Source organism: Trichosurus vulpecula, chromosome 4, assembly GCF_011100635.1.
Source record: "Trichosurus vulpecula isolate mTriVul1 chromosome 4, mTriVul1.pri, whole genome shotgun sequence".
Classification (NCBI taxonomy): domain Eukaryota; kingdom Metazoa; phylum Chordata; class Mammalia; order Diprotodontia; family Phalangeridae; genus Trichosurus; species Trichosurus vulpecula.
In genome coordinates, this window is record NC_050576.1 from 251,598,468 (window position 1) to 251,670,556 (window position 72,089).

The following is a 72,089-nucleotide window of genomic DNA, read 5'->3' on the forward strand; positions in this document are numbered from 1 at the left end:
AGGTTTAAGTGTAGGAAGTGGTACTAAGAATTGACCCTTGTTGAAGGAAACTAGGATTTCAAGAGTTGGAAAGCCAAGAATACTGAGCAATAGTACAAGAACAGCTAGGTAGAACAGTGGGTAGAGTACCAGGCCTGGAGTCCTGAGTTCAAATCTGGCCTCAGACACTTACTAGCTGTGTGACCCTGGGTAAGTAACTTAAACTCAGTTTTCTCATTATATCAGTAAGGCAAGATTCATGACCTCAAGGATGACCATGAACATTCCAGGATGATTTGGAATTGTGAAGTATAAGAAATTCTCTAGGTAGAAGGCAGAAGAAGTATAACATTTATTTAGACACGAGAGAATCCAGTCCCAGAACCAGTAATTCCAATTCTATATAGTAGCGATAATAATATTCCAAAACCAGTAAGCCTACCTCAATGTAGCAACAAGGAAATTGTAACACAATATTATAGCAAGGAGCCAAGTCATCCTGTAACCTTTCCCCCTGCTAGGGCCTTCCTGTAAACAAACACCCACAAATCCTAATTCTCTTTCCAGCATTCTCTTCTGCAGCTCTGTAGACTCCAAGTTCCTGCTCCTTCTCCTTGGGTTGAATTCTGATTCCTGTAGCTCTCCCTGCCTCAGTGTCCTCTTGATGTCTGTTTCTGAATCCTGCTGCTCTCAATTCTGGGATCTTTTTTTTTTTATAAAGTCCTAGCAGGCATCTGATTGACTAGAACTCAGTGCATGTACTATTGGCTCTGGTCTTAGCAACTCCCCTTAGGGCCCTGAGGGCTTCATGCCCACACTGGCTTACCTAACAAAAGGGTGTGGGCCTGGGACCTCATACCTAGTTAGTGAAAGGGTGTGGGCCTGCCTGTAATCAGGCCTCCCTTTATTGGCCTCACCTGAGGGCTATTCAATGGGCAGGAAAGATCTTTCACCCACTGATTGGCCTTATACTCATCTATAAAATGACGTAGAGAAGAAGACAAACCACTCTAGCATCTTTGCCAAGAAAACCCAAATGGGGTCACAAAGGGTAGGACATGACTGAAAACAACTGAACAATAACAAAAAAATGGGCAAAACCCACCATTGATGCAAGCAAACACTAAAGATCCAGGATTAGAAGATAGTAATGGCCCATCAGACTTTCCTAACTTTTCTCCCCAAGCCCTCCAAAGCTTCAACCAAATTGACATTCAGCCTTTAAGATGTGAATGGAATGGGATCATAGTTTGATTAGGCTCTCAATCAATACCCTTGTCCATGATGACCTTGTCCACTGTGGAAGTGCTCTTTACGTAGCCTACAAAACTGAAGGGGGAAGGTGGGAAAAGGCAGATCGAAGGCAGCTTTGTTTACATAGCAGATGAGTTCTAGAAGAAGGAAATGCTTTTATTTCCCTGGTGTACCAGCAGTTCATTTTTCTGTAGCCAGCTCTAATGGAAAATAATAAAACCCATTTTCGTCAAGCAATATCTGGAACACTTACAGGTCAATCCAATACTCAAAACAGACTATTGTAGATCCCATTAGTTTGTCACCAGCATCTTCTAACTTGGTTGGGGGATTTTTACCATTGGAAATTGAATTTTCCAGGTCATGGCCTGTTATGATTTATGAAAAACAGCAAATCTTTGGGAAGTTGGTGTGAGCATGTAGTCAATTATTACAGACTGAACACATAATCTTTTCATTTGTTAAAATCACAAAGGTAGCAAATTAAGCTGTGAAAGAACTGAGAATTGTAACAGCTGTAAAAATATTTTCAGCTCATAGTTATAAACCTCTGTTATACTGATTATGGCAGACTGGATGATTTTGTTCCCAGGCCGGTCCAGCTACCACAGAGTCAAAAGATTATGTTGTTGCTCTTTGGGCACAGGGCTTATAAAATGAGTTCATGGGAGTCCTTATGTGTGTAACTGCTTCTATGTAGAAATGTACTAACCTCTGGATAGAGCCTGCTTAAGTGCAGAGTAAAATACCACATCCTTAAACATAGTGGAGGAAGTCTGATATAACTGAAGAAGTAACAGACATGTGAGACATGGGTTTGAATCCAGTGAAGCTCTGCCATGAAGTATCTGTGGGAACTCTGAGGGCAAGAAAATTCATTCTCCAGGTCTCAGTTTTCTCCACTATAAATGAGACAATTATTTGCAAAGAGCTGAGTACATAGTAGGCACTTAATAAATGCTTATTTCCATCTCCCTTTTCCTACAGGAAAGATCCTGTGCTTGGTGCTATGTAGGCCACTCTATAATTTCAAGACATGGTCTTTGCATTCAAGATGTTGAAAAACTTGGGGAGGTGAGGTTCACACCCAAGAAACAACTAAAGAACATGAAAAGGCTTAAATAGGTAAATGTTAAATTATGTAGGCCCAGCAATAAATGCAAGATGGGGTCAGATGAGAGAGAGCTCCAAATGGACTACAGAAACAGAGGACGGCTTTATAGAACAAGAATAGATTGAGATAGATCTTGGAGAAGAGAGAGGAGTTTCCCAGATGCAAAGGGGTGGAGACAATTGCATCTCTGGTGAGAGTAAGGAATAAAAAAACAGTGAAGAGGATGGAAATCTTATTGCCTTCCTGCTATAGCCTATAACACCAGAACACATCTTCATAGTAACTGAAATCTTAGAAACCTTACTTAGTCCTGACTTGGAGGCTCAGATACTTGTGGGAAATGTAGTCACTTCAACAGGCCATACCTCTATTACATAAGCATCCTATTTCCTCCATGATGCTTTCCCTAGGCATCCTAGTTCTCACCAATTGCTCTTTCTTCCGAAAATTTTCTATTGTGCTACATATGGACAAAAATTTATATTTGCTCCAGAAGCCAAACTATGGAACACAGGATCACAGACAATAGCAGCTCAGGGCTGGAACTGAACTCAGAGGTTTTCTACTCCAACTGTACTTGACTGAGAATCCCTTTTACAACATGTCTTACAAATAGTAAGCCCAGTCCAGTGGAAAGAGGAACTACGTACAGATTTGGAGTCGGGGCATCTAGATTAAAATAGTGGCTCTACCAATTACTATTGTGTAACCTTGGGCACCTCTCTAGTCCTTAGCTTCCTTATTTGTGAAAAAGAGGGAGCTGGATCCAATGATTTCTAAGGTTGCTTCCAGCTCTAAATCTATATTCCATGGTCATAGTCAACCAGTCTTTGCCTAAAGCCCTTCAGTGAATGAGAAAGAACCCAGCACTTCCTGAAGGAGCTAATTCTATTTCTGGACAAGTATAATTGTTAAGAAAGACTGCCTGACACACAGTGTTTCATAAATGCTTGTTGAGTTGTTGAAGATATCAAAGCTAAATTTGACTGTTTACAATAACTACGTGTTGCTCCTGGTTCTTCCCTCCAGGGTCAAACAAATATCTTCTATCTCTCTTTCACATGACAGCCCTTCAAATACTAGAAAACTGTTGTCAAACCCAGCCTAGTTGTTTTTCTGCTCCAGTTTGAATATTCTTGGTTCTTTTAATGAATTCTCATATACCATGGTCTTCAGGAAGCCTTTGACAAGCTTAGTCGGGGACCATGTCCAGTCATCCTGATCTATATCTTGCCCCTGGACCCAGATGACTCCGGAGGAGAGAGTGAGACTGGCTACTTTGTACAGCCCCTCCCTCACTTAAATCCAACTCACTTGCAAGTCATGGCATCACCTCCCTGATGTCATGGTCCTCTTTGAGAAAGAAAGACAGACAGCAAGGACAAGTTTAGTCACCCTTTCCTGGGCAGATTCGAGTTTGTCTATGTCATTTCTAAAGTATGGCCCTGAAGAGTGAACCCAGTACTCCATATGTGTTCTGATAAGGAGAGAGTCCAGTGGAATTCAGTTCTATTATTCTGAATATACTCTCTTAGGCAGCCTATGTAAGCATGAGTTTTTTGCAGCCCAGGTCACACGGTTGATTTAGATTTAGACTGCAGTGCACTAAAATCATCAGATCTTTCTCACCCAGGAACCAGTGTCCAGCCATGTGTAGATCTGCATACAAATCCTGACTTCCCAGAACTGAAAAGCCTTTGATAGTCTAAAGTCCCAGGTCTTTATTTTTAAAAAGTAGAGAACCCAGGGAGGTAAGGCACTTCCAGAAATTCACAGAGATTTAGGGAAGGCCCCTAGGCCTTAAATAATTCCTAAATAGTAAGGTTTGAGGAGGAAACATCTGGATTAAGACAAAGTAGTCAAAAAGTGACTCAATAATCTAGGCCAAGCTTTTTAGGGCCATTGAAAACCACAAAGTGTCAGCACACTTTGATTGAGGGCTAATAGCAACATCACTCTTCCATCAAGGCTAATGTCAGTTATCTCTGATGAAGGAAAAAGAGAACACAGAAAACAACAAAACCACTTAGAACAGCTTTTCCCAGATTAACTAATTCAGCCACTTTGGGGGTTTGAATTACATTGATGGAATGCATACTCAGATTCTCAAATGGATCTATGATCTCATTGATTAGGAAGTCTCCAAAGGGAATTCATAAACTCATGAAAGCTGGGCTGGCAGATCTGGAGCCATAGCACAGCTTTAGAACAAAGGAGGTGGAAGTTAGAGAAATGGAGAGAAAGCAAATAAATCCAGCCTATTCTTGTATTCAAATGTTGCTACAAATATGAGATGTTTTTGCTACTTGCACACTTTTATATTGGATGTTTTAGAAGGAAAATATAGTAAGCCTCAAAGTTTTCTAATGAAACTACTCCTCATATTGCATATGACACTTGGGATCCATGGGGCAAAGTTTGACAGGGTGGAATAGGGGTGGGAGTTAGAAGACTTGGACGCTTTCTAGCTGTGTGGTCTTGGGGAAGTCCCTTATTAATCTCTTAAGGCCATAGTTTCCTTATCTGTAAAACTGGCACCATAGATCTAGAGCTGGAAGGGACCCCAGAGATCACCTCATTCAATACCTTCATTTTCCAGCTAAGGAAACTGAGGCCCAGAGAAATTAAGAGTTAGGGTCCTTTGATCCTAAGGTTGAATCTAATCTTGTACAGCTTAAGTGATTCACCCAAGGTCACACAGATAGTTGGTGGTGATGATCCTTTCACTATTTGGATCACAAGCATGGTGTGAGTAAGAAGCTTTGGATGCCTTAAGAGAGCATTGCAGAAATGAGGACATTATTATCATTTAGGAATGGCTGCACTAGGTCCAGTGCTTTGGATCTGGGACCTTCGCCGTGATGACTGTGAGAGACCAGAAAGACAGCACAACTCATTCCTACTTGGGCAGGGGTTTGTTTAGTCTACTGCAAATTTCTGCAGAGGATGTCTGGCCTGAGTGGATAGGCACTCTTAGCTACAAGGTGTTAGGGGGGAAATTTCTGCCCTTAGGGTGTATTCCATTCCACATGGTCTGCCATTTCTTTGTCTCTGTTGCCCATGCTTCTAACTCGTTGGAAGGAATAATTTCTACGTGAAGCGGCTAATGTCTCATGAACTCCAAGAGAGATTTTTGCCGACCACTAATGTTGTAACCTTTCTTTGTAATGAAGCTGTGGTTCTTTCCAAATCTAGACTTCAGATGTTTGTAGTTTCTGCAGACTGCTTCCTGGGTCTCAGCAGATGTCATCCTCCTTCTCTTGGCTTCCATTGGGTTTTCTCTGATATCTTTTCTAACTGCCAAATACCTAGATTCACATTATGTCTCTCCTATCTGTGTGATGTTGGACAAGTTCCTCTCACCTCTCTAGGTCTGTTTCCTTGTATATAATGTGAGAGGGGTTGGTCTAGATGACCTCTGAGGTCTCTTGTAGCTCTGATCAGCCTATGATCTGTCTAGATCAATAGCATGGGTAGAGAAGGAGAAAAAAAATCAGGAAGTGATAAATTTAAATTTTTTTCTTGAGAAATAGCTCCAAAGAGGAAGTGTGACCCACAGGGACATTTATAAACATCCACACCCTTCCCATTTCATAATCTGGATTTGTGTCTCTGGAAAATCTTAATCTGTGAAAACGACTAATGTAGAAAATGATATGAGAAAAAATTTACTTCAGCTTCTTTTAAGAAAAATTCCTTTACGAATGCCTTCTGTTATTACCTGATCTATACCACCATCATTGCACTCTTATTTGTTACAAAGAAAACAACAAAGTAAAACTGATTCATCAAAGTATGTATATCTGACAAGGTACGCAATATTTTGTACCCATAGTCCCCCATCTCTACCAAGTGGAGGGAAGTATGTCCCATTATCTGTTCTCTGGAACCCGGACAGGTCATTGCAATCAATCTAAGCTCAGCTGCCTTTAAATGCGTTAATTCACATCTTTGTCATCATGGTGTAAGCTGTTTTCTGGGTTCTGCTCATTTTATTCCACACAGGTTCATTTGTCTCATGTTTTCCTGACTCCTTCATTATTAATATTTCTTCTTCTTCTTCTTCTTCTTCTTCTTCTTCTTCTTCTTCTACTTCTTCTTCTTCTTCATTATTAATATTTCTTCTTCTTCTTCTTCTTCTTCTTCTTCTTCTTCTTCTTCTTCTTCTTCTTCTTCTTCTTCTTCTTCTTTCCTTCTTCCTCCTTCCTCCTTCTTCTTCCTTCTTCCTTCCTCTTTCCTTCTTAAGTGACTTGCCCAGAGTCACACAGCTAGTAAGTGTCTGAGGCCAGATTTGAACTCAGGTCCCCCTGACTCCAAGGCTGGTGCTCTATCCACTGCATCACCTAGGTGTTACACTCTTCTCCTATTGATGGCACCCATTTTGTTTCCAATTTTGGGGCTATCATATTGGATTTTCGTTTTCTTTTTCCAACGAAGCCAAAAATAATGATAGCTCTCTGACTACAGACAACTATGTCTCCAACAGCTGTATTCCACCTCTCAACACTCAAGGAGCATCTTATGGGTTGGCACAAAGCTTATTCAAAGCAAGGCCCACATTTTTATTTTACTTTTTCATTTTACTTAGCTCTAGGGGTAAGACACTGGCAAATAATTAGTATTGGGAGTCTGAATTGAATTGAGACTAGTCCCAGCTAAACAGACCTTAACAAAGGCAAACTACTTTCAAGGTGAAGGTTCCATGGGAGGTTGTCCATGTTTGCCTGGCCTATTTCCAGGGCATATGGTGTGGGGATAGCCATGAAGTGGTGTGGAGAGTTGGTTCTGAATAAGATAAAGTGTAATCCCAGAATCCCATTGGTTGCATTTAGGGTAAGGATATGGGGATGATGGCTTTAGTGGAAATAGCACGGTATGGAGACTTCTGAAAAGTAGATATTATTCCCATTTCAGAGATGAGGTAAGTGGCTCAATGAGGCTGCACACAGCCAATAACAGTGAGAACACTGAGCTTTTTTTTTTAATCATGAAGAAAATACTCTGTGGAATTGAAGAAAAGCAGAGTTTTCATTGTAAGGAATGAGAGACAAGCAGTTTGATTGGTCTCCAGGTATTTGGAGCACTGAATTATTGACCATAATCACTCACAAGTCACTTCTCTCTGGGCACCTTCTTTTCTCATCTGCACAATCTGGAGGTTTGGCCACTGCTTGAGTGACCTTGGGCAAGGTTTCTCATACATCAAATGAGGAGGTTGAACTAAATGACTGCTGAGGTCACTGGCTGAGCCACCACAAACAAGCGGTTGCTCTCTCAGCCTCGGTTTGCTCATCTGTAAGGTGGGGATAGAGAGTGTAGGAAGAGAGACTGATGACTTTGCATAACCCTGCCTCACTTAAATACGATCCGTGCAGAAGTCAAGACATCACCTGAGTTGAGTTGTCATTGGTCTACTTCAAAAATGAGCTACTAAACAACTAAAAAGGGACAACAGAATTTAATTCATAGGGTTGTTGTGAGGAGCAAATGAGGGTTTTTCAGACTTCCAGAATTATATCAGTGGTAGTTACTATTATTAATCTGATGAAGAAGAAGATGATACCAACATTTGGCTAATGAGAATTAATGGCAGCCACCTGGTCACAGATCCTCGTTGTCCTAACAATCCATTTTTGTAAGCATTGCCTTAGTTGAAAGGAAGCCTCATGTTGTCCTGTGAGGATTATTTGAAGGACTAGAGATGTTTTGCCTGGAGAAAAGAAGACCAAAGGGCTACCTCTGAAGGGCTGCCAGTGAAAGAGGGGTCAGTCTCGGTCTGCTTTGTCCCAGAAGACCCAGCTTCTAGTTGTAGCAAGAGGTGGATGTTGCAAAGATGAAAACAGACTTTACATAAGGAAGACATGTCTTAACCATTGGAGCTACACTGATGTGAAATGGGGTGCCTGGAGTGGCAGAAGGAAGGCTTTAAGAGAAGGCTGGATGATTGCTTGGGCATGATGTAGAGGGCATTGCCTTTCACGCATGGATCGGACTAGATGTCCTCTAAATTTTCTTCCAAATTGTAGATTCTGAACTAACTGATTTCTTAAGGGGGTTGGGTCATGATTCTCCCATAGAAAGTTGCCCGATAAAAGAGAAATGTTCTTTGTTAAGTCACCAGAAGCCTGGAGAAAGTTTGAGTGGCCATTTATCTGTCAGATGTCTTGAAGAGTGGATTTTTATTCAAGTGTGGCTTGGACTAGATGGCTCCTTAGGCCCCTTCCAGCTCTGGGCTTCTATGATTGCTGTGACGCTAATGGACAAAAATGCATTTCTTGTTCCGCCCTCCCTACTCCCTCCCATTTGCTTGTCAAACAGATGTGACCATGCTTGGCTGCCCCATCTGGGCTCTCATCTTCCTGATGTGGTCACTGCATTGACTGATTCTTTTCCCATGACCCTCCATACTGTCCTCATACTCTGGACTACTTTACACCCAATTCCTCCCCTGAAATGGCTGTTATGACATGTGAATGTCTACTAGAGATATTCTACTATGGAAAGAGACAGATTTAGGCAGCTGGTGGTGGTTCAGTGGTTAGAACACTGGGTCTGGAGTGAGGAAGAACTGAGCTCAAATCTGGTCTCAAACTGGCTGGGGCAAGTCACTTAACCTGCCCACCTCAGTTTCCTTATCAGTGAAATAAAGATCAGAATAGCACCTATCACCCTGGCTTGTTGTGAGGGTTGAATGAGATGATATTGGTAAAGCCCTTTGTAAGCCTCAAGGTCCTATATAAATCCTATTATCACAGAGGATCTGGGTTTGAATCCCAGTTTAGACACATATTACCTGTGTGAGGCCCTCTCTGGCCCTCAGTTTCTTCATCTACAGAATACGGATATGGGATTCAATTTCTTGTAAGCTCACTTCCTATTCTCCATCCCATGATTTTAAAGGTTTATGAGTCCTGAGATTCACAGATTCAGATTAGATGTTATCTGGTTCAACTCCCTCATTTTGCAAGTGAGGAAGCTGAGTCTGGGAAGTTGTGACTTGGCCAAGGTCACACAGGTGATAATATGATAATAATGATAATGATTTTAGCTAACATTCATAGGGGGCTTTAAGGTTTGCAAAGCTCTCTCTGTATATCTATATATATATATATGTGTGTGTGTACATAAACATATACACATGTATGCACACACCTGTGTGAATATAAAGATACACATATGTGTATATATGTCAATACACACATACACGCATCTGTATACGCACATATACATCTACATATGTATACATGCAGATCTTATTTGATTATTACCTTATCTGATCTTCACAACACCCCCAATCTCTGGAACTCTTCCAGGCTTAATGGCTCAGGCCAAAGGAAGGACATGTTTGAGGGCTGACACACATCCATTTGGTCCATCTGGCTGATTCTATTAGGAATCTGGTTCTGTTGAACTTCCTTGGATCTATTCATTCCCCTATTAAAAGAACAGGCCATAAAGACATGTTTGGGGACAGAGTAAGACCATAATTGCATTACTTCATTTGACTCCATCGTCTTTAGATGGTAGAGATATTTCTCTGACTTTTTACTGAGCTTAACCTGGCTCTCTGACTTATTTAAATAAATATATACCCACTTGGGTCTTATTTGTTGCTTGCCAGAAATGGGATTCAAACCCAGGTCTTCTGATCCCACAGTCAGTGTTCTTTCCAAACTAACTTCTTCCAGTTTATTCTGTTTTTGGCTTGTTTCTATATAGTTGTATACATATTGTCTCCCTCATTAGGCTGTGATCTCTTTCAGAGCAGAGACCGTCTTTACATTTCTTTGTATCTCCACAGCTTAGTACAGTATCTGGCATTTAACTGCTTAACAAATGTTTGTTGACTGACTGATTATATCCTACCATTTTCTAAGGTTACATAAGTGGCTCTCTTTCTTCTTTCTCCCTTCATGTGATCTCTTCATAAAAACTCCCAATCTTGTATTTTTAAAATTTTTATTCTTGTTGTTTGATTAAAAAACCCTAAAATCCTTTTGCTAAAATTCCAGAAAATTTGGAGACAATTTCAAATAAGACCTAAGTAGGTAAAGCCAAAGAGCCAGGTTATGCTCAGTAAAAAGTCAGAGAAATGTCTCTACCATCTAAAGATGGTGGAGTCAAATGAAGTAATCGAAATTATGGTCTTACTCTGACCTCAAACATGTTTTATGGCCTATTCTTTTTAATAGGAGAACGAATAGTTCCAATGAAGTTCAGCAGAACCAAAAAGAGTGTGCCTTTCCTAGTAGAATCAGATGGGCCTAGATAGATGTGTGTCAGTAGTCAAAGATGTCCCTCCCTTGGCCTGAGCCATTAAGCCTGGAAAAGCTCCAGAGTTTGAGGGTGTGCTCACAGAGAGTTTCACTCAAGGAAGGAAAAGGCAGTTCTGACATCCATATTCACTCCTTGTCAATGCACAGAGTACTTAAAAAATCCTCTTCTTGTTGCTAGAAATGAACGGGCAAGAAAGCCAATGCAGCAAAGAATCATAGACTATGGAGGGGAAAATTATTTATTCTAACACCTATCATTGTACATGCTGTGTCTATGCAGGGCAGGGATGCTTAACCTGGGGAACATGGATCCCCAAGAAATCTGTGAGTAGATTCAACAAGGTCCTTGAACCCACACTGGATGGGGGAAAAAGAACAATCTTTGTTTCAATATAACCAGTTTCCTTTTAATCCAAGGTATTTTAATTTTTGCACTTAAAAATCGTATTCTGAGAAGTGATCCTCGGCTTCAATAGACTGCCAAGGAGGTTTTGGTGTGATACAGATGAGGTAGAGATATCAGTAAGAAAGGAAGTAAATCAGAGAACGAAAGGACAGCATGGATCACATAGACATTTCTCATCCAAAAGGTTAGTAATTCTATTAGTTATATCAACAAGAAAAACAGCATAACAGCAATAGTCATGTGCAAAGTTCTTTACATATGTAACCCCATTCAGCCCATTCGTGTAATTTAAAAGTGATGAGTGTAACAGGATTATGAGCATATCACCAGTGACAAAAGCCCAATTACTCAGGGAACTTTTTTGAAAGAAAAGTCCTGGGGAGGTGAATGTGCCGACAGAAAATAATTGAGGTCCAGTTCTCAGCAGAGAGGGCAAGACATGCGTCATTTAAAAATTGAGAAAAATTCTGTTTAAACAAGAAAAACTTTCTAACAATGGAAAAATTTCGTGGGAGACTCAAAGAAATCTTTGTAGCTGGAATTATTTAAAGTGGAAAGGGAGTGATTTCATGAGGAACCAGTTTTGGGAGTTATGTAGGAGGGAGGAGGGAGGGGAGGGTCTGGGGGCAGGAGGGTTAGCTGACCAAATTACTCTGTTATTACAGGTTGGTTGCCTACAATTTCTTCCCTTCACTCATGAGAATAAAAAGTATTGTGGGTATTTTTAGCTGAAGTTGTACAACATGTAACTGCCCTATTAAATGACACTGAAATCTTGAAAAAAAATGGCAGCCACTTCATCACGTGACAGTCATGCAGGTACACAATACTGAGCAATTCATAGGACTGATCTGAGAACAGAAAAGGCTCCAAGGAGGGGAAATAAATTCCTAGAGTGGCCAGGACCTTGTCTGTTTACTGGAGTAAAATTGGGAGGGTCTTTAGGCCTTTGGTTCCAACTCTTTCATTACACATTGTGGGGAATGGGAGGTCCAGATAGGGGGACTTACCCAAGGTCACACAGTGATCTAGAACCATGGTATCTTAGAGCTGAAAGCACCCTTAGAGAACATCAAGTCAAACCTCCTTGTTTTAGAAAGCAGGGATGGCTGGAGTCCTGGAGGAGAGGCCATGCAGTGAGTCTATCGGTAGCTGAGCTGGGAATACCATAGCCTCATGGAATGCCACTTGCCATCTCTGGGCCCTCCAGTGATCCCTCATTGCTGGAGTGCCTTCTCTTCTTGCCCTCCCTTCTCAGAATCTTTATTTGAGGCTCGGCTCAACAGTAAGCTAATGTTTTCCCTTGGCCTTTAGTACAAGTACTTGTACATTAGATGTAGTGGGGCATAGTGGATAAAGAGCCTAAACTTGACTTTAGGAAGATCTGGGTTCAAGTCCTGCCACTGACATACAACCAATCAACAAGCATTAATTAGGCACCTACTGTGTTCTGGATGCTTTACTAAATTCTGGGCATTCAAAGACAAAAACAAAATAGCGTGTTAGCTCAAGGAAGTGAAGAGAATAAGCATTTATATAGCTCCAGGCACTGTGTTAAGCACTTTATAATATAATCTCATTTGACCTTCATAACATCCATGTGAGGTAGTCCATTTTACAGAAGAGGAGACTGAGGCAGGCATAAGCAAAGTGACTTGTTCAGGGTCACACAGCCAGCGTGTTGGAGGCTACATTTGATTTCCTGCTTCCTGACTCCAAGCCCAGTCCTCTATCCACTGAGCCTCCTAGCTGGCCCTGCTTATATTTTATTAGGTGAGGCAATATGTAGTGTAAATGGATATAAAATGTGAAGTAATTTATATTGGACTGGACTGCTAGCAGCTGGAAGCATCAGAAAGGGACTTATTTATGTAGGTGCTAATGTTCGAGCTGAGCTTTGAAGAAGATGAAGGCTTTTAAGAGGCAGGTTTGAGGATGGAGTGCGCTCCAGGCCCAGAGGACAGAGATGGGAGATAGAAGGTGGTGGATGAAGGTCAGCAAAGACCCCACCAGGTAGACAACAAGCATTTATTAAACAATTACCAAGTGATTATCACTGAAGAAAGGCCAAGACTGGGCCCCTGCCTAAAGGAGAAGCTAACATACAAACAGTCATATACATACGAGGTCACACAGATGACTGTGGCAGATCTGGGACTTGAATGGGGCGGGGTTCTAGGCCTCCCAATCTAGAGTTTTTCCCCTTCTGGGACACTGCCTCACTATCCTCACAAGGAGGAAGAAATTTTCCCATGATTCAGAGGTTTTAAAATGAAATGTAATGGGTGCATTCCAAAGCCACTGAGGCATCATCTTTTCCATGCAGCATGAGCATCTCTCTGGGAGCTGCCATCTGAGGCAGTGGCTGCTCCTGACGTCTGGCTGGGGCACAGGGCTGGTGCTTGATTCCTGACCCTGCTGATAATCACTGGGGTTCTTGGCAGCAAAGCTGAGAGGCCTTATTTCATAGGCCTGCTCTGCCTGGGGGATGGGTGTAACTGCACACCCGGCCAAGGTTCCTGTGGCTTGAGCCGACACTGAGGAATGCTCAGGCCTCAGCAGAATCTCAATCAGCCTGCATTCGCTTAGCTGCTTGGCTTGCCCCAAAGGAGCACTGCCTTCCAAGTCAGAGGGCCTACGTTCAAATCACATTTCTGTGGCTTACTGCGGTGGGACATTGAGGAAGTCTTAGCTTCTCTGGGCCTCAGTCTCCACATCTGAAAAGTGAGAAGGGTTGAATGAGAGACTCAAAGGGACATAAAGGGATTCACAGACCTTAAAAGGGTAATATAAATAAACACTATTTTAGAAAGGCAATGTGGTGGTATGCACAATGGTGTCCATCTCAAACAGAAACCAATCCTGCTGTTGCATATTGACTTAGAAAACCACAAATGAACATTATTTATTGAACATTGTATTTTTATTTGTTTTGTTAAACTTTCCTGATTACATTTTAATCTGGTTGGGGAGACACTAGGGAGTTTTGTGGGTGCTTTGGTCGGTGGGTTTTGTGCTTGACATCTCTGTATAGTGGACAGAGAGATAGACTTGGAATCAGGGGAACCTAGGGTCAAATCATGCCTCTGAACATCTATCAGTTGTTGGATCTTAGGCAAATCATTCAACCTCTATGGCTCTCAGTATCCTCATTTGTAAAAGAAGACGATGACACCTGACGTAAGACAATGACACCTCATAGGGCTATTTGGAGATTCAAATAAGTTAACGTTTGGAAGGTACTTTGCAAAGTTTAAAACTCTCTGTCTCTTCTTCTCCTCCTTCTCCTCCTCCTCCTTCTCCTTCTTCTTCTCTCTCCCTCTCCACACACATGTGCACAGTTTATTTCTATTAATAAAGGTCGCCTAGTGGAGACAGATAGGTAGGTAGAACGTTCATTAAGTGCTTACTGTGTGCCAGTCACTGTCCTGTGCTGGTGACACAAATACAAGTGGACAAGACTGTCCCTGCCCTCAGGGAGCTTCCTGTCTCCTGGGGGAGTACAATGCATAAAGGGGAGCGAGAAGGTCAGATTGGGGTGGAGAGAGGGTGCAGTTGCAGGGCCAAGGCTGCTGGTGGGAAGGTGAAGTCCCAGAGGAAGCTGAGCATGGTTGAGGCCTCTCATGAGATGGTGGACAAACCTATCACTGATCTTGTCATCACTAGCCCTGAGTTCAAAGTCTGCCTCTGCCCTTCAGTCACTACCTGTGTGACCTCTCAGTGAATTTTTCTGGGCTTCAGTTTCCCACCCTGTAAAATAAGAGGGGCAGAGAAACTAGGTGGCCTCTAAGGTCCTTCCAACTCTAGAGCTATGACTCTCTCATCCTGTTAATGGAAGTGACTCTTCTTTCTCATAGGGGACAGAGCATGGATCCTATATCCAGAAGATCTGGGTTTGAAGCCACCTTCCACCTCCTCCTAGCTCTCTGAGTCTCAGTTTCCTTAGCTGCAAAATGGGGGAAAAAATCCTTGCCACTGATCTCATAAACAAATCAATCAACAAGCATTTGTCATATACCTCCTATGTGCCAGTCAGTGTGCTAAGTACTGGGAGTATACAGTCAAAGTCAAACAGTTATTACCCTCAAGGAGCTTACATTCTATCAGGAAGACACTGCTTACATTTATGAGTATATGCAGAATACACACAAAGTCCATAAAAAGTAACTTTGGAAAGGAGAAGGGAGGAAAAGCTTCCTGTTTTCAAGAATTCAGTGATTCTAAGAGGTGGACAAGCCAAGGAACAAACCAGCAAATAGAACTTCAGAAGAACAGATTTAAATGGCTTTGCCTTTGGGACTTGAATGGTTTCACTTTTACCACAAAATTGTGAAACAGACAACCCAGGGACTTGGAAAGATGGGTGTTTCTTTCTCCCACATCTCTTCCCACAAGGGAACCAACTGGAGTAGAGATGTCTATCTTGCTAAGAGGTAAACTAAGACGTCTAATTCCTTCCATAACCTATCGAACAGCTGTCAGCTCCTAACCCTTTCTCATCATTGGACAATAGGTTGGCTCTGGCCCAGTGATCTGGAGGATCCCTGTATTTATCATTCCTCTTCTGAGCAAAGACACAGTCATTATAAAAAATCACAGTGCCTGCTTTGACGTGAGATAATTCTAGATCTGTACAGAAGGCATTAATTTCTGCATGCTGGTGACTTCTTCCAGTGATGGCCAAGTACTGATCTCTCTGAAGGATTCCTTGGACAGCCTGTTAGATGGGGAGACTTAGTTACTAGCATGAACCTTTGGTCATTTCCAGTGGGCATTCTAGTGACATGGCAATGAGGTGAAAATGTCCATTGGTTTGTGAGTGGAGAGCCAGAACTAGGACAGGGCCACTAAGGCTCTTCCTCAGGGTAGAAATTTTAAAGGGTAATGACAGTCCTGGTGTTGTTCCCAAAGGTGCCTGTCCCAGAGGCGCTTTCTTACTTTTTCCACAGAGCCCCCACTGATGCCATCCTTGTGCTGGACTCCAATTACTCTCCTGTGTATCCCCTTCTCTGATGGCCTCATCTCAGGAGCTTAGAAACATCTCCTTGTCATAGTATAACCTTTCTTCCTCCTCACCTGTGAGCTGCTCGATTCCCATCCATCCTTTCCCCACCAACTTCCAGTTTTTCAGCATTGCAGAAACTTTCTGGAGCCTTAGGGCCTATTCCTACCAGTCTTCCTCCTCCCCCACCCCAATCCAAACTGTACCCTAGGCAGCCTTCTTCTTCTTTCCCATTGCTCCCAGTATTTGCCTCGGGTGAGAGTCACAAGTCTGAGTCAGAGGCAAGGGTTCTGGTTACCCATGAATGAAACTAAGACCCGGATGATTAAGTTCACGAGTAGAGAATTATTTCCCAAGAGTCCCCATCTGAACGAGGCTCTCTAGTCACACACTCAAAGCCCATTTCTGCCTCCAGGCTTGGCCTTGTTGCGAAGAACACTTCACTTCTCCCTTATCCATCCCATCTCCCTCTCTATCGAAATCCTAGCCCATCCTTCAAGGCCCCGCTGTAGTTGTACCTTCTGCAGAAAGCCATCCTGAATTCTCTCCTGGATTTCATATGCCTCCTTTGAACTCTCCCTCCCTAAGAGTCCTTCCACTTCATGGAGACCTCAGTTCTATAGGGCTTTGTTCCGTTTCCTATTGATTCATGGGCATTGGTTTTGTCTCTGGAACAAGACTGGCAGCTCCTTGAGGACAGGGGCTGAGTCTTACCAGGAGAAGAATAGGAAAAAATATCCCTCTGAATGCTCTAGTACTAACTTTAGGCTGAAATGGATGTATTTTCCCACATGAATAGTGGACAGGAGGGACCCATGAGATCAGGTCCTGCTCTTTAGGGCTACAGGACAAGAGAAGAAGTAGAGCGAAGAGCCCTGGCTTTGAAGTCAGAGGGTGTGGATTTGAATCTGGATTTTGCTACTTCCAACCTGTGAGATCTCTCAGTGTCTTCATTCATAGGCTGAAGGGATTGAACTAGACACATGGCCTGGAAGGTCCCTTCCACCTCTAAAAGTCTTCGCTCAGGCCATCACTTCCTTATCTGCAAAATGGAGAGTTTGGTCTAGAATATGGCTTGTGAGATAATTCACAGCTTAAAATCCTATGGCTTCAGAACATTTCAACTGCCCTATGTGCACATCCAACTTATGCCAATCCATTTAAACTGGAATGGAGGTAGTCGTCGAAGGAAGGAAACAAGCCTTCATAAAGTGCCTGCTATGTGTCACAACAATCCATCGAGGTAGGTACTGTTAACACCCTCACCCCCTTTTTACACTTGAAACTAAGATAGACTGAGGTTAAGTGACTTACATAGGGTCATACAGCTAGCCAACTAGGCCAGATTTGACTCTAGGTCTGCTAAAGCTGTTTATTGATGGGGCTGCTCTTTATGTATGTATTAGCAAAATGTGGTTTGTCTTGATCAGACTAACCTCCTTGCTCCTCTCTAAACTCAGCAGCACGTTTCTCCCTTTCTTGCCTTGGCTCAGGCTGCCCCTGCCCCCATCTTTCCCAAAACCTATTTCTCTTCCCTCTGCCTCTTTGAACCCTTACCTTCCTGGAAGCCTCAAGTCATCTGCAAGAGGCCTTTCCTGATCCTCCCACTTGGTGTCTTTCCCCAAATTATTTTACATTCTCTATTTTCTCAATAGAATATAAGTCTATTTATACTCTCTAGTTTTTCTGTTTACATTCTCTATTTTCTCAATAGAATATAAGTTCTCTGAACCCAAGGCGGAGATTGTTTTGGTCTTGCACCCCTAGCACCTAGTGCAGAGTCTAGAACATAGGAGGCACTGAATAAGTGTTTGCTGGGTTGGCCTAGGTTTGTTAAACGTTAAGCAATAATTATTTTCACATGCCATCATGCTCAGACCATAAGGTCATTTGAATTGAGACTTTTATCTGCATTAATCAGAGGCTCTCATCTTGCAAGATAGTATTACAAACTCTTCCCTCCTCTCCCCTTAAAAGAATCCAGCCCGATTTCTGGCCTTAAAATCCTTCAATAACCAAACTTTCTTAACTTCACATATAATCTCAAAGGCATGGAAGGAGGCCACTGCTTGAATTTAGGAAAAACACTATAATCCTTCTCTATCTTCCACAGACGAGTCTTTCTGCGCCAAGATCCTGACTCACTGGGACACAGCTGTACTCTGAACTAAACATGGTTGGTTAACATTTCCACTTCAAGGCATTTAATCTGGTTTATTTGTTCCAGAAAGTTTTCAGTTCTCTGGGTAAATGTTTTGGCCTGCCATGGCCATAGGTCTCTAACCTTACCCCTCTCCCCTCCCCCTGCTGATTTTTGCAGTGCCCTGACTGAAATCACCATTGACCTGTTGAAGGTCTATTCCTTTTTTGGTTTGGAGTCCTTGAATCTAGGTCTGGCCCCAGGCCAGATTGAGGTAGGCCACATTTCTCTTTGGGCATCTGCCAGCTTTCCTAAGCTGTGCCCGCCTGGTTCTCTCCCCACCCCACCCCCCGTGCCACTTTCGCAATCCCCCAGGCCCCAGTCCCAGGGTCTAGTCTTACTCCTTGCTGTCTGCTAACAATCATCACATTAAAAGAGCATATTTCTGAGGAGTTTTATGGTTTTTCAAAGTGCTCTCCTCCTGACCACCCAGGGAGGTAGCAAGTACAAATTTTATCATCTCCATTTTATAGCCTCAAAGAGTAAGGCTCGAGAGGTGAGTAAATGGCTGAGGTGGCACTTGAACCCTGGTTTTCAGACTCAAATTCAGATCTTTAAATAAATTATTTATCCTTTTTGTTTTTCTATTACCTATGTTTCCTGATATATTCCTTTCCTCTGCCAGAGAACCATCCTTTAAAATGAGGAACAAAATAGAGGGGAAAAAAAAAAACAGTGGAATGAATGAATGTATTGCAAAAGTATGACATTCTATGCTGTGTCCCACACCCCTAGCCCCCAACTTCTGCCAGGAAGGGAGGGGGAGGCGTTTTCTCATATCTCTTCTTTAGCGTCCAAGCTTGGTTACTACAGTTTTGCGTCATCCAGTTTCCGTTGTTCAGTTGTTATTTTCATTGTTTTAATTATGGTGTCTATTGTTTTCCTACTTCATTCATGAATTTTCAACAATGTCTGATACTGCTCATCTATGCTTGGCAATTGTACCTTCAAGGGCTTGTAATTCCACAGGCACATTCTCTTTTGTGGCTGCAGATCACCGTTTCTTATGACTTAGGACAAGCGTGGGAAACCTGAGGCCTCGAGGCTACATGTGGCCTTCTAGGTCCTCAAGTGTGGCCCTTTGACTGAATCCAAACTTCATGGAACAAATCCACTTAATAAAAGGATTTGTTCTGTAAAACTAGGACTCAGTCAAAAGGCCACACCCAAGGACCTAGAAGGTCACATGTGGCCTTGAGGCCACAAGTTCCCCACCTTTGACTTAGGAGATGGTCCTCAAGAGTTACCATATCTAAGAATCCAGCCACACTGTGGTCAACCTGGTGATATTCTTCTTAGACATTACCTTAACTGGAGCTCAGACAATAGATCTTTCATCATCTATTGCTTGCCCCATACTCAAAACTTTTCTAGCTCGCTGAGGCCTGCCTGGGGTTTTGGTCTATTGGTGAAGCCTTTGAGCAGGGTTGCCTATAGGCTAGGATGAGGCCTTGGAGACAGAAACCAGAGTAGGGTACTCTGCTAAGGTGATAACAGTTTTTGTAAGGTGCTAATATTAACCCCAATCATAATAAGAGCAACTCACAATCAGTATGATTTAATTCAACAAATATTTAACAATCAATGAATGAGTAATTGGTAAAGTAATTTATTAAGCAAGTTCTATGTGCCAGGCACTGTACTAAGGGCTAGAGATACAAATGCAAAACAAGACAATTTTTACCCTCTTGGAGTTTACATTATTACAGGGAAGACAACATCTATACTCAAGACAGGCCCAGGGAAGGGAGTTTTCATTAAGGACAGGGGCTGCTGACCTGGGTTCCATGAACTTCTTTTAAAAAATATTGTGATAACTGTATTTTGATATGATTCTTTCCATTTTAATCCTGTGTAGTTTATCTTATGCCTTTAAAAGCATTATTCTGAGAAGGAATCAACAGGTTTCACCAGATTGTCAAAAGGGTCCATGACATAAACTGTTAAGACCCCCTGACTAGAGACAGTCATAGGTAGGGATGGTGACAGGAGTCATGGGACAGTTAATTGTCATATCCTTTCCAGAGACAATGAATGTATGGATTTGATTATTACATATAAGGCAAGAGATGGAAATCAGGGAGTGAGCGTGGGAGTAGGGGAAGAATTTGTATGGAAGCAAGTGGACGGCAAGATGTCCAGGGCAGGTGGATGTGAACCTGCATCATAAACAAAAACCCCATCCGTTTTCTTGAAAGCACAATTGATGACAATATGAGAGGAGGAGCTTTCTACCTGCATTCTTGTGGAATATGCAGGCTGTTGCCATTCAGACCCTGATAGCATTGTTGTAAGGAAACACGTTAGATTGGGCAGTGGGAGGTCAAGTTCTGGTTCTGCTCACTGTTTGTGAGATCTTACACAAGTCACTCAGGCAATTTCCCATCTCTGGCCTCAGTTTTCCTCCTCTGTAAAGTGGGTGTGGGTGTAGGGGTTGGACGAGGCTGCCTGGAAATTCCATCCAGCTCTTATGTTGTAGAAGTCTTTGCCAAATAGGGAGGCTGATGAACTCTGGTCCTACAGAACAGATTACACAACACACCTCTTTTCTCTCAGTCACTATTAAGGATATGGAATATTTCCTACTCTTTTAGGTACCACTGCTGTGTTGCAGGATCATGGATCTAGAGCTGGAAGAAAACTTAGAGGCCCACTAGACCGGCCTCCCCATTTCACAGGTGAAGAGACTGAGGCTCAGAAAAGAGATTTGCTCAGGGTCACACAGATAATGAAGTGTTTAAGGCAGGATTTGAACCCGTCTTCCCTGAGCTGTCATCTCATGGGTTTGCTAAACTGTAAAGGAGGGTTCTACGTGTGACCCAACAACTGAAGGGATCGATAAAAGCCGGACGTACTGCTGTCCAACTTTGACTGAATGTGACGGAGTACAAGAAAGGAGGAAACAGATGATTTCAAAAAGACATGAAAAGACTTAGAAGAACAGATGCAGAATGAAGTAATTGGGCCCTGAAGAAAATTATCACTCTAACACCAAAATATTATAAAATATTATAAAAATGAACAATTTCAAAGACTCCTTTAAATGGGTAAAGAATGAAATGGGCCAAATCAGGAGAATAATTCACACAGTAACAACACTACAGAGACAACTTTGAAAACAATGAGATTGGGGAGTACAGCGCCAGCCCTGGAGTCAGGAGGACCTGAGTTCAAATCCAGCCTCAGACACTTGACACACTTACTAGCTGCGTGACCTTGGGCAAGTCACTTAACCTCAATTGCCTTGCCTTCCCCCCTCCAAAAAACAAACAAAAAACAAAACAAAAAACCCCAAAAAAACCCAGAAGAAGAAAACACTGAGATAAATACAATGGCCATCCTGGTTTCCAAAGGACTGTTATTACAGAGAGGTGAGGGATTATTGAGGGTGAAGAATTATACATTTATAAATATATATGTAGATATATAATTACATATAATTACCTCTCTCTCTCTCTCTCTCTCTCTCTCTCTCTCTCTCTCTGTCTCTCTCTCTCTGTCTCTCTCTCTCTCTCTCTCTCTCTTTCTCTCTGTCTTTATATATACATACATAATAACCGTTAAGGGAACTTATTTTGCTTGACTGCATATTTATTACAAGAAATTTATTTTGATTTTTTCAATGGGTGGGAAGAAGAGTGGATTACTGTAAACTTTTTTTTTTAAATACAGAGGGGATGCTACAGATGTGAAATGTTGCATGCACTTTGTGATGGGGTCTCTGTCTTCTTAGTTTTGGTTACTGTTTTACTTTGTTATAAGAGACTTTTCAGGAAGTAGGAACAGCCTGAAAATGTTTGTAATGCGAAAACCAAACACATCGATAAAACTTTCTTTTCTTTTCTTTTCTTTTCTTTTCTTTTCTTTTCTTTTCTTTTCTTTCTTTTCTTTCTTTCTTTCTTTCTTTTTTTTTTTTTTAAAGAAAGCCAAACAGCCACAACAGCGACTCTAAGTAGTGACTTTTTCTCCAGGCCTCTATTTACTCAGCCTGCTCTGGGCATTCAGTCTGGGGTGATGTGCGGCCACAGCATGGGGGTGGGGCAGGGGGTGGAGACCAGTTCCCTGCTGTCAGCACGACTGCTTCATCAGCTCATTCCTGGAGTTCTGAACCCCAGCAGGGAGGCCCAGATCCAGAAAGTCCCTGGCTCTGGCGAGTCACTGGCTCCTTAGGTCACAAACACTCTATCCATCCTCCTGATTCCCAGGCACACCCATAATGATTGGAGGCACAGAATCATGGATTCAGAGTGCTACCAGGCTAAAAATGGAAAGGGCCTTGGAGATTATAGCAGCAATTAGCATTTATAGAACACTTAAGGTGTGCAAAGCACTTCGTGTTCTCTTGTTTGACCTTCACAACAACTCTATGAGGTTGATCCTATATTACATAAGAAGAAATGGAAGGACACAGGTTAAGTGACTTGCCCAGGGTCACGCAGCTAATATGCGTATGATGGATTTGAATTGAGATCTTTCTGGAGAACGAAAAGGCACACTACTTCAGCATCTTTGCCAAGAAAACTCCAAACGGGATCACGAAGTTGGACACGACTGAAGTGACTGAACAGTAACAACTTTCTGACTCCAAGTTCAACAATTTATGGACTGAGCCGCATAGTTGTCCCACTAGAGATTGCCTAGTCCAGGGGTGGGGAACCTGCAGCCTTAAGGCTGCATGTGGCCCTCTAGGTCCTCAAGTGCCACCAAAATGGATTGCATCAAAGGGCTGTGCTTGAGGACCTAGAGGGGCACATGTGGCCTTGAGGTCACAAGTTTCCCACCCCTGACCTAGTCCCGTCCCTGCTGCCTACATTCAATATACTATAATAACCTCTTTCCAAACCCATCGACAGAATGAAGCAACTGAGACCCAGAGAGGGCCCAGATTCATATTGGTACTTAAAGTCAGGAGTGGAACAAGAAGTCAGGTTTATTGACCCTGGGTCCAGTGCTCCTTTTCTGGGAGGACCCTCCCTAGCATGACACTGGTCCTACCTCAGTTGCTCAGTTCTCTAGGAAATCTATGGACTGTGAAACTTCAATGAGAATTTTCCAGTCCTCCATTCCCGGCTAATCTTGGTGCAGATGTCCTTCTAGGCTGCTGATGAGGTGGGCAGCTGGGAGTCATGACCACTCCAAAATAGCACACAGCATCTTTATAAAGTTCTGTGGTGCCACTCCAACGCTCCTCGGTGATTTTGCAGGAGTTAAGTTGTTTGGTCATGTGGACACTGTTATATACTTCAGGGAACCGTGGTTTAATCAGTTTGGGGACTACTTAGATTATACCCTTTCTTTCTTGTAGAGATGACCTTCATGAGTGGCTGTGGATGAAATCATTTGTCCTCTGCTTGGGATTCAGATAACCCCTCCCCCACTCCTCCTCTCTGACTAGCCCTCTGCTGACTCTACTGAAAACCTTTGAGGCCTAATGGAATCTCCTAGAGCTTGGGTTCCATTGGTAGAGCCTTTGGGCTGGGCTGCTTTGGTGGGGCAGGTAGTGGGCTCCCCTTTACTAGATGTCCCAAAGTAAAGGCTGTGTGACCAGTTGTTGGGGGAGATTTTAGGAAGAATTCCTCTTTGGCTACAGGTTGGACTAGATGGCTTCTGAAAACTGAAATACTTTCCAATTCTGACATCATTAATTCAGTCCTGGAGGCTACAATTTAGAAGGCCTTAATAAGTTCACCCATGGGGGCAGCTAGGTGGCATGGTAGATAGAGCACCAGCCCTGGAGTCAGGAGAACATGAGTTCAAATTTGACTTCAGACACTTTACACTTACTAGCTGTGTGACCCTGGTCAAGTCACTTAACCTCAATTGCCTTGACAAAACAAAACAAAAAACGTTCATCATGGAAAGCCACCTAGATCAGTAAAGGCTTATGAGATCATGTCATAGGAAGTGGTTTTTTAAAACAGTCTCTGCAATAGGTTTTGAGGACATAATCCTAGTCAAAGATGTAACAGAAGTTTCAAGGGATTTCCCGATTTTCAATCTTGTGTCCCATGTTAAAGAGGAAGATTAGCATATTGAATAGGACTGGGAGGAAGGATAATTTGGGTTCAAATCCTGACTGACACACATACTAGCTATATGACCCTGGGCAAGTTACTTCTCTCTGGGCTATAGTCCCCCTCATCACACGTGGGGGCTTGATGCCTTAGAAGAATCACTTAGCTATAAGTAGGTACCGTGTTAGACTTGGAATCTGGAAGATCTGAGTTCAAATCTTGCCTTTGACATACGATGTATATATCTCTATATATATAGATATATACACACATATATTTGTATATATTATACATACACATATAGATATAGTTATCTTTCTCTATTAGAATGAAAGTGTCATTAGGGAACAACTGTCTTGTTTTTGTATTTCTCCCTAGCATAGTGCCTGTCATATAATAAGTGCTTAAATGCTTTTTTGTTCATCCATTCATTCACTCATTCATTCACTCATTCACTCATTCATTCAGAAAATTCTGCTCAGGCAGAGACACAAAGTTGATATTACCTGAGTACTGTGTAGGTGACTGGATCATAACTATTTTTATACAAGCTCACATCAGATATTCTACATCCCACCCCCCCACCCCACCCCCAGATGCTGCCGGAAGATTTGCTGAAGGCCTTCAGTCTCACCTGTTGGCATTTCCCATAGCGCAAATGGGGAGCTACCTGACTCTACAGCTTTCCTCATCTTCGGCTGATCTCATCTGCCAATGGAACATCAGTCCTTGTCTTACTTTCTTATGGGCTAAGGAGAGTCTTGTCCCAGTCCTCCAGTGATGTCCAGGGATTGTTGGAGACCAGGGAAGCTAGGTGGCACCTTAGCACATACAGCACTGGCCTTGGAATTAGGAAGACACATCTTCATGAGTTCAAATCTGCCCTCAGACACTTGCTAGCTGTATGACTGCGTGAGTCGCTTAACCGTTTGCCTCATTTCCTCATTGTAAAACGATCTAAAGAAGGAAATGACAAACCACTCTAATATCTCTGCCAAGAAATCCCCAAATGGGGACACACAAATAGGTAAAGAGAAGCTATTTCAAGATCTTTAGAATGAACGTCCTCCTTAAAGGCAACACACGTTGATTAAGCATTTATCATGTGCCAGGCGTTGTGCTATGCACCGGTGATATAAAAATAAGCCAAAAGAGAGTCTCTGCCTCCAAGGAGCTTATTTATACTGTGCTAATATAATAACCTAGCTCTTCCTTTCTCTATGTCTAGAAGCTTGTCCAGGATACTATACCATCTCTTAGGATTTAGGACTGCAAGTTTGGAAATTCCTCGTAATTCTTGCAACGTTTAGGCTTAGAGAGTTGCCTTAGGCGTCGAATGCCCAGAGCATACGATGAGAGATTTGCTCTAGGTCACATAGTCCATGTGTGTCAGAGATGGGACTTCAAGCCAGCTTTACTGACTCTGAGGCTGACTGTCTGTCCGCTATGATACGTTGCTTCTCTTACTTTGCGTGAACAGGGAGAAATATGATGATGCATGTCAAGTGCTTCGGACACTTTAAGATACCATGTCATGTATTGGAAGATGACTATCCCATTTCCCAGCTTTTTTCTTCCCTCAGCTCAACACCCTTAGTCATCATCCTGGCTATGCTCCCTGTTTTCACTCCGCCCTCCTTGCTATGCTCCCCATCTTGGCCAACCTCCTCTGGATGCTCTCTAGCTTATCGATGCCCTCCCTAAACTGTGGTACCCAGAATTGCCTGCAGTACTCTACGTGAGGTCTGATGAAGGTCAAGAGCACTGGGGCAATCACCTTCTGATTCCTAGATGCCATGCCTCTCTCCATACAGCCTTCTATCACTTTAACTTTCTTGCCTGGTATCCCAGATTCGTGAGTCACCGGACTAATTACACCACCCAGCCTACGCTCGAGGATGCATGTATCTACATGTAATTCTGGTCTTTGAGGATGCTTCTGCATACTGTTTAGCAGCGCCTGGTGCTGACGGTGAGGGGAGTGACTATTTTCCCTGGATACACAGATGACCAACATAGGACTACATGGCTTGTCTCCATGAAATTTTGCTCAGTTTACAAAGATTGAGGTCTATTTCAGCAGATTGTGGGACAGCTGTAAATAGCACTGGGCTCTAGAAATGAGCAATCGGTGCCACTGTTGTTAATGTCTCAGGGATTCTAAATTTCTTTAAGGAGTGCCTGGGTGGTGCTGGGAAGAGCTTCTTCCTTCTTTCTACTTTTTCCTAGATGTTGCAGGAAGCAACTTCAGGTTATTTGAATAATATAGTGCTGCTATACTGGTGAGCTTTGGGAAGGGGTAGAGAGAATAGGGAGGTGCCTAGGAATGGAGTGACAGGAAAAAAGTGAGGTATTCCCTCCAAAGTCCTAGACCTGGATCTTCCAGGAAGTGCTGATGCAAAGAGTAGACGCGCCCCTTGGGCCCAGGGGTAAAGTGGAGGTGAATAGTAATAAGATGCCATGAACGTACAGAAAGTTAGAGAAGACGCCCACTTGTGAAGTGCAAGTAGGGGTTCTCTGTATGATCTCTAAGAGAGACTTTTGAGGGAGTTATGGGGTTTAATGATGATGATGATGTTTCTGAACTATAAAGAGACCCTGTTTCTGCTCGTTTGAGTGAGTTGTTAGAAGAACCTGCTGCTCCCTGGTGAAAAGGAACAAACACCATTTATGAGACTGAGAAGAACAAAGAAACTTTGTAGAACAGGGTGTGGGGCCAATAATGAAATTGTTACCTGATGGGACCTGAAGGGAGCTTAAGAAGGAGGAACTGTGGAAGACAGTAATAAGGAGCAGTGATGGGGGGCAGTGACTTGGGATCGTTCCAGTAGAGAGAAGGAAATGATAACTGCTAGAAATCAGCAACACTACATAGACAAACTGTGGAAGGGCAACACTGGAGAGCAGCATACCTTCTCCTGGAGCCCTGCCCAGTGTTTTATGCCACGGAGACTCGACAAGTTTTTTTCAGGAAGGTTTGATTTTTGGGCTTGGAGGTGAGTCTTACCTGTTTTCATTAATTTATAAATAAAGTACTTTCTGTTTGAACCTTAAGAGTCTGGGCACTCGTATGGGAAGTTGGTTACTAACCTTTAAGGGAATGTCAGATACTTGAAGGCCGAGGTCATCCAGAGAAGGCCCCAAAGTGTAACTGGGCCCAGCAGGTCAGGAGTGGGCCACCAACACAAGGGCTGCATTGGTTACAATTTTAGGAAATAATACTTGAAAGCACACTTCTGGGGCAGCTAGATGGTGCAGTGGATAGAGCCCCAGCCCTAGAGTCAGGAGCACCAGAGCTCAAATCCAGCCTCAGACAATGGACATTTACTAGCTGCATGACCCTGGGCAAGTCTTAATCCCATTGCCTCTCAACAAATAAACAAACCCCCAAACTCAAAAACAAACTTATTCTTCTGACATTCAAGGATCAAGTCTCTTCCTTTATAGACTCAGCACAAGCCATTGGGGTTTCACAACTGGATGAATGATCAGACTCAAAGAATGTTCGTTAATGGCTCCATTAATCAAGTCCTCCTGGTTGGGTGAGGGGTGCTGAGGGTGGGGCCCCTCCTGAGCATGCCCACTATGGCTGTCCAACAGAACCTGAGTTAACGTGGGAGACGTAGCAGTGGAATAGTCCAGGACAGATGTGAGAGGATAGCCCATATGGGCTGGGCATTTCAACCTGAATGGGGAGCCTTGTTCAGGGAGGTTGGATGGGAAAGCTTAAGTCTTTGTTCCACTTGCACTTTCATAGAGCTAGCCCCGCACTCTGCAAATGCCGCATAACATCTTGTCAGAAAACCCAGAGAAATTAATGATTTCCCTAAAGACACATTTAAAAAAATAGATTTATTCCTGTTTAAAATCCAACTAAATTAAAGTATTGCTAAATGTCATCGCCACGCCTGCTTTCACTACTTAGAGATTTCAAAGCTTGTCATTATGTCATGTTAGTGTAGAAAAGTACATATCTTCGGGCTCACCTCATAGTTCCTGAGGGTAACATGCTATCTAGTGAGAGGCAGGTTTTATTTATTTTTTCAAGTAATCTTTTATTAAGAGGCACCTGCTTGGTTAGTGATCATGCTGTGTTTCTACTTTGAGAGATAAGAGTGGGTGAAGAGCTGGTTCTGTAGTCTCCAAAGTGTTCTGCTTGGCATTTAAGGCCCTTCACAGAGGATCCTAGTCTATTTCTCCAGGCTTATGGCACTGAACTCCAACCCATGCCCTCTCTGGTCTAGCCAGCCTAGCCTCCTTGTGGTTCTCGTATGTGAGGTTGCATCTCTCGATTCCATAACTTTCCATAGGCCTTCCATGTCTGCATGGCATTTTCTCTTCACCTCCCCGTTGAAGTATCCCTAGTTTTCTCCAAGGTTCAGCTCAATTATCATCTCTCACATGAAGCTAAGCCTGTCTCCTCTCCCCTTCAGTGGCCAATACCTCATGAAATTACTTCGTATATGTTTTTATTTACTTATCTATCAGTGTGTCAAAAAATTCATTAAGCACTTACTATGTGCCAGGCACTGTGCTAAGTGCTGGGGATACAAAAAGAGACAAAAAACAGTCCCCATCCTTAAGGAGCTCATGCTCTAATGGGGGAAACAGCAAGCAAACAAATGTATAACCAAGCTATATGTGGGATTAATTGGAAATAATTAAGAGGGAAACACTGGAATTAAGAGGGGCTGGGAAAGGCTTCCTGTAGAAGGTGGGAATTTAGTTGGGACTTAAAAGAAACCAGGGAAGACTGTAGGCAGAAATGAAGAGAGAGCATTCCAGGTATGGAGGACAGCCAGAGAAAATGTCTGTAGCTGAGAGATGGAGTGTCTCATTCACAGAACAGCCAGGAGGCCAGTATCACTGGATTGAGGAGTATGTGTTAGAGGATTAGGGGTAAGAAGACTGAAAAGGGAGAAGAGACTGGGTTAGGAATGGCTTTGAAAGCCATGGGATTTTGTATTTGATTCTGGAGGGGATAAAGAACCACTAGAGGTTACTGAGCATGACATGCTCTCAGACTTGTACTTTGGGAAAATTGCTTTGGTGACTGAATGGAGAATAGTTTGGAGTGGGGAGAGACCTGAGGCAGGCAGACTCACCAGCAGGCTATTGCAATGGTCCATGTGGGAGGTGATGACAGCCTGCACTAGAGTGGTGGTGGTATCAAAGAAGGGAAGAGGGAGTGTAAGGGAAATACTACAAAGGTGAAAACAGTAGGATTTGCAACAGCTTGGATATGGGGAGTGAGAGATTGTGAGGAATCCAGGATGACTCCTACATTGTGAAACTGAGGGACTGGGGGGGTTGGTGTTGTTCTCTACAGTAATAGGGAAGGTAGGGGTGGGGAGGTCTTAGGGGTGAAAGATAATGAGTTCCATTTTGGACATTTGAGTTTAAGACATCTTCTGTATATCCAGTTCAAAATGTCTGAAGGCCATTTAGAGATGTGAGATTGGAGGTCAGCAGTGAAGTTCGGGCAGTGTAGATAGGTTTGAAAATCAGCATGGAGACAATAAAACCATAGGAGCTGATGGGATCACCAAGTGGAGTAGAAAGAAAAGAGAGGAGGGCCCAGGACCAAACCTAACCTTGAGGGACATCTCTGGTTAGAGGGCATGATCGGGAAGAGAATCCAGCAAAGGAGACTGAGGAGTGATCAGATAGGTAGGAAGAAAACCAAGAGATAATGGCATTCCAAAAACCTAGACAGAAGAGACCATCAAAGAGAGTGGTCAACAGTGCCAAAGGCTGCAGAGAGGTCAAGGAGAGTGAGGATTGAGAAAATCGGCCATTGAATTTGGCAACTAAGAGATCATTAGTGACTTTGGAGAGAGCAGTTTCAGTGGAATGATAAGGTTGGGAGCCAGACTATGAGGGGTTAAAAAAAGAGGGTGAGAGGAGAGAAAGTGAAAGCACGTATTATAGACAGCCTTTTCAAGGAGCAGCCATGAAGGGGCAGGATCGATGTTGGATAGTCATGTTGTTTCCCACTTCTAGAATGAAACCATGGGAGCAGCAACTGTTTCATGTTTTTGTCTTTGTATCTTCAGTGACTGATGCATAATAGGCATTAAATCAATACTCAATGAATGAATGAATGAATCAGTTGCTTTCTGTCCTAATGTAAGTTGGTTGGCTTCATTCATCTAATCACAGACTAGAGGATCTGAGGATTGTAAGAGCATTGGCTTAGAGTAGGAAGGAGCCTCAGAGGCTCTCGCATCCAACCGTCTTATTCTATAGATGAAGAAATTGATGCCTGAAGAGGTTGGGTGACTTGCCCAAGGTCACACAGGTGTTAGGTGTCAAAGACAGAATTCAAACCAAGTCTTCCAACTCTAGCCCAGTGTTCTTTCCACTGGATCACACGGCATCCCAATTCCTCATGACTTGGGAGAACTTTCCAAATTACTTTTTAAGATATTCCAGCTGGAGAATAAATCTTGGAGATATTTTTTTTGAAAATTACATAAGGGGCGGGCTTAGCTTGCTCAGTTAATCTTCTACCAGTTTGATTGAATTATGATGCTGAGCCCTCTATAGTGTAAAGTGATGATTTTCCTTAGTGAATGAATTAATGACAAAAATCATTTATTAATCATTTGTTATATGCCAAACATTGTGCTAAGCACCTGGGATACAAATAGGCAGAAAATGGAGACAGTCCCCTCTTTCAAAGAGTTCTGATTGGGGAGAAAACATGTATAATTAACAATGAATTAATGGTAAGATTTATCACTCTGGAAGATCACTCCATCCCAGAAGCCTCCTCCCACTGGAGGATCCCTCTGTTCTGCGGCCTCTTCCTTTAATTGGTCAATTCTTTCTGGAACCTCTATTTTATATAAGTTGCCCATGCCAATCATTCTCTCTCCTTCATTCCCCTCTGGGCTCCAGTCCTGATACTCTCCATTTCTTTTTCCACTTTGCATGGGCACCTTCTCTCCCCTCCTCTCCTTTTCACCTTCCCTTCATGTGTTGTCCTCACCTATTATAATGTGTAAGCTACGTAAGGGCAGGGATTGTCATTCTTTTTATATTCCTAGGGCTCAGCACAGGCACCAAAGATCAGACAGAAGGGGACAATTGGAAGCAAAGTTGATACCAACTTTAGAGTAGTGATGGTTTGAGTACAATAATTAAATGCCTAATATTAACATTATTTTTATAGGACACAAGTCTAAAAGAGTTAAGGTTATGTAATCAAAGGCCCAGAGAATCAGAGCATTTCTGAGAGGCATTAGAAGCCATTTAGTCTAGCCTATGGATAACGATGACTTTGATGACATTACTCCTAATTGGTAATCTAGTATCCATTTTAAAACCTTGGGGGAGGGGGAACATACTATCTCCCAAGCCAGGTCATTCCTTTTTTGGGTAGTGCTGAGTATGAGGTATTTTTCCTTATACCGATTTCACTAGATCTACCTCTCTAATTTCCATGTGTTCTTCTTAGTTCTCTCCTCTGAGGCCAAGTACAACAAATCTACTCCATCTTCCACATGGTAGCTCTTCAAATGTCTCAAGAAAGCTATCTTATTCCCATTGTCTTCTCTTTTCCAGTTAAGACATCCTTCTTCCTTCCTTCCTTCCTTCCTTCCTTCCTTCCTTCCTTCCTTCCTTCCTTCCTTCCTTCCTCCCTTCCTTTGTTTCTTCCTCTCTTCCTCCCTCCCTCCCTTTCTCCCTCCCTCCCTCCCTCCCTTCCTTCCTTCCTTCTTTCTTTCTTTTTCTTTTTTTTTTGTTTTTGGATGGAGGAGGGCAGGGCAATCAGGGTTAAGTGACTTGCCCAAGGTCACACAGCTAGCATATCAAGTGTTGGAGGCTGGATTTGAACTCAGGTCCTCCTGACTCCAGGGCCAGTGCTCTACTCACTGCCGCATCCTTATTTTTTCAACGGATTCTTGAATGACATGACATCCTGATCACCCTCTTATGCATGTGCTCCAGTTTGCCAATGTCTTCCCTCAATTGTGGCATTGAGAACTGATCATAGTTCTCCAGATGTAGTTATCCAATTTTCATTTGAAAGATATAGTCTTCTGACCTGGGCAATATACAGCAGGACCAGCTCCTCCTGTTTTATGCCACTACCGTATAATACAAACAAAAGCAAATCACTTCTCAGCCTCAGTCACCTTATCTACAAAATGGGTATATGATAAGCACTGGTTGTTGTGAAGATAAACTGAAACCATGTATATAAAAGCCCCTGGAATACCATTAAGCACGACATAAACAAATTCTGTTCTCATTTTCTTCATCTTTTTATTTAATGGGAATTCATTTAAAAACAATCCTGGGACAAATGTCTAGCCTGTTATCATTCCTTTATTTCTTGTGTTCTGTGTACTGTTTGCATAGGTAGATAAAATAGTTGGGTTTTTTGTGGTTGAATAAAAGTATTACTATGTAAGATCATCCCTCACATTTTGCAATGTAGAGATGTCAGTTCTTACAACGTCAGATCTTACACGCTACCTTTGTAGATTCGCCGTAGTAAAAGCATCCTTGATACAACTCTTCAGATTGGAGAGTAGGGGTGATGTGTACCCCATCCTGCTTCTACATAATTTAGACTTCTCCTGCTTGCTCTCTATCATTTGGAAGCTTTTGTTCCATGTAGCTTAGAGAAATCAACTCTTTGGGACGGTAATGTCTATTAAGAATGTTGTTCTTAAGTTAATTGATGTTATGTCCAGGCAGTTTGGGGAAACTATTTGGTCTGTGATAATAGTCTGGTTGATTGAACTGTCCAGGAGATTTTGAGGTCTGTGTTTGTAGTAGGGAATTTGTGGCTTGTCTGTTCATGAAAGATAGGAAGTCATTGATGTAGAATTCTGGTTATCGAGTCATGTCTTGTTAGGTATTTAGTGGGCACTAAAGTTTTATAGCCTGTAGTAACGGCTTGTACAGTCTTCACCATCTCCTTGAATTATCTACACTCGTCACCAAGTCTGGGCTACTTAATCATACTTTCTCTGTAAATTCTGGCGGCAGTGATCTGGTCCTTACTCAAGACTTCTTTGTTGACATATTGTTAACTGAATTTATACAGATAGTGCCCATGGAGAACCTTTTGAATCTACTCTTGGTTCTTAGTCTTGGGCTCCATTAGGTAGAGTCATTTTTAGTTATAGTCAATAAATCCAATGGCTTATACCTGTTATCAACCTTTACTATTGCTGGGCAAAGCAATATCTGCTTATTCCAAAACTACTTCCATAGGTTTTTGATCTGTTTATCATGCGCTCAGTGACTTTCTTTCCAATGTCTTCCTTTTCTATGGCATGGAAATGTTGGCTTAGAATGATGGGCCTTACATCTTGTTAATATTGTACTTTTAAAAAATTAAGATGCTTTTCTAACAATAACACAATAACTGCAACAATGCCGATGATAATAAGGATACCACTACTACCTTTCGTTTTTACTCTATTTCGAAACAATTGGAAACATTGCATATTTCTTTAGGCTGTCATGTAAATGAGAATGTTTAATATTGTAACCTCCTACCCAATCCAGCCACTGAATATACTTTGTTAGTCATTTAACCCTGTTTGCCTCAGTTTCCTCATCTGTAAAATGAGCTGGAGAAGGAAATGGCAAACGACTCCAGTATCTTGGCCAAGAAAACCCCAAATGGAGTCACAGAGAGTTAGACATGACCGAAGTGACTGAACAGTAACAACAAACAGAGTCTTACCACTTTGTCTGATGAATCCATCTGTGGTTAGGATTTGATTTTTTGGGGTGGCTCTGATGGGGCTGTTATGATTCCAGTAATATTTCTCCATTGCCTCCAGATAGTCTAACTCTACCAGGCATGTGCAAGGGGGAGAAAAAACTCTGAGCACCTACCATGGGATTTAAGAAGTAAGGTGGAGATCATAATATGCACTTAGACAAGTTTTATAGGATGAACTTTTAAGAATAACAGAGCATTGAGAGATGAAAATGGGTCCTTTACTACCACTGGTAACTTTCCCAAGCTGCTCTTCTGTGGTTATTAGGACCATTGAAAGTTCCACTGGCAAATAAGATGAGGAATTACATTTTACCAGATGTGCTTAATATGTTACCTAAGGAAGAATGAAAAAAATTCTAATAGATGAAACTGTCTCGAGGTTGCAAAGTATGTCCGTATTATGTGTTGCCAGGAATATTCCTACATGTTGGAAAGACCCTCCCAGCAAATGGTCCTTCCAGTCTGCTCATGTTGAATGTCTCCTTCATGTTTACTAAAGTTCTATTTCCATCTTATAAAGCACTGTTGAAAGAATTAAAGCTGCATCAGACAAGTCTAGAGACTATAACTGGGTAACTAAGAACATGCACTGAATTTTACTGGAAGTGTTCTTAAGACTGAGTGAAGTGACAAAGTTTTCTTATGGTCAAAAAGTGAGATGGTAGCCCCCATTTCTTATATAGGGGCATAAAATTTGTAAATTGCTTAGTACAATGTGTGGCAAACAGTAGCTTCTTAATAAATAATTGTTCCATTTCCCCCTTTTCCCTTTCCTTATATCTTACTTGGGGACAGGCAATGATACTCTCTTGAGTAAATAATCTTGATATTCTATATTCTATATATCCTATAACAAATTCTATGTTCCAGAACATGTTGTAGACATATCATATAACAAATTATAGCATAAGAAACTGATAAACCATGCACATTATAAAATTTCTAGGTTAGTTTATGCTATACATGATAATGAGAAGCAGGGTGGTAGAGACCTGGCCTCAGAGCCAGGAAGATCTGGATTCACAGTCCACCTGTGACGCATTATGGCTGTATAGCCTTAGGTAAGTCATTGAATCTCTCAGCGGTCTAAGAAACTCTCTTAGACTATGATTTGGAGAGAAAGCCATGATCTGCATTTTTAAAGGTAGTTTCCTAATCCCCAGCCCTTTCCTCTAAACAATAAGTTGTATTGCTTTTTAAAAAATTTACATTCTTCTTAAAGATAATATTTTGTTTTTCCCTAATTACATGTAAAATAATTTTTAATATTTGTTTTTAAAACTTTGAGTCCCAAATTCTCTCCTTTCCTCCCTCCCCACCTCCCTTATTTAGAAGGCAAGCAATTTGATATAGGTTATACACGGGAAGTCATGCAAAATGTATTTCTATATTAGTCATGTTGTGGAAGAAAACAGACCAAAAACAAAATCTCAAGAAAAATAAAGTAAAAAAAAAGTATGCTCCAATCTGTATTCAGACACCATCAGTTCTTTGTCTGGGAATGGATAGCATTTTTCATCATAAGTCCTTTAGAGTTGTCTTGGATCACTGTATTGCTGAGAATAGCTAAGTCATTACAGCTGATCATCTTACAATATAGCTGTTACTTTGTACACAGTATATTTCACTTTGCATCAGCTCATGTAAGTCTTTTCAGGTTTTTCTGAGAGTATCCTGCTCATCATTTATTATAGTACAATAATATTCCATCGCAATCACATAGCACAATTTGTTCAGCCATTCCCCAATTGATGGTCATCCTCTCAATTTTCAACTCCCTGACACTAGAAAAGAGCTGCTATAAATATTTCTGTACATATAAGTTTTTTTCCCTTTTGTTTTTTATCTTTTTTTGGATACAGATCTAGTAGTAGCACTGGCAGGTCAAAGGGTATGCATGATTTTATTGCCTTTTGGACATAGTTCCAAACTACTCTACAGAATCAGTTTACAACTCCACCAACAGTACATTAATGTCTCATTTTCCCCACATCCCTTCCAGCATTTCTTGTTCTCCTTTTCTGTTCTATTAGCCAATCAAATAGTATGAGGTAGTACCCCAGAATTATTTGAATTTTCATTTCTCTAATCAATAGAGATTTAGAGCATCTTCTCATATGGTTCTAGATAGCTTTGATCATTTCATCTGAAAACTCTTCATATTGCTTGATTGTTTATCAACTGGGGAATGGCTCCTATTTTTATAAATTTGACTCAGTTCTCTATATAGTTGGGAAATGAGGCCTTTATTAGAGAAACTTGCTTCAAAATTTCTTTCACAGTTATGATTACTAAATATATTTACCTTCATCCTATTCCTCCCCTCTGTTTTTATTCTATTCTTTCTCTCCTTTCACTCTGTCCCTCCTCAAAAGTGTTTTGTTCTGCCTCCCCCAATCTACAGTCCTTTCTATAATTCCCCCCTCCCCCATTTTCTTATCCCTTTCCCCTTTTACTTTCCTGTAAGGTAATAAAGATTTCTATACCCAATTGGGTGTGTATGTTATTCCCTCTTTGGGTCAATTCTGATGAGAGCAAAATTCCTTCACTCCCCCCATCAATCTTTACTTCTACTACAAAAGCTTTTTCTTGCCTCTTTTATGTGAGATAATTTGCCCCATTCTACCCTTTCCTTTCTCTTTCTCCCAGTGCATTCCTCTTTCTCACTCCTTAATTTTATTTTTTAGCTATCATACCTTCATATTCAAGTCACATCTGTGCCCTCTGTCTATATATACTCCTAACTGCCTTAATAATGAGAGAGTTTTTATATGTTACAAGTGTCATCTTCCCATGTAGGAATGTAAACAGTTTAGCCTTATTAAGTTCTTACAATTTCCCTTTCCTGTTTTGCTTTTTATGCTTCACTTGAGTCTTGTATTTGAAAGTCAAATTTTCTATTCAGCTCTGGTCTTTTCATCAAGAATTCTTGAAAGTCATTTACTTCATTGAATGTCTACTTGCTGGGCAGGTGATTCTTGGTTGTAATCCTAACTTCTTTGCCCTCTGGAATATCATATTCTAAGCCCTCCAATCCTTTAATGTAGAAGCTGCTAAATCTTGTGTTATCCTGTCTGTGGCTCCATGATATTTGAATCATTTCTTTCTGGTTGCTTGCAATATTCTCTCCTTGACCTGGGAACTCTGGAATTTGGCTATAATATTCCTAGGAGTTTTCATTTTGGGATCTCTTTCAGGAGGTGATTGGTGGATTCTTTCAATTTCTATTTTACTACCTGGTTCTAAAATATCATGGTAGTTTTCTTTGATAATTTCTTGAAAGATGATGTCTAGGCACTTTTTTTGATCATGGCTTTCAGGTAGTCCAATAATTTTAAAATTTTTTCTCTTGGGTTTATTTTCCAGGTAAGTAGTTTTTCCAGTGAGATATTTCACATCGTCTTCCATTTTTTCATTCTTTTGGTTTTGTTTTATTGTTTTTTGATTTCTTATAAGGCCATTAGCTTCTATTTGCTCAACCCTAATTTTTAAGAATTTGGTCATTTCTGCTTTTCTTCTCCTCCCTCATTCTTCTCCTCATTGGATATTTGTGCCTCTGTTACCACTTAGCCTATTCTGTTTTTAAGGTGTTATTTTCCTTAGTATTTTTTTGTGCCTTCTTTACCAAACTGTTGACTCTTTTTTTTCTTGATTTTCTTGTGTCACGTTCATTTCACTTCCCAATTTTTCTTCTATCTCTCTTACTTGATTTTCAAAATCCTTTTTGAGCTCTTCCATGACATGAAACCAATTCTTATTTTTCTTGGAGGCTTTAGATGTTGGAGTGGGGCTCTGCTTCCAGGGTGGAGAACACACTGTTCCAGACTTCAGGGGTTTTGTGCAGCTGTTTTCAGAGATACTTCTAGGGATATATAAGTTCTATTTTTTCAAGGTGATATGATCTAAGGAGAGAAGTGTTTACTACTCTCCTGGCTGTGAGTGACAACAATCACTCTTTTCTGTCTTGGAATTGTGATGAGGGTCCCTGCTCCACCCCCACTTCAAGCTCTGGAGTGCTGGTGCTCCTTCTTGCCCTGGGGCTGCCTCCCAGGACTGGGACCCACATCTGAATATGGGCAAAGCAACAGAATCCTGCCCCCAGTGCCAGCAAGAGACCCTTGTAATCTCTTTCTGATCAGTTGTTCAACCCCCTTACCGTCTGTGAGATCAGAGCTCTGGAAACAGCCCCTGCCACTGCTGATTCAGTGGCTTCCAAGGCCAGCTCCTTATTTGCTGGGTCTGGGTCTGCGCTGGCACAGCCTGCGCTGGACTGTGCTCCACTATCATGCAGGTGTGACAGATCTTTCTTGCCAACCTTGCCCCATCTCTTTTGTGGGTTGCTCTACTTCAGGAATTGTTTTATGGCATTATTTAAAGATATTTGGAGGGGTTTTGGGGAGAGTTCAGGTGAATCAGTGTCTTTTCTCTGCCATCTTGACTCTGCCTCCTCCTAGGTTGTATTGTTTACCAGCAATGAATTGTATGCAAGGAACAGTGGAAAAGATGTCACTAAAAAGAATCTAGATCATAAAAGTTGGGTGGGCTGGTTACGTGTTCAGTGAGGGATGGCTAATGAATAGCCCACATGAAACACTGCAGAGAATTTACAGGAAGACATAGACAAGAGCTCCATAGCAGAAGTTATAGATCTGAATTTATGCTTCTGAGGGAGTGCCCACATTCATGAAATCATAAACTATATCTAATTAGAAAGATATCAGAGAGATTCAATTCAATGAACATTTAAATGCTTACTATGTGCCAGGCTCCTTCCATTTGAACTCCTATTTATGTTATAGTCTTAAGTACTGGGGATACAAAAAGATAAAAAAACCCAACAGCCCCATGCCCTCAAGGAGCTTACACTCTAATGGGAGAGATGACATGCAAAGAAATATATACAAAGATAAATAGAAAATAATTAAGAAGTAATAAAGAAGAAAATAAAAAAGAAAAAGCACTGGTATTAACAGATGTTAGAGAAGACTTCTTGTAGAAGGTGGGATTTTCAGTGGGACTTCAAGGAAGATAGGGAGGTCAGTAGTTGGACCAGAGGAGGGAAAGTATTCTAGGCATGGGGGACAGCTAGAGAAAAGATCTGACGCTGAGAGATGGAGTGTCTTGTTCGTGGAACAGCCAGGAGGCTTGTGTCACTGGATCAAAGAGTACATGTTGGAGAGTAAGAGATGTTCATGCAGCACTTTATTTTTAACAAATGTCTCTGGCTGCTTATTTTGTCATTCAGGAGGTAGAATTTCCTTTTATAGGGAGTATATCCATTTCCACCAGCTTCATCTCATTGGTTCATGTCTTCCTACTGAGTTATCTTACATGTTGACTAAAGGGTGTGAGGTTGGGGAAGGAATCTTCTCACACCATTTCTGCCCATCTCCTTTGTACTTTTGTTAAGAATAGTTGTAAGATATATTTAAGAGTAGGATCCAGGTAAGAGTACGATGATTTGAAAGGACTCAAGGTAGTTACCTAGGGATATTATAGGAATTAAAGGGAATTTTGGACCAAAACATTGATAAGATCTGAGCCTGAGTGGCAGCAACAGAGAAGGAGTTCAAAGGACATATTTTAAAATGCATAAGAACTTCTTTTACTAGATGGCTACATGTGGTCAATTTTGGAATTTCATCACAAAAAACCCCACCAAAAAATGCCACAACTAAAGACCTGTCAGATCCTTTCCCCTGAGGAAAAGAAGAAATATTACAGCTGAAGAATGTCTGGTGGCAGTAGAGGGCTGGAGCCGATAAGGAAAAATTTCACCATTGCTGATTATTGGCAGAGAGTAGCAGCAGCTCAGCAGTGCCCCACCAAAGGTAGAGATTCCCAGCAGAGAGAAGCATGATGAAAACCCTAGAGGAGACTGCCAGTTCTGCCAAATCAGAGGAATGATTTCTCCCAGACACATGTATTCCGTGGCCTCACATGTTCCTTCTCTATGAGCCCTTTATGCATATCTTCTGGTCACACGTGAACTCCATGTGAATTCCTCTTCTAAAGGTGGTGGCCTGGCGATGGATGGGAGTGTATCCTATTTGTGTATAAGAGAGATCTCTTGTCACTTATTCACTATGCTGTTTGATTAAATGTCTTTTGCCTTGAACTAATATTTCTTCTGTTTAACCTAGTAAAAGGAAACACACCTGTAGGGGCTCATGAGCTAGGGTTCTTAAGTGGGCAGTGACTTACAAGATACCTTAAATCTGCAGTCTTTTTTTTAATGTGGGAAGGTTGGTGCTATACTTTAAATGCTTCATTAACTCACCAGCTTCTGCTGTTAGTAGAATATTATAATTCAAGTTTTCAAGATCATGGGATTTTGGAGATAATTTAGTCTAACCCCTTCATTTTACAGTTGATAAAACTTAGGCCTAGAGAAGGGATTGACTTTCCCAAGGTCACACAGGCAGAAAGTAACACTCTTTCTATCAATTAATGTTTGTCTCTAATATTGTTTCCGTATTATTTATTTTCAATGGAATTTCCAACATTCTCGTCTCCCATATTATCTATTTCCAGTGGTGTTTCAAACATTGTATCCACACTGTTTACTTTCAGTGGTATTTTTATGTTGTTTGCTCCCAAAGTTGTTTCCAAGATTAATGTTTATGTAATTTAATTGAACTGAATTGATTTCCACCATGCCTTGCTGCTTTGAAAGTAAAACTCCCCTTTATTTCTTATACGAAGGAAGAAAAGGTGGGGGAAGAGAGCAGGCTTGGATGTCTTCTCTATTTAGATTTATGCTTAGAGGTTATTGCTTTTGACAACAAATCATGGCCCATAAGTTCATTAATAAGTTGAAATAACCACTCAGTGTTTAGAAACTGGGATGCATCTCTGTTTACTGGCATGAACGGTATTGATAAAAACAGTTGCAAATGTTTCTTTTCTATCCAAGACATCTGTCACGTTCTGCTCCTTAGTGCAGTCTATAAAAACACAGGGTGAGTGCTCTCACTTCCCTTCCGGGCCTTGTCACTGATGAGATCTTTGGTTGGGCTGAAGACAGGGAAAAATGAGAGGGAACAGAGAAGAGAAAACAGCAGACATAGAGTTCAAATGGAGATGGTCTCCACTGGATGTGACATCTCTAGCATTTGGCCTGTGCTTTTGAATTCTGCAGTTTGGGATGTTTGCCACCAGAAATGCAATAGGGCTGCAAAGATGAATGGCTAATTTTTAGATGCTGGTCCTGTGACATTTATTCTTCATGCTAAATGTGACAGTATTTAACGTACAATCGATTGAAGCTATGAGGCTGTAGCAGATAGAGTTTCAATTGAATTAACGGATGAAAAACGATCCTTTTGTCAGAGTATTTGCCTGGTCATCACCTCTAGCTCTGACAGACATTGGCCAGCTGTGACAGAAACAGGGCATGTTGGGGCCATCAAGCTTAGAATGAAGGATACAGATAAATTTAGGAGGTGTTCTTGGTCTTTGGAAACTGGAGAAACCCAAGGCCCAAAAGGAGACGCCATGTAGTCTAATGGATGGTACACAGGCCATGGAATGAAGAAGATGAGCATTTGAATCCTGCCTCCAAATTTTAGCATCAAAATGCAGGGCTGGAAGAGACCCCAGAAGTCATGTGGATCAACCCCATCATGAAGGGTTGAGGGAATTGGGGCCCAGGGTTTGTGACTTGCCAGATCATAAACTTATTACCCAGTTTATAGCTTTAAACTGTGTTACCTATGTACTTATACATAGAAAAATATGTATAATACATAAAATTATGTAAGTAATATGCATTAGAGGTGAGATTTGAATCCTGGTCCTCTGATTCCAGAGATTGTGTTCTTTCTGCTGAGCTATGGTTCAACTATTTACTTATTGCTGTCTGACCCTGAGTAAGTTGGTGTGAAAGGCCTCTGAGTCTCAATTTCCCTGCTATGCAAAATGAGGAAAACGATAGCATCTATTTCACTGGATTATTGTGAGGTTTAAGTCAGACGTTACTTATGTAATGCTATATAAAAGGAAGCTGTTATTACTATTAGGATAGTTGGAAATTTCTAAGAAACCAGGGGGTTTCAGGATACCTCTATCTGAATGACTTTTTGGAAACATGAGATTCTTTCAGTGTGAAATCATCTGGATGTGCCTCTCCCTTGCCCCCACCCTCCCACCCCCAACAATGTGCGTCAAATAGAGTAGAAGCCCTTCGCATGTGGGTCCCTTTGCTCTGACTTGAAGGGAAATGACTGTTTCCTTTCACGCATCCTAAACTTTCCCTCAACCCGGATCATAAGCAGTCCTGCCGACCCAGTACAGTGTGTGCTAGCCAACCTGCTAGCTCAGAGAATCAAAGCAACTGGACAAGGGAAAGGCTCATTCGTTCAGCTAGCTATTAAGTATCCTCTTGGTGTGCAATTATCTTATTTAATACACTGAGTACGCTCACTTTTCTTTTCAGGCAGGAGACCACCAATGAGCTGTATTATGGCCCAGGAAAGAGGAGAATCATGGATAGTGTTCCAGGGTCCTCGACTTTTGTCTTTTTCTGATCATCTCAACACAAAAGGGGGTAGTCATTCAGTGGTTTCTAGCTATTCAGGCTTCCCCTCTCCCCATTATTCCCCTACCTTCACTTTATACTCCAGCCAGACTGGTCTCCCTGTTGTTCTCCATACTCTACGTCCATCCATTTGCTCAGGCTGTCCCCTTCTGCATGGAGTTTTCTTCTTCTTCCCCTCCCCCTTTTAGAGTTCCTAGATCTATTCCAGGCTCCAGTTCAGGTGCTATCACTTACAGAAGGCCATTCTTTATCCCCCTAGTTCCACGGTCTGGAACTAACGGTCATTGGCCCTCTTCGAGAATGAGGGATGAACAACAATTACCGTATTTCATATAATTATAAATCTGAATAGTGTGAATTTAAATACATGTGACTACTTCCAAAGGATTCATTATTCACATTAATTAGGACCTAGCCGCATTCTCTGTCTTGCCCCAAATTATTTACTATTTACTGTGTATGTACTTCATATTTACTTGTCTGTCTATTTGTTATATCATCCCAGCAGAATGGAAGTTCTTTGAAGGCGGGGACTGTTTGCTTTTGTCTTTGTAAACATAGCACCCAGGAAAGGTACCCTGGCAATGCACATTAAGTGAATGGATGAATGAGTCTACATGTTAAGTGCAAATTTGGGCCCAACGGGTGATAGAGATAAATTAGGAATCATGTCACTTGCTCTAAAGGAAATTACCAAGCATTGGGGGGAAGCCAAACGTCTTGGGATGGTTTTGACAGAAGTGATTTTTCATACAAGTCCCTTCCCCCACCCTGCTCCTATTCCTTCCTCTATTTTACCAGGTAAGGTTTTTTCATCTTAAACCTGTGATTTTGTTGGTATGTGGATCTCCTAGCATGGAAAACCAACTTCTACTCATGAAGATCAGCAATTCCTTTGTAATTCGCATAGATTTTTTAAGAAGAATTTTCTAAGAAATGATGTTTAGCATTTGTTATTTTAAAAGATTTTATATTAATACCTTTTGTGTTTACATCTCTCATTCCCCAAGATAACCTTTCCCATCTAGAGAATTATTGCTTCTATAACTTGTAGTCTTAAAAAACTATCTAGCTCCTTGAGATGTCAAGTGGCTTGCCCAGGGTCAGAATCATGTGACAGGGATAGGATTTTAATCCAGGTCTTCAAGACTTTTTAAGTCGATATTGTCTTTCGGGGAAGGTTATTGACATCTAAATTACACAAACCAAGAAAATTTGGGGCAGCAAGGTGGCTCAGTAGCTAGTGATGGACCTAGAGTGAGAAAGACTCATCGTCTTGAGTTCAAATTGGGCCTCAGACACTTATTAGCTGTGTGACCCTGGGCAAGTCACTTAACCCTGTTTGCTTCCATTCCTCATTTGTAGAATAAGCTGGAGAAGAAAATGGTAGCCCACTCCAGTACTTTCACCAAGAAAACCCCAAATGGGGTTATGAAGAGTTAGATACAACTGAAAAACAACAACAAAACAAAGGAAAATCTGGGCAAACAGATGCACCGATGGAGTAAAAAAATTGTGAGCATGAGAAACCCCATTTGAATGAGGCCAGACATTGACATGGTAGATTATTTATTCTGACACAACTACACAAAACATTTCCAATGAAGAGCATTTCAGAATGAAGCTTACAAGTACTCATTAGGGATTATTTCTCTGTATCAGGAAGAATTCAAAGACACTAAAGACCCTAAGCCTGGGTAAAGTCATCCTTTTAACTCAAGTGATAAAAAGTACCATTGGTTTATGTGTCATTGAGTTTGTGAAAATATGAATCTCTTGTTTTGAGGCTTCAAAAAAATTAGCTATAATATTACAGCCAAACAAATCCGTCAATTGGCTTTAGTGGTGGGTGGTTTGTCCACCAGCTGCTTCTCTCCCCTTCTTTCCTGACTTGAGACAGCTGTAATTTAAAATGTGGATTAGCCCTGAAATCCATGTAGTTGGAATGATGGCTGCTGGCTTCACTTCTGGGAAAGGTTATTGTGTAATTGCCTGATTCATGGAGCACTGCAACTAACGTTGCTGAAAGAAATGGTACACATTGGGAACGAGTGACAGCTGATCTACAAATAGATGGCCTTGGAATGTAAACATCAGTAGGGGGAATTCATTAAGTGCCTGTTAAAGGCTTTTGATTTAACTCTGTCAATCTTTCTATAAAATCAGATTTCCTTTTCAAATAAACTTGAATGACAAATGATAATTATCTGCGAGGAAAGTGGTATGATAAATACGAAGGCACATTATGCCATTCCTCTGTTTTAAAATATAATCTGCTCAGACTTCTGATGGTTTGTTGTTTCATAAAATCCTCATCATTTTCCCATCAATATTTCATCTCCTGGGAACTGCTGTAATGAAGAGCTCAACAATTCAGGAAGATGACACAGCCATGATGTATCATGATGGGTGTCTTGGAGCTGGGATAGCTACAAATAACCCTGCTAAGTGCTGGTGTTGGAAAGTCATCATCTACTTTAAAAGTGAAATCATAATTGTTTTATTATTGTTATTCTTAAATTCATCATTATTATTAATATCTAAAACTCAGGTCAGTTGATGAAGGATTTCTTGCAAGCCCATCTAGCAAATATTCTAGGATTTTTAATATTCTGGATCATTTGATAATATTACCATAAAAACCTTCATGATTTTCAAACACTTTAGTGGTTTTATGTATTGATATGGTTATTTAATATGTCATTGCTTAATTTTTTGTGGAGTAGTTTCTTAAAGTAAGTTAGAGGCTAGAGAAAGAGAGGGAAACTAAACAGTCGTGTCTTTACTTATCACAATTTCTAAAACTAGTTTTCTGTTCCTAGTTCTTTGACTGCCTCATAGTACCCCAAGCTATGGGAACCTCTCTCATTTAGAGCTTCCCCATCTGTGAAATAACTGTGCTAGGTCAGATGAACCCTAAGGTCCCTTTCTGGCAGGATGGTCTATGGTTCTAGACAAAGATATAATTTTGTAAAATTAACTTTATGTCAACAAAATTAGCAATACACTCTGGGGAAAGTTGATTACTTGTAACTTTGTGGTGGAAAAAAATCTTTTCCCAACCCAATGGTGAATGCAAGATAATTTACGATTGTTTGTTAAGAAAATGCCATAGAATTAATATGTCTACACTCTTGAATGTTTAACTTCCTAAAGCAGTTTTAAATTTATTTTTTAAAATTAAGCTGTGAACTTCCTTGTTTGTCTTTGGCTCCTTCTGAATTTGCTTCTGTTCCCTTCTGGGTATTTTTAAAATGTTTCATTGATGTTCTTTTCTTTCATTTTGCTTGGCTATCATGACCTTTGGGCTTCTTCTATGTTGCTGAAGATGTACCTGGTAATAAAGAAGTACAGTCAAGTAAAATAAACCCACATATCAAAAACAGGTTTGAGCAAACATTTGTTTTTGTAGCAACAGAATAGTTCATAGAAGGTGGTGGAAGAAGAAAAGGAAGAAGAAGGAGGAGGAGGAGAGAAAAAAGAAGGAAGGAGAGGGAGAGGAGGAGGAAAGAGGAAACTTATAATGTAAGTAGTTCCTCAATAATACAATGCAAATTCCTAGAGGGCAGGGGCTGTTTGTCTTTTGTTCATGTATCCCTAGCACCTAGCACAGTGCCTGGCACATAGAAGGTGCTGAATAAATGCTTGTTGGTTCATGGATAACAACTTCACAAGACAGGAAGTTTAAGTATCATTATTCCTATTTTCTCAGATGAGAAAATTGAGACCAAGAAAAGTTAAACAACTTGCCCAGGTTCATAGAATAAATGCCAGAGCTGGGATTGAAACCCAGGTCTTCTGACCCCAGGTCTAGGGCCCTTCTACTTCCTATGTCTCCAAGATGAATGTAGCTGAGCCTTACATTTGAGACATCTATGGGAGAGGGACAGAGGCCAGGGACATTTAAATTGGATTATCATTGTATGAGAAATGTCAAGTGCTTAGTGATAAGATGGCTGCATCTGTATACTTCAAAGTGAGGAGAAAGTTTGCCAGGGACTTAGTTCTTTGATGTCCACAGTCATCTGTTTTGCTTACATCCCAAAATCCAGATCCCTAAGGCTATAGAGTTATTTCTTTTTAAACCTAGAATTATCTGGTTTGGTTGTGTTCATTGATCACATTAATCTCCACTACAACTCACCCTCCCTAACCCCTCACATTGGAAGGAAATTGTTTTCAGAGAAATAAAGTTTGACTTTTTATCTCCACTCTAATCATTCAAGAACTTGTGATATAGACAGTATTGGTCTCTGTCCTCTGACTAGAGCAGAGCCCCTATATGACTTGGTGGAAGGTCTTCATGAGTTCCTATGAATTAAGAACTCATTAACTTGAAGCTAATAGAGTGGTGAGCCTCTCTGAACTTAGCTATTTAGGCGCTCAGACAACAGAAAAGTCATCATCACTCTATGTTGTTGTCTACTGTATTAGACTGTAAGCTTCTTGAAAGCAGGGGCTGTTTTCTTGCCTTTCTTTGTGTCCCAAGTATTCCCATGGTATGCATTTAATAAGTGCTGGTTGACTTATTGGCTGACCATGATGTTTTTTCAATTGACCTTATTTTATTCTTAAAAACATCTGCGATATTTTCCAAGCATTTGCTATCCTCTCCTCCTTCAAATGTCTTGGTAACTCATCAACTCATCTCTCAACACCATAAAAAAATTGGTTGTTTTCAGTAAGGACTTCCTGTGTATATAATTGTTTCTGGTAAAACTGCTTTCACATCTTTGTCCTATTAAGTGTCATTGATATGTCTTCAAACAGAATATTCAGGACTGTGATGTTACAATCCAAATATATTGGTTCTGCTGTCACGGAAGGAGAAACAGTTTGTTATAAAAATCTTGATGGTCTTTTTCATTTTTTGGTCCTTCTAAGTTTATCCTTAAATGTTCTCAAATAATCCAATTTGATTGAATCTCTTGTCAAGCTTTTTGGGAGCTTTCCCCCCCCCCCCCCACTGCTTACCATTTACAAAGTGATGCTACTCATCATCTTCATCCACCCTTCTTTTAATTTTGGTCCCAAACTGATTTTTATTAGTATAGAGAACTTCCAGTATGGAAACTCCATGTCCTTTATTTATCCTTCTCCCCACTATACATCAGTCACTGCTTTACAATTTATTTTGGAGAGTTGTTTGGGGACACTCAGAAATTAAATGACTTGTCTAAAATCAAACATCTGCTGCGTATCAGAGCTGTGACTTGAACTCAGTTTTCCTGACTCCACACCATGACTCTACCCACTCCACAACACTATGTCTTTTGTCCTTCTCCATGCAATTTTAAAAATGAGTTTATATTATACTCTGGTGTTATTCTTAGCTGCCATACCTCTCCCTTTGACAGGAGGAGAAATATTAGCTAACTGAGGGTTTTTTTTTTTACGCTCTTGGCCTCTTTATTGCAATGACTGGTTTGCATTGGTTACACTTCCCTAAGGAATGATGATGGACTCTTCCATGTTTGTTCTTTTATCCATGGCCCATTTTTTCACTCTCAAGGACTTTCTCAAATAATGAGAGTAACAGTCTTTATAAAGCACTTTAGAGATTGTAAAACATTTAAAATGTTATTTCACTTAAGGTTTACAACGGCCTTATGAGATAGGTACCATAGATACGTCATCCTGATTTTAGACATAAGAAGACTGAAGCTCAGAAAGGTTGCCTGATGTGCTCACAGATCTAGTAACTGTTGTAGATAGGATTCAAACTCAGGCTTTCCTAAGCCCAAATCCCCCTATCTATTTTGCCTCACTGACTCTTTAAATAGTTTAGGTTGGAGTTATTTTAATTACATGGCGTATCGTTTGTTCTCATTTTACTCTTCATTCTAATCTGATTTTGATATTTGCTTTGACAAATTGATGGCTTAACTGTATGCGGAAAGGTCATCTGAAACTGATTCCCACAGCAGTAATTAGTCATTTCCTTGAATGAATGAATGGCAAAGAATCTATTAAGTGCTAATTATAAGCTGGACACTGTGCTAAGCACTGAGGATACAAATAAAAATATGAGAAAGTCCTTCCTCTCAAGGAGCTTGCATTCTAATTTGGGAAGGCAACAGATTGAGGTGTGTGTGTGTGTGTGTGGTGGGAGGTGAGGGGTAGGGTTTAGCAACAGGGTGGATTGAAAGGCCTATGTGTTTTTTATTTATATTTGCTGTTCACGTTCTCCTGGTTCTGCTTACTTCACTCTGTACTTCATACAAGTCTTCTCATGCTTCTCTGAATTTGTCATAACTGTCATTTCTTAAAATGAACTAATATTTCATTACATTCACACAATACCGTTTGTTCAACTCCTCTCCAATTAATGGTCCCACTTTGTTTTAGGTTTTTGCAATTAAAATAAATGCTTCTAAGTATACACACATGTATATGCATATAAACCACCTATATGCACATATACATACATATATACGTATTCGTATGTAAGTATGCACTTGTACACATACAATTATTTAATTCTTACCATGTTTCATGCACTATACCAGGAAACCTTTCATTCTTTTATCTCCTTGGGGTATATGCCCAATTGGATCTATGGGTTAAACAAGGTGGTCTTTTTTATAAACATGTTATGAGCACTGCATTGTGAGATGGCAAAGTTTTTGATGAAATGACATTTCTTCCTGCCTTTAGATAAGGATAAGATCCATGCTGCCAATTCCTTTATTAGCTTTACCAAGGAGAGTGGTTGAGACATTTTCCACTTGCCATCTATTTCCTTTTGTCTTCTCATTTCATTTTTAGGGAGAACATCAATTGATATAATTTAGTGCCTGTAGTAACATTGTAACTCACGGGCCTTTGGAGTAGGATCTCAAATTTATGGTGCCAACATTTAAGTTACTGTTTATTGAGGGGGATTCTTAGCATCATATGCCCCCTTCAAATTTTTTCAATTTGCCTCCATCAATCCAATCTTTATTGAGTTATAGTGAGGTTCAAATGTAACAATGTGTCAGAAGGGCTTTTTGAGTAACATCGAAATGTCCACTCTTATTGTAATTTTTGCTTTCACTCTTCATAACTCTATCCCTTGACCAATGTAGGAAGGGGTAGATATAGGAGGTGTAGGGCTTGTGGTCATGGTAGAGGCTGCTGAGAGAAAACCCTTCTTCCCCAGCTTCCCTTACCCTTGATCTTTACACACACACACACACACACACACACACACACTGGTGTATATGAATGTATAAACATAAATATATATATATATAATTACTAGTATGACTATATATTTGTGGGTATACATGTGTGTGTATACACATCCACCTCTTTCTATAGCTATCTATTCATCTATCTAAGAATCTACATACTTGTACTCATACATATATATATATATATACCTATTGATATACATGTGTATACATATGTTTTTATTAGTATATAAACACACACATTCACATAAACAAACACACATTTATATTGGGAACACCTATGATTTAGTCAGTGTATTTCCTCCAACAATGTAGAGTGCAACCCTTCTATGAACTCATAGTCATCCTTCAAGAATTTCTGTAGCCAAAACATTTGCCATCTGTTACCCAGCTGGTGATGAGCCTCTCCAAACTGCTAGCCTCGCCCTTGGATGAGAGACATACAGACCACCAAAGGGCCCACAGCCAGAACCTTTCTGCCTTGGTCATCACAGTCCAGGTTTCCATTTTCAGTGAGTCTTTGTATCAGGGAGAAGCTGTGGAGGCAGTGTCTGAAGTCTTTGTAGTTTGATATAAGGATATAGATTTGGAGCTAGAGAGGACCCTAGAGACATTCTTGCTCAAACTCCTTCATTTTATGCATGAGGAAACTCAGTTACAGAGAGAGGGAGCAATGGAGGCATGGAGAAATCTCAAGGGCTTGGGATCTATAGCCAAACAACTTGTATTTGAATTCTGGCTCTACCATTTACAACCTATATGAGACCTGGAGAAGTCACTTTTCTTGTTGGGCCTCATTTCCTCATCTATAAAATGTTAGGGGTGGACTAGATGACCTCTAAGGTCCCATCCAATTCAAAATTTATGCTCCTGTAAGCCTACACCCAGGAGGCACTGGGGAAAAGATGGATTTGCCTGGTAGGGGGGCTTTATGGAGATTGGATCCTGAGGGATGAGGTGAGGCTGAGTGAAGGAGCAGAGCTACAGATGGAGGACTAAGAGGCATAGGATTGAAAATGCTGGCCATGGGGGTTGAAAATATGCATCACCCCCCCGCCGAGTTTTGTGCTTTGGGGAAGACATCTGTTGACTCTACCCTAATTATGGCTCCATTAGTACCAATGATTCTATCAATGTGATTAGAGATTGGCAAATTGTCTGTTAGATTAGGTGGGAAGAAGAGAGAAAGGGTGTTGGGAAAGAAGAGCATGAAGAAAGCTTTTTCCTCAGTTACCACTGATTATGGGCTTTGGAGATTTTATTGGTATAAGAAGTCCTGTCTTGGGAGAAGTGCCTAAAGTGATCATTTTGGTTTTCAGACCTAGTGAGGGTTCCATCATGGAGCTCTTTTCTTTCTTTTCTTTTGAGTTGGGCTTGGGGGCAAGAAGGAAGAAGAATGTTAAATATAGAGAAGGCTTTGCTGAATATGAAACAGTGCCATGAATGATAGATTTAGGTTGCTTTGCTCCCCCCCCTTTTCTCCCCCCCCCACCCCTGCTCCGCATACAGCAGATACTCATTGCTTTAGGTTGGTGAGGGTGAGAACAGGGAGGAAAAACAGAGATATGTACCTGAAGATAAGTTTGAAAGACCTAGCGATATTTAACTTGGGGAAAGACTACTGGGGTGGGGGCATGGTAGATTTTTTCCTGAAAGACTGCCGTGTAAAGAGTGGTTAGACTTTCTCTTCTTGTTCCCAGGTGATGAAATTATAAGTTGTGGGACAATTGGAAAGGGGGGGATTTTGTACTTTCTGAGTGATGCTAAAACCAAGGGTTGGAAAGTAAACATTTCAATCAATCATCTAAATATTTTTGTCTCTGTCTACAGGATGTCAAACATCTGGATATTTGGAAATGCCTGGATGGCTGTTTGGAAAAGTCCAGACGTTGGGTGTCATATAGAAAGAACATTATGATGATTGACTGAAATTTCTGGTTTTCACCTGGATGCCCAGGCATCAGGGCCTTCCAGGACTAACATTCTACGGCTGTGAAAATTGGCTGAAGAATTCCCCGAGTCCCATGCAACTTTTACTACATGCTGTAATTATGAAATCAGATTTATGTTTTGGGGGCATTTCATGATTGGGTGGGTATTTTTTGAAGGGATAGGTATCTTGGCAGCTATTTGGGATGTTTCACGTAATGATAGCATCTCAGAAGTCAACTGTTCCAGTTCAAACTGGATAAGAATTCCCTCTACATCATATCTTACAAATGATCTGGTGTTTGATTGAAGGGCTCCCACAAGGAGGATGTCACCATGCCCCACGGTAGCTGGCTTCCATTTTTGGGCTAGCTCTAATAATATAGAAGTTTTCCTGATACCAAGCCTAGGTAACTTCAAATTCTTCCACTTGGAGAAAGAGACAAAGTCCATATGCCATCCTTCCAAATACTTATATACTTATTACTGTGTGACCCTGGGCAAATAACTTAACCTCTCTCAGTTTCCATTTCCTCATTTGTAAAATAGGGATAATAATGATATTTACTTTCCAGGGCTGTTGTGCAGGTAAAATGGGATAATATTTGCAAAGTACTTTGTAAACCTTAAAATGTCACATAAATGCTAGTTGTTGTTCCTTGAAAAGATGTTTTCTCATTTTTATTATTTTGTTAATCTTTTATTCTTCTCTTATTCTTTTTTAGTCTTTTGTTCTCCTATCCATTGTTGTCTCAATGGATCCTCTTATGGTTTGAACTCAAGGCCCTTTGGTAGCCTAGTCGCTCTACTCTGGCTTACTCCAGAATTATCAATGTCTTTCCTTAGACATTGATATCTTAAAGACAGTGTGACCAGTGTAGGGTCCAACAGGAGTCTCACCTCCCTAGCTGGGGACCCTCTGCTTTTCTTAATGTAGCCCAAGATCCCATTAGTTTTCTAGGCTGCCTCCTCATATTGCTGACTCATATTGAGATTTCAGTTCACTAGAACCCTTAGATATTTTTCACTTGAAAAGCGGAGCTGAGTTCATTTCATACCCCAAGAAATTCCAAATTCAGGAAGTGGTTGTTGTTGAAAATGGACTTGAATGTATCTGTCTTTCAAGAGAATGTATTTGTATTTGAAAAACTTCTGCTTTTCAGAGAATTGGGGAGTGGGGAAAGAAAATGAATCTATATCAGGATCTTGATCTCTACCAGCAGATGGAAAAAAAATACCTAAAGAACAAATCACTGCTATCCTGTAAACACACTTATGAAATAAATATGAGCTTAATCCTATTACATCATTGACCTTGAAGTGAAACTTGGAAAGATGGTAGTATTTGCTTTGGGCATAGTGATATTATGGGGCCAGGGAATCCCAACTGTTTCACATGTTCTAAGCTCATTCCTCAAATATTCCAGTGAGGTGAGAGAAGATCACTACCTTTTCTACCCCCTCATGGTTGAGGACAGTCTGAAGACCATAACACGATATGAGTTCAAATCAATCAATTAATTAACAAGCAATCAAACGCCAACTATGTGTCAGGCACTGTGCTATATAGTAGATGTTGCACATACAAAGATGAAAGTGAAAATGACTCCTGTCCTCAAAGTGCTTATAATCTACTGGAGAAAACAATTTGTGTGTACATAGGCGTATTCAAAATATATTCAAGACAGATACAAGATAAGCTTTTTTATTGGGATGGGGAGCAATTATAGTTGGAGACATAAGGGAAGGTCTCACATGGGACATAGCACTTTAATTGAGTCTTGAAGGCTGGAGAGTCTAGGAAATGGAGGAGGAAGAGGAAGAATATGCATTCCAGGTAAGGTGGGGTGGAGCAGCTAGTACAAAGTCAGGGAGACAGGGAATGGAGGATCTTGTATAAGAAACAGGAAGGACAGTTTGCTAGGACCACACGGGGTGTGAGGGGAGTAATATGTAATGATGCTGCTGCTGCTGCTGATAATGGAGCAGGACCTATGCTTTCATTTAATTTTTTAGCTGAGGAAAATACCAATCCAGATAGGTCTTTTCTCAGAAATTTAGTTTTAGACCTTTGTCTAGAGCAGAAGTGTCAAATATGGCCCTAGGGTCCCACTGTGGTCTGCAACACTTGACTGTAACTCAAATCAGATTAAAAGTAATTGGGAAATATTTTGCAAAATAAATAAAAATATAATAGAACACGGATAATGTTAACATGTACTTTTCTAATATGCCACCTACAAGGATCCTTCAGTGGCCCCCTTAACTTGAGTTTAACCCCACTGAAAGGCTGTGACTTCCCATGGATCACAGAGCCAATGTGTGTCAGAAGCGGGACCTGAAGCTCTGCCTTCCTCACTCCAAGGCCTGATCTCTCTTCTCTGTGCCATAGCTGCCTCTTAATAACAACATCGATGACAACGTAAATAATAATAATAACTTCATATTAATATACTGCTTTAAGGTTTGCAAAGCATTTTACATATGTCACCTTACTTAATCTTAAAGATAGCCTTGTTATTTTTAACCTAACCATATTAGGCAGGCACTATTTTCATTTATAAATGAGGAACTGGGACTGAGAGAGGTGAAGTGTGAAAAGGTTGAAAACATAGTTTGGGACCAGGTTTTAAAAAGCTTTAGAAGACAAACATTTGACTCTGGGAGTAATAGGGAGCCACTGCAGTTTATTTAGAAGGGAGATAACAAAGTTAGAGCTAAGAGGCAGGGACTCTTGTCTGACTCTCTAAGGGTATTGTTCTTGATTCTCATGTCCCAATATATTGGAAATATTGAGGATCATATCAAGTACAAGATTTCCCAAGTTCATGATGGCATTTATTAGGATTAGTAGAATGAGTCATACAGAACTCTTAGGTAGTTGGAAGATCCAAGTCTTCCTGCCTTCAAATCTTGTCTCTTACACTCATTGGCCATGTGATCCTGGGCAGCTCCCAAAGATTATGTAATTCTTGCAAAGAAGGTGCCAACCTGCATTAGTAGGGGAAGTTTCCAACCCTGGGAGATCTCTTTATTAATGTCTCTAACTCCAAAATTGGATGATGAAATCACAAGATGTGATAGTCAGATGGGACCTTGGAGATCATCTCATCCACCCCATTTATTTTATAGGTAAATATGTCCCTACATTGCCACTTCTAGAATCTTTCTGGCTTTGAGTTAGAAACTACTCACAGTAACACTTACCCTCCTCCCCACTGAATCTCCTCCTTTAAGACCAATTTGGATATATCATATAACCTCATAGTGTAGTAAGAACAAAAAACAATTTTTGTAAAATAGAAAGCATGTGGTATTAAGAGATACAATGACAGAGCAGGGATATACATCAAATACCATTACTTCTATGTCTCCTCCTCCCTTGTTCCTAACTCCCAGTCTTTTTGGTGACTATGACTCTGAGAGCTGAGCCTTCAGGAAAGAGGAGCCCACTATGGCCAATCTTGGCCTTTGGAGGTAGTGGTAGGTAGGAAAAGACTTAGCACAAATGAACATGGAAAGTATTGCATCTTGATGTTTCTGTAGCCTTCACTGGTTATACCAGAATGTTAAGAAATCTGCCCATTCCGTGATCATGAGGAAGTGTGTGATCTCCAAGGACAGAAAAAAAACCTCATCAAGTCCTGAAGCTATATCTGTGTGGCTACTTAAATACCTCAGCAGGAAGGGATCTCCAAGTCCACCAAACTCTTTGTGGGATGCAGTGACTCATACCATTTTGCTTCCCCATGCATTGGTCTTTTCCTCAGTGCTTTTAAAAAAATAAAAAATAAGAAAAAATAATGTTTAAAAGTTCTGTTGACAAGTTTTGTTTTTACAAAAACATTTTATTAAAATGCTTTTATTTTATTTGACATTTTATTAAAGTGTTTATTAGAAACATTTCCAGATTACTGTCCCTCCCACAAGTACTGGAGAGCTCTCTTGTGACAAAGTAAATTAATCACACAAAACTAATGGTACAGTGACCTCATCTGAAAGTGCATGTAACATTCCACATCTGTAGCCTCCTTGACCTCTCTATTTTTGTGTTTTTAAAAGATCAACATAAATCATTTTTTCTTCCTCTAACCCCACTTCCCCGCTCCATTGGGGAAAGAAAAAGAAAAACACATTCCTTGTAACAAATATGCCTAGTCAAGCAAAATATTTCTCATTGTCTGTGCACACATATGTGTGTATGTGTACATATGTATATTTATACACAAACATATACATACATACATACATACATACATACATACATACATACATACATATGTGTCTCACTCTGTACCCTAAATCTATCCACTTTCTGTAAGGCTATGTAGAGTAGGTTTTATCATCAGTATTCTATAATCACAGATAATCATTGTGTTAAATTGTTACTGTTTTGGGTGTTGTTATGGTACTGATTGTTTTCCTGGCTCTGCTTATTTTGTTCTTTGCCAGTCTATAAAATTCTTCAACTTTTTTTTAATAACATCGATGTTACTGTATAGATTATTCTTCTAGTACTGGTTACTTTACTCTGCATCAGTTCATATAGATTTTCCAATATTTCTTTGAAATCATCTATTTCCTCATTATTCATAGTACATATATATGTGCACAAATACATGTGTTTGTATTATGTATGTATATATCTATATAGAATAGAATAGTATATCATCACATTTATATACCACAATTTCATGAGGCATCTCTTCCTCAATCACCCTTCTTTCTCTAATTCCCCCTCTTCGAGATGTGTTGGGCATACCAGTAATCCCTCCTGGGGGTGGCAGAGCAGGTTTGAGGCTGAAGCTTGAGCTCTGGAGTTCTGAGCTGCAGTGGGCTAAGCCGATTACATTAAATCCAGCATTAATATAGAGCTGAGAATGGGGAAGCCACCAGTTTACTTAAGTGGGGGGCACTAACCTGGTACAAATGAAACAGGCCAAAGAACCTGTTCTAACCAGTAGTAAGATAGGCCCATATGTGTCCCTTCTAGATTGGATGAAATAGGGAGACCCAGACTTTATTTAATGGGGCTCTGGGAATGTCCAGATTATCAGAGATGGAGGTTTTCATGTGAGAGACAGCAGCAGGAGCCTATTTGTAGGACAAAATATTTTGCATTTCCCTACCAAATGGGTGGGAATGGACTCTCTCTATTGGCTGCATAGTCAGAATGGGGTGTATCTTTAAAACCACCAGACTGGGATCTCTCTCTCCTCTCTTTCTAATGGCTGTCTAGGGGGGAAGATCTTGTTCACGCATACCATCTGCACCATGCATTAAGCTTGGTGGGGGAAGGAGGTTACTAGCAGCTGGAGGGGAGACAAAGGAAGACTTCATGTAGAAGGTGGTACTTGAGATGAGTCTTAGATAAGCTTTTCTTTGAGGAGCACAGGCTCATGTCTCTCTGTTGCTCAAAAAGCTTCACTACATCTCCATTGTCTGTTAAATTAAGAAAAATCTTCCAAGTCTGGTATCCAAGCCCTTCTACAACCTTCTACAAGCCACCCATTCCAAATTCCCTCACATCATTCCACAGCACTTACTCTATATTCCAGCCAAATTAGACCACTTGCTGTCCCAGATAGTCTCCTTTTCCTGTTTCCAAGTCCATGCTCTGGCAATCTCCCTCCTCACCACTGCCTCTTAGAATTCCTTGTTTCCTTCAGCACTCTGCTCAAATGACAACGCCTATGGGAAGCCTTTCCTAATCTCCTCAAATGCTAGTGTTTTCCTCCCAAAATTTTTATCTCGTATTATATTTTATTTCAATGGTTTGAGAACTAGTCTCAAAACCAGGAAGTTCTGGGTTCAGATGTCACTTCTGACACGTATGGGCTATGTCTCAATGTCCAAAGACTATAAATGACGGGGAGGGTGAGAACCTGCTTGGTAGAGGGAATTCCCAACATCAATGAAATCCCTAGGTTTTACATGTATACCTATTTTCTCCCCTGCTAACATAAGTACCTTCATTTTTGTTTTTGTAATATTACTGCCCAGCATTGTGCCTGGCATACTATAGATGCCTTCTTGTGAACTGATCGACTCAATTCAATAATTACTAAGGGCTTATTATAGGATGGTCACCTTGCCCAGAGCTGATTAATTGATTTACTGCCTCAGATCTTCGCTCAGATTGCTCACTGCAGTGAGAATACCCATCTCACCTATTAGAATTCTACCTATCCTTCAAGCATCAGTGCACACCTTCTCTGTGAAGCCCACCCTGATCTGTTCTCATTAGTAGACATTTTTCTTGCACGTCTGATCTCACCAAATTTATGCCCTTTGTGGTTTGTATTATAGGTTGTGTGCCGTCTTCTTCCCTAACGCCTCATCATCTTATAGGGCAGTTGAGTGGGGAGGGTTACTTGGAGTCCATCAGGTGCTCTGGGTGGTTCAAAAAGGTTACAAAGGATTTGACTACAGGCTGATGGTGCACCTGCCTGTCATCCTAGGGGGGAAGTTGAGGGAAGCTCAGTAACAAGAGATTGGATAAAAGTATCAGAATCATGGGGTCATTGAATCAGAGATCTAGATCTGGAAGGGATCCCAGATGGAAGGTCATCTAGTCTAGCCCACATACTTTACAGATGAGGGAACTGAGGCCCATAGGGAGGAAGTGGCTTGCTCCAGGTCATACAGCTAGTAAGTGACCAAACCAGGATTTGAATCTAGGCCCTCTGACTCCCAATCCAGCATCCTGTGCAATGTGCCAGAGCTCTATTTATCTGAACAATTATCTCAATTCTCTCTTTCACTTTCTCTGTTTAGACAAAACCCTCTCTCATACGTGTAAATATCACATTCCATCGACTTTACCTTTGGAACTTTTTAATGTTTTAGATTTTAATATCCAAACAATTCTGGAAAGCAGTGACTGTAGGCACCTAAGAAATTGGTAACTAATCAATCTCCATAACTTCTATTTATCTATGCATTTTGTCAGAAAATCCATTTCTAAACTTAAGATAATCTGGTAGCAAGTACCATCTCTTAGGCTTCACATAGACACACACACACACACACAAACAGAGGGAAATGAGCCCAAGGGAAAATGAGAGTTGCCTTATGTCACAGAATAGCACGAAGTAAGCCAGAAATAGCCTACACATCTCCTCTCTCCATCTAGTTCCATAGTGAAGTGGGACAGAAAATAATTTCTTTAAATCTTTTTTTCTACCCAAAATATTTTTAAAAAGATTTTGTCCACAGTAGCTAATCAATTTCTTAATTCCTTCATTAACCATATAATTGTGGAGTTCCCACTATGTGAAAATATTATTGAAAGCTGAATTTGTTCCTGTGTTTTGCAAAGATTCCAAGAGAGCCAAGAGCAGGGGGCTGTTTTAGCTCCAGCGATGAGATCCATAGCCATCAGTGTCTGTTACCTGACAGCCGCATCCTACATAGATCAGAGAAGAGCTTAATAAATAATTTTTATTATTCATTCATTTATTCATCTGACACTGTGACTTGAAATATTGGAAGGAATTCATAAGCCTTGGTCTATGAACCCTGGGGAGATGGAATATCCTGAGATAAGGGAAGTCTCATGGAAATTTGGAGCAAAATGAAGGAAAAGAAACTTGAAAAGGTGTTGAACATAATAACCATTTTGATACATATTTGATGCTTATTCAATATTTGAAATGGAAGTGGATAGCATTAATAATTTTTCATGGACCCCTTAGTGACATCATGAGGAATGCCTGGGTGCCATGGAATTCAATTTTGGAAATGCTAGTTTCTGTACTTCAAAAATAAGACACCCACTTAAAAGAGCAGAGTCACAGATTCTCTGAATTGGGAAGACCCTCATTAGCATCCTATCCAAAATGTATCCAAAAAGGAATCTCTACATCTTAAGGGGCAGTTCAATCCTTGTTGAAAGACCTTCAATGTGGGAGAACCTATGACCTGCCAAGGCAGCCTGTCCCACTTTGGGACAGATGTAATTGTTAGGGTTTTTTCCTTCCCATTGAGCCTAAATCTGCCTCTTTGCTACTCCCACCCGTTGCTTCTTCTTTTGCACTCTGGGGCCAAATAGAACAATTCTAATCCCCTTTTCAACATGCCAGCACTTCAGATACTTGAAGACAGCTGTCATGTCCCACCTGAATCTTCTCTTCCCTAGGCTAAACGGTTGATTTAACCGATTCCTATGTGATATGCAGGCAGCTAGGTGGTGTTGTAGATAGAGTGCCAAGCTTGGAGTCAGGAAGACATCTTCCTGAGTTCAAATCTGGCTTCAGACACTTAATAGCTGTGTCACCCTGGGCAAGTCACTTAATCCTGGTTGCCGCAGTTTTCTCATGTATAAAATGAGCTGGAGAAGGAAATGGCAAACCACTGCAGTATCTTTGCCCAGAAAATCCCAAATAGGGTCACGGGGAGTCAGACACAACTCAACAACAACAATGACACGGGACATGGACCCAAGGCCCTATCTCTTCCTGATGGTCTTCCTCTGGCTACTCTCCAGTTTATAAATGTCTTGGCATAATAGAATTTATATAATAGAATTTATATAAGAAATTTCTCAAAACATCTGAAGGTCTTCATCTCTAAAATAAGTGGATTAGACTTCAGTTAAGAGAACATCATGCCCTACCTAGGAGCAGCTGATCACCAGAAATCTCATCATTGTTCTGATTAACTCCATTTTTGAAACTCAGCGCCTTCACAACTCCTTCAGTCCCCTTTCTCCTCTGATGGGAGGGCTGAAGTCCTCCTAAAGCCTTCCTTTAGGGTGGGCTAGGATCTGAATTTTCCAGGTAACTTTCCACTTTCCATCAACAGCTCTACTTGGTTTCCACTCCATGGAACACCATGCCCCAAACACCGGTGACAACCCCCCTTTGAACTTCCTTTTGTATATTGGTTTTCCCTATTCGATTCTAAGCTCCTTGAGGGCAGGGATTGTCTTTTTCCTGTTTGTATCCTCGATGCTTAGCACAGTGCCTGGCACAAGGTACTTAATAAATGTTTATTGAATTGAGTTGACATGACCTCTATGATCCTTGATCCAGGTCTAGGATTTGGAGTCAGAAAACCTGTGTTCAACCTAGATTTTGACACCAACCACTTGCATGACCAGTGTGATATGAGCCATTGAATCTCTGAACCTCAGTTTCCTCACCTATACAATGAGTGATATAGATTAGATGGTCACCGAGATCTCTCAGTTTAGCTCTATGATTTTATGACTTTTTTCTGCAGGGAGAAGATTGGGTTATAATGGCCGCTTTGGGGAGGCAGGAAGGAATATACATAAATGCACATGGATTGCTATAGCTGTGTACTTAGTAATGGTGGCTGGCATTTATGGAGTACTTTTAAGGTTTGCAAAGCACTTTATACACATATAAACTCTTGTGAATGGGTATTGTTTCACTCATTGTATTTGTGTTCTTAGTGCCTAACATAATATATGACATATAGCAATCATCTAATACACGTTTGCTGATTTATTTGCATGCTGGACTTGGAATTCCACCTGGGTTTGCATCTTTCCTTTCATACTAGTTGTGTGACCTAGAACAGGTTATTTCCCTGTAAGACCTGGCTTCTTTATACATAAGCTCAAGATAACGATAACCGTATGCCTCTCTCCCAGGGCTATTGCACGAGCAAGTGAAATATCTGTAAAATGCTTTGCATCTCTTAAAATGCTATAAAATGTCATTGTTAAAGTAGTAAACTCTGGGTATTATTATTCCTATCTCCAGTTGAGAAAACTGAGTCTCAGAAAGGTTGACTTACCTAGGGTCACACAAAGGGAAAGTGCATGCCCCACATCTTTCAGGGAAGAGCCTGAGATTGGGAAAGGGGAGGGAGAGGCCATGGCTGATCATATAAGTAAACAGAACAAGCAGTTATCTATCAGGTAGGATTTGGATATCTTAGGAAAGATCCCAAATATTTCCCTCCCCCCACCAAAGTCTAGATTCAGATAAGAAGGAGAAAATGCTCTCAGGATGAAATTTCTGTATGTTAGGCTTGATCTGGAAGAGATTTAGAAACATCTGGTCATGTGTTATTAATAAACTGGCAGAAATCCATCAATTTAACCTGCGAAGCAGTAGGTTGCCTAAGATGTCCAATAAATATGAATTAGACAAGATATCCGTTCTGTCATATAGTTCTTGAACAACCCAATGTTTCCTAAAAAAGTAAAAAAATCAAATAAAAGCATTAGCAGAGGTGCAGGAAGTTAGGAATGACAGTGTTAAAGAAGCAATTCAATTGAGAAAAGGAGGGAAAACCTATTTTGATGTGTGATGTATGTGTGTGTGTGTGTGTGTGTGTGTGTGTGTGTGTAAAACAATGCACACACAGAAACAGGCAGCAGAAATAAACCAGTTATCATGTCCTTTCAAGAGGCAGACTGCTGTGGAGAGACAGCCAGCCTTGGATGGGCAGATTCAGCTCTAAGTCTTGGCCCTGCATATGTTGGCTTGGCGAGTTGTTTAATGTTTCAGGGCCCCTGGCAACTGTAAGTCTCAAAGTTACAGATAAGTTGCTGACTGCATTGGTGGAAAGTTTCCAGTCAGTCAGTCAGTCAACAAGCTAGGAGTTCCATGTACCAGCAAAATTATAGGTCTCGATAAAGAAAGTCTTTCTGGGAAACTAATCAGTTATATGAGGCCTATATGCAGGCCTCATTAGACACTGAGGAGCATAATTGATTAGTTTCCGAAAGACTTATATGTGTGCATAGATACACATGCACACACGCTTATACAACACATATGTATATATGTACCAATGTATAACACATGTACACATCCACCTGTTTACATACATTATATATGTATCCATGTGTGTTTGTTTTTCTAACTTGACATATCTCTGGCATCAAGATGGATTCATTAACTTCGATATTCAAAGACCTGTAATTTCTTTGCAGTGGGCACTTTCTTCACTGATTGAGATTGCAATCCCTCTGTGCCTCAGTTGATGGTCTTGAAAAGTTTCTGGGACTCAGAAATAAAACATCTGTACCCGCCATCCAACCCTTGGCTTATTTACGAATGGAAAGAAAATGTACAAAACTGTCATCTGGGGAACATGCTTTCATTATTATTTGTTTTTTCTTATGTGAAACAAGATGGAAGAAGTTGGATGTTCTTTTCTAAGGCCAATGGCAGTTTTGAAAACAATGAAAAAAATGTGAATGAGGTAGTAAGAGCACACTGTTAATCTCCATTTTCTTTCTGTATGATTTCCCTGCTTAGTATAATTCTATTTTACTGTCTCCATTTGCATTTCTAAAAAATTATTTGGGGGCCTGGTTATTCTGCTAGAAGAAGGAACCACATGGTTTCAGTCAAACCCTTCTTAGCCAGAGATATAAAGGGCCAGATAACTGCATTTGGAGTTAAGCAGGTTTCAATGATCTGACCCTCTTGTGAAGGTCTTCAGGTTTTCTTATCAATGGTGGATGCCTTGCATTGTGTGCTATTTTGGATAAAGCCATTTCAAAATATTGTAGCTTTGCAGGTTGTTGCCCATGACATAAATGACATCGTGTACAGGGAGATGATTGTGTGCCTGGCAGTTCCTTTAAGAGCGCAGTGCCATTTTGGGAGCAGAGCTCTTTGTTCTGTTCCATTGTGAGTTTAATGAAATAATTGAGATACCCAATTGTTTGCTTGTTGAGATTCAGAAGGATTCTGTGTTAGATTATTTCTATTATCTGCTCACTGGGACACATTATACTATCTACTGTGCGTGGCCTAATGGTACTGGTCAAAATATACAATCGTGTGTGTGAGTGTGTGTGTGTGTGTGTGTGTGTGTGTGTGTGTGTGTGTGATTCAGGCATTGAGCTGCAGTTACATTCAAAACAACAAAGGTGAATTGTAATTTAACCTTGGTCATTCCAGCCTTAGTATTTATGACTAAAATGGAGACCATGGAAAATGTGTATAGAAAATGTTTATGCAGTGCATCACAATCAATAAATTAATTAACATTTATTAAGTGCCCACAGTATCCTGGGCACTGTGCTAGCCTACGGGGAAATAGCCACAAAGAACGAAACAATGCCCATGGATGTAGAAGGAAACAAGCAGAACTCCCAAGACAGTTTATACAATGACCACAACTGTATAATTGACAAGATCACCAAAAGGAAGCTAAACTCTGAGAAACTGAGACATCACTAACAGTCTCAGGGAACAAATAATGAAATAAATAACTGCAGAGAGGAGGTGGCATATTGGGGCAGAATGTTGTATACCTGGTGAGACGAGAGCACCATATTGATTGTTTTTGCTTAACAGTTTTTCTTTGTAAAAATAATGAGCATTTATTCAGCACTTGGATCCTGAGCTCCTAGAGGGCAGAGACTGTTTCTTGCCTTGCTTTGTAACCTCAGCACTTAGCATAGTGCCTGGTGCATTCATAGTACATGCTTAATAAAAGTTTACTTATTGACTGACTATGCAAAATGCTGGGGATACAAAAAACAAATCTTGACAGTATTTCTCTTGGAAGAGCCTATATTCTAAATGAGAAGATGACAGCTATTGGGCGTGGTGACATGGGAAGGGTTTTGTTTTGTTTTGACAAGTCACAGAGATGGTGTGTGGAATAACTGGGGAGTCTTGACAGTCTCTTTGTATGGCAATAGAGGTGTTGTTTCATTTACAATTCTTAGAGAAAGAGATAGATAAGAAGAGGAAGTGAACCTCCGTAGCTTAGTTCCTCCTAGCATAGTCTTTGGAGGTCCCACCCTCATTTGGAGGGTGGAACAGAAGCAGTGGTAGGATACAAAATGGAAAGATCAGTTCTGGGGTGAGAAAGGGAAGAGGCAATGACTGTGATAAACTGAAAAATGTGTCGCTACAGCAAAATGAAGTAAAGTAAAATGGAGCCCATGGTCATAATCTACAACTGAATCTGGCAATTAATTTATGGTTTATGGGTTGAATGTGACCCATTTTAGATGGCTTTAAGCTGACTCAGAGATGAACACCATTCTGGTTTCACTTAGGGTCTACAACTCTACCCCAAAAGTTTCTTTACTTCTTTTAAAACATATTTTTACTTCTATATTTTGTTTTCCTATCACCTACATTCCCCAATGCATTCTTCCTTTCCAGGAAGCTTTCACTTACAATGGTTCAGTTGTTTCAGTCATGTCTGACTTTTTGTGACCCCATTTGGGGTTTTCTTGGCAAAGATACTGGAGTGATTTGCCATTTCCTTCTGCTCATTTTAAGGACGAGGAAACTGAGGCAAACAGGGTTAAGTAGCTCACCCAAGGTCAGGCAGCTACTAAGTGTCTCAGGCCAGATTTGAACTCGGGGAAAATGAACGTTTTTGATTTTCAGCCCGGTTCTCTATCCGCTGACCACACAACTGCTTCAGTCCCACATCATCAACCACCCACTTATTGTATATGTTGAACTGGATGTCCAAGATTGAATGAATCTAAAGAAAACTCAATCACCTTTCCTCCCCAAACCCTCTGTTCTTCCCAATTCCCATATTGCTGACAGGGGCATCACCATTTCCCCAGTCACCTAGCTTCATGTGCTCACCTCTTTAGTCTCAATCATTCCACGTAGCCAATATGTCGCCAAGTCTTATTGCATCTATGTTCACAACATTTATCATATATGACCTACTAGGATCCAGGCATTGTGCTAAGCTCTGGGAATACAAAGAAAGGCAAACGACTGCTCTCAATTTGCTCACAGTGTCTGCTGATTTGAACCCAGGTCTTCCAGACTTCAAGTCTAGTAGCTCTCTATCCATTGTACCACATTGCCCCTAATGTATTATTCTTTTGGATCACATACTCATGAACAGTTTGGTCCAGAGAATTGATTTTTCTTTTATAAAAATAGGAAAAACAAATCTAATAGGAAAAACATTTAAGGAAATTCTGCCAGGTTTCTCTAATACCCTTAGAGTGTTGTGTTTGGGCAAACAGCTATTGTTCTCATTAAGGGAACTTCTTACATATTGATGTTTTCTGTTAGAAGGAAGCTGTTTAGTTTTTTGTTTTGAAATGAATGGCTGTGGAGAGTCTGAAAAGGTGACTGTAAAAAACAGTCATAATCACATAGTAACTGTGGACCAACAGGAAGCGGAGTGCATGAACAGGAAGCTGAGATAAATACCACGAAAACCTGTGGCAGACTGAAGGCTATTTAAAAAAGCCTAGTTTTTTTAAAGTGCTTTTAGACCTTTATCACATCTGTTTTACTAAATCACAGAATCCCAGATTTTGAGAGTTAGAAGAGACCTCAGAAGCCATTCCATCTAACTCATACCCCCAAATATCTCCCACTATAACACCCTCAACAAGCAATTGTCCTGTGTCTCCTTGAAGACAGAGGACAGGTCTTTGTCCTTCCTTCCTTCTAACCAACTATCCCTAGGATAATTCCATTCCATAGAGAAATTCTTTTCTCAAAATCAAGAAATAGTGGAAATTAGAGAGAAAATGATGTTGTATTATGATGTCATTCCAAAAGCAGAGTTGCTTCCAATGGAATAGTTCCCAATGCCTAGTAGTATGTCCTTTCTATTGTAGTACATGAGAAATATTTGCTAAACAAAAGAGTACATGAATCCAATTTCATCCAATCCCGTCTGATCTAATCCAATCTAATCCCATCCCATTGTATTTCATAGAATGCTACTCAATCCAGTCCCTCTGCTCCATGCCAATTACATTCAAATTCAACAAACATTTATTAAGAAGCTATTTTGTGTTAGGTGTTGGATGTGGTCCTGATCTGTGATTTTATCAAAATAGAGAGCTTCCAATGTAGAAATCCTCTCTACTGATGAAAATCAGCAACTTAATTTGCAATCTGTCATTTAAGAGCACTTGCTGAGGGCACTGAAAAGTTGTGACTTGCCCATAGTCACCCAGCTATGATGTGGCAGAGGTAAGAACCCAGATATTCTTGTCTCCAAATTTTACCTTCTATCTTCTTCTACAACATGTTGTCTCTTAGGTGCAGGTTCTGAGAAAAAACCCACTCAAAAAAACCCCAAAGATCCCTGACTTAAAGAAGCTTTCATTCTGCTGGGAATTACAAACAGGTAAACAAATAACTAAATAAATGGTGATTTGAGGGAGGAGAGAAATCCCCAAGGACTAAATCTACTTAAAATGTGATCCAAGACTACCCTGGTTATTGCTGTTCACCCAACAGATGTCTGTATTAATAAACTGGCTTTTCTATTAAGCTCAATTTACTTACTGGCAATATTCTCTTAGTTGTACTTCTTTACTCCCAAATAAGATAGTTCTGCTCTTCTTTGGGATTGAATTATAATTCTGAATATTCTATACTTTCCACTAATAAGTTTTGTGGCCTCCGAATTTTTTCAAATTTAGCCCTTTCTGCTGTCATAATTTGGTCTCTCAAAATCTGTGAACAAGTCTTTTTTGTTTTCTTCTGAATTAATTAACAATGTCTAGATAATAATCTACTTCCTATGTAGTTAAGGGTAAAAAAGAAAGAATAAAAATGTGCTCTCAGTCCAAGAACCTGGGTCTGCATTCTGGCCTTGGCATTTATGAAGGTCCTCTATTGGTGTTCTCCATGTAAGTCTTACCCTTTCTTAAGGGACTCACAATCTTTCTAGAGCATAGATTCAGAGATGGAAGGGAACTTAGAGGTCATCTAATTCAACATCCTCATTTTAAAAATGAGGAAACTGAGGCCAGAGTATTTAAATGACTTGCCCAGGCTCACAAAACAGATAAAGGTCAGAGGGAAGTTTTAAACCTAGTTGTTGTTGATTTTAAGTCCAGCACTCTATATATTATACCATACTGCCCTCTCAATCATTCCAATCCTTATGCTTATACTCAGGAACTTCAATATTCAACATAAAGTTCTTTCAAACACTGATCTCTCAGTGTGAACAGATCTGAGTTCAAATGCAGTCTCAGACTCTCACTAGCTGTGTGACCTTCAGCAAGTCACTTAACTTCTGTTTGCCTCAGTTCCCTCAACTGTGAAACGGGGATAATAATAGCACTTTCCCTCCCCCCTTCCCACCCCAGGTTGTGAAGATCCACTTTCTTGATTTCTCCTTATCCAATGTCTCTTTTCTTTCCATCTACAAAAACATCCAGGGATCTCTCCCCTATCTTTAAAAAAATCAAACAAAGCCCCCCCTCCCCAACCAAAAAACAATGACATTCCTGTTTTTTTCAACTGTGGTTGTCTCCCTTAACTCTGCCTTGCGTTTTCTTCTCTTTCTTGACCCTTTAATGAAATCACCTCCAGGAATACATAAATCATTTTTATATAGATAATTCCCCACATCTCTATATTTAACCCTAATGTCTTCTCAACTTCATTCTGGCATCACCAGCTAACTGTTGAGCATTTTCATGTGTGTGTCTGTTTGGTATCTAAAACTCAACATGTCCAGAACAGAGCTCATTCTTTACCCCCTAAAAATCTACTCCCTTCTTGGAACTTACTTTTTTTTCCTTGAAGATGCCAGCTTCCTTCCAGTTACCCAGTTTTACAACCTCAGAGTCATCCTCAACTTCCCCCTCCTTATCTCATGTAACCAGTTGTCAAGTCTTGCCTATTCTACCTTCCCCAAATCTCTTTAATCTTTCCTCTTCTTTCCATGCACATAATTGTTATGTGAACTGAGTCCCTCATCAGCTCTTGTATGGTCTATTGTAGTAATAACTTTCTAACTGGCCTCTCTTCATTTTTTATTTTAGACTTGAATACTAAAACTTAAATACATAATAAAAAGAAAAAAGAAACATATTATAAACTTAAATATTAAACCTTAAATGTACAACAAGAAAAGAAAAAAAACATATTATGTACATAGCAGAACATAAGAGGGGATTCAAAATATATAGCAATAAATTTCCACTTCAAGAAAGCCTATATATTAAATACTACATGTTGTGTTGAAAGCTGTCCATCTTTTCTTTGATTATTGTTCTTGGTCTCTCTTTCTTCTAGTTTAGTTTTTTTTTCTGATCTCTAACATATCCTCCATGTAACTGACAAAACTACCTGCTTAGGAAAAGTCTGATCATATTATTCACTAGTCCAAAAGTCTTCATTGATGAAATGTAAACTGTCAACAACTGTATGAAAATACCCTCCAAATTACTACTAATAAAAGATACATAAATTAAAATGACTCAGAGGTTTCTTTTCATGACCACCAGATTGCTAAAGATGATAAAAGATGAAAATGATAAATGGTGGAGGGACTGTGGGAAGTCAGGCACACTAATGTGTGTTCTTAAAGGTGTGAACTTACCCAGCAAACCTATTATTTAACATATATCCCAGGTCTTATATCTACAAAAATATTTATATTTTATGAATCTGAAATTGTTGCAGATCCACTGATTTCCTTTTTCTGATAACAAAGCATGGGAAATAAAATGACCATGGTACCTTATACCAGAGCTATTCTTTCAGTAGAACATATTGTGTTCAGCAGGAAGCAGAGGGAGAAATACAATCATGGCAAGTTGAGGAAGGAAATGGCTTCCAGGAACATGACCTCTGGTAACAGAAGGGAGCCAATTGTGGATTAAAGGGAGGACCAGCCCTGGCAGTGTTGAGAGTTAAGCTGCGGGGAGGTGTAGACCCAGGGAGCCCAACTGAGCAACCAAAGACAATGAGTCAAGTAGGAAGGCAGTATGGAGACAGTGTGAAAAAGGCAAAGGACTTTGGGATCCCACAGTGCTGGAAGTGTGAATGGCCTTGGCCACCGGTGTTCCCTACATATCTGCCTTATTACTAAGTACACTCAAAGTTCGAGTTGACCTTTCATGTAGATGATATGTGTATTTGTGGGGGAATGTGTTTGTTTTATGGGGAGGGAGCGCAACATTCAACTATTTGTCTTACTATGTCATCTTAGCAAATGACTTTACCTTGAGCTAAGTGTGTCTATTGGCTGACTGTTAAAGACAGATCTCCAGGAAAGTTCACTCCTGAGCTAATGGTTTAGGAATGCAGACCCATTAGGTACCCTTCAAACCTGCTCTGAGTAGCCAACTTACAAGCCTATGAGTATGAGCTGGTCACTAGTAGCTTAGAGGAGGATGCTACATAAAATAGACAAACATATATACATACAAACACACATAAATATGCATACAAACATATATATACACATAATACATATAAAGCAGGTGGTAGTAAAAAAAAACTTGTGGTATATGAATATTGTGGAATTAATATTTCATAAGATAGGACAAATATAAAGAAATCACTGAAACTTGGATTGTAGGAGCTGTTTCAGAGTGAAAAGCCCATTACCAAGGGAGCAATTTATACCCTATTCACAATAATGTAAAGGACAATGTCATTAAACAACACCAGAATTCTAATTAATTCAGTGATTTTTGGCGACAGCAATCAAATTAATACTACCATTGTTTCTGAAAAGGTTGTAAAAATATATGGCTCTATGACTCCACTATCCTTGTGGAGTATATTTCCAACTTCCCGCTGCCCCTTTGCCATCCATGATCTCTTAAATATGTTGTTTCCCTCTCTTAGAATGTAAGCTTCTTGAGGGCAGGGTTTATTTGATTTTTGTATTTCTAGCACCTAGCACTGCTTGCACATAGTAGGCTCTTGAAAATATTATTGGATTGGATTGCTCAATTGAGTGCAGAAAATTAAAAGAGTATTAAGTAAGTCTAGGATTAAAAGGAACTTCTTACCAGTAAAGGTGATTTCTAGAAGGCAACATGGAAGGGGAAGGGAGTCAAGGATTGGGACTGTGGAAGAATGAGGAAGACTAAGAAGGATATAGAGGAGACATGGTAGGAATAGGGAGTTCTCACCGTGGGAGAGAGTGACTCTAAATCGCAGGGCTTGAAGGAAGGGAGTGAGATTTTGTCAGCTAAAGGATAAGTCCCATACCTGCTGACTGAAACGTAATCTCCTGGGTGCCATAATGATAGAAAATAACATTAGTCTGTTCCCTCTTCAAGTACTAAAGAAGAAGGGATTGTTCTAGCAGGTCAATTAAGTCAGGCACCTGGGTCAATACTAATATTGGTAACTAGCATTTTAAAAAAATAAATTCATTTTAAACATTCTTTTAAATTTTTTTTGAGCTCCAAATTCTTTCCCTTCCTCCCACTCCTCCCCCATTCACTGAGAAGGCAAGCAATATATCAAGTATACATGTGAAATCACACAAAACGTATTTCCATATTAGCCATATCACAAAAATAAGAAAAATAAAATGAAAAATTATACTTTAATTTGCAATGAGTTCATTAGTTCTCTTTCTGGTAGTTGATAGCATTTTTTTCATGATAAGTCCTTTAGAATTGTCCCGGATCATTGTATTGATCAGAGTAGCATCAAAACAGGGGTTGGGAGGACTGGGCACAGAGGAAAGGTAGTCTGACTTGGGAGTGTAATCCTGTTAGGAGTTGGGGTAGCCTTTGTCAGAGTTGCAAGGGAAGGCAGACCCTGGGTTGGCAAGGTAACATGTGGTGATTGTGGTCATCACAAGGAAGAAATACACCCCACTGCTATGCTGACACCCCTGGACTGTGAGCTACTTGTTGGTTAACAGCTCTGGAGTCTTGCTTTAGCAATGCATACTGATATTTTGGCAGTAACCACAGAAACATTTTTAAGTTGAGAGATTGCTACTAATTCATGTCATGATTTTTGTCTCTGCCAGGCACATGACACACAGACACAGAACTCTAGATTCAGTACAGGAATGGTGCCTCCCTTTCCACAGACTCACAAGTGTGAGGAATTTGTCTTGTTTTCTAATGTTTCAAAGTCCTGGCAATGTGACCTCTGACCCTTGAGTCTTCCACTAGGAAAGGATTACTGAAAAGGAAAGCTGCTATATTCAGAAGTTTCTGCAGGATTAGATTTAAATTTTTTTTTTAAGAAAAAGCATAGTATAATGGGCAAGCACCAAGGAGTGAGAGGTACTGAGTAATACGGCAATTATAGGATCCTTGATGAAATCACCACAGGACTCAGGAATACTTCCAAGGCTGCTGGCACAAGCGCCTTGTGGAAAGTTTATGGTTTGTTATTTGTAGTTTCCAACAAAAAGTAATCATGAGGATGGGAATAAAAATGGGCCGAGTTTCTCTCCGCAAAAAATTCCTTATGATGGCTTCTGAGCTGTAAATTCAGAAGTCTGTCAAGGCCAGGGTCTGATTGGCTTTGTTACACAGGGAATTTGGCCTGATCATGCATTGGTTCTGCCTGAATTTTCTACATTGTAGTTTGGGCTGAAATATCTTCCCTTTACTTTCATCCACAGTCTCAATTCAATTCAATTCATTTCAATATATAGGATCAAATGTTTACGGCCAGAAGGGCCTTGAATGGACTTCCTGAAGAACTACCTCATTTTGCAGATTTGGAAACTGAGTCTCAGAAGGGTAGGGTGGCTTTTCAAGAACATACAGG